This window comes from Grammomys surdaster, unplaced genomic scaffold, assembly GCF_004785775.1.
Source record: "Grammomys surdaster isolate TR1022 unplaced genomic scaffold, NIH_TR_1.0 144, whole genome shotgun sequence".
Taxonomy (NCBI): Eukaryota; Metazoa; Chordata; class Mammalia; order Rodentia; family Muridae; genus Grammomys; species Grammomys surdaster.
The window spans coordinates 1,023,086-1,095,174 of NW_021604602.1; positions in this window are offsets into that span (position 1 = coordinate 1,023,086).

Genomic DNA, 72,089 nt, shown 5'->3' on the forward strand with positions numbered 1-72,089 from the left:
ATGTAATATGTTCAAATACAGATATGCAACATACCTTACATGTGTACTATGCACTCAACCACATACAACATTCAGAAATACACATGCACATACAGCCCTCACATGTGCTATACACATGCACACAGAGACACATGCACACAGAGACACACCACACACAAAGGGACACATGTGATAGAGTTTAATGTTGTCTCCAATTGGAATGTAAGCTAGATGCTTGTGAAACAGCGTTAGCATGGGAGAAATGCCGAAATTTCCAAGTAACTGGTCTCAGGTTTGAAAGCCAAGGCTTCTTCCACTGGTGGCTTTCTGCTTTGCACAGGTAGCTTCACGTTGGCAATAAAGAAAGACAGGGAAACACTGGCTTGGAATCCCACCCTGCCCCTGCTAACTCTTCCCACTTCCTGCCTCCCCACACGGGCAATGTGGCACTCCCCCAAGCTCGGATCTGCTCCCCAGAGGCAAAGATCTTCCCTAGACTTGTGGAACTGAGTGTCAGGCTCCCAGCTGACTGTGTAAGTGTCCCTGCTGCTGCTGCTGTGTCTCTAGGCCTGTGTGCAAGTACTTGTCCCTCAGACAGCAGCTGAGCCAACATGACTCAAGCAAGACAGCTTCTGTTTGGACAGCATTTCCTCAGGCCCCGCAAGCCAGTATGTCTCTGAGATGCTTGGAGAGGTTGGGTTTTGGAAATATGATCTTTGTGGGATCCTGGAGAAACTGATCTGGTACAGTCTACATAAGAGAGGCCAGACAGCCTCTAGGCCCTCCACAGCCTCACTTTGTTCTGAGAACTTCATTTGAAGGGAATGACGTAACCCACATTTGAGACTGTCCGAGTTACCCTAAATTACACCTGTCTGGCCCTTTTCTGTCCAGGGATGCACACTTCCATTCAAAAGTGAGTGTGCTGGTCTGTGTCTTCACTTACTGGATGCTTTTCTTAGATTCTTATATACCAGACTAGATGTCCAAGTAAGAAATACGAAGTGAACTCTGATTTTTAAAACCACGATTTCGTAGAGAAAAGAGAAATAATAACCATGGTGATTACAGTTCATATTAGTCAGATTATAAGACAGGATTTCATTTGGCTCCCACTGAACTCCATGGAAGTGCTCTTGTGAAACAGCTATTTTACACATGAGGATGGATAACAATCCAGATGTGCGGGAGTCAACCCAACCTCGCTCTCTTTGTACTTCTTTCCTTTGTGGAAGGTATGGATGTGACTGGGTGCATGTGTGTGCATGTCTGTGCGTATGTGTGTGTATGCATGTCTGTGTATATGTGTGAGTGCATGTGTATGCATGTCTGTGTATATGTGTATGTATGTACATCTGTGTATGTATGTGTATGCATGTCTGCCTACATGTGTGAGTGCAAGTGTATGCATGTTTGTGTATATGTGTGGGTGTGTGTATGCATGTCTGTGTACATGTATGAGTGCATGTGTATGCATGTCTGTGTATATGTGTGAGAGCATGTGTATGCATGTCTATGTATATGTGTATGTATGTACATCTGTGTATGTGTGTATGCATGTCTGTGTACATGTGTGAGTGCATGTGTATGCATGTTTGTGTATATGTGTGGGTATGTGTATGCATGTCTGTGTATATGTGTATGTATGTACATCTGTGTATGTGTGTGTATGCATATCTGCCTACATGTGTGAGTGCATGTATATGCATGTTTGTGTATATGTGTGGGTGTGTGTATGCAAGTCTGTGTGTATGTGTCAGTGTATGCATGTTTATGTATATGTGTGGGTGTTTGTATGCATGTCTGTGTATATGTATGTACATCTGTGTATGTGTGTGTATGCATGTCTGTGTACATGTGTGAATGCATGTGTACGCATGTTTGTGTGTATGTGTGGGTGTGTGCATGCAAGTCTGTGTGTGTCGGTGTATGCATGTTTATGTCTATGTGTGCACATCTGTGTATATGCGTGTGTATGCATGTCTGTGTATATGTGTGGATGTATGTGGATGCATGTCTGTGTATATGTGTAGGTAAATGCGTACGTGTGAGCATGTGTGTGTACCTATGTGCTCAAGGAACGTAGAGGTCAGAGAATGACCTCAAGTGTCTTTCCTCCGGCATCTTCTGCCTTTTTCATTTGAGACAAGGTCTCTCTTTTGCCTAAAACTTTACTAAGCAGGCAAGGCTAGCTGGCCAGCAAGCGTCTAGGGATACAGCTGCTCTTGCCGTAGCTGAGACTGCAGAGTTTGATACCATGCCCAAGTTTTTAATGTAGGTTCTGGGGGCTTAGAGTCACTTGGAATTACAATTGTCTTGGGGTGACGATTGCCGTGATGAAATACCATGACCTAAAGCAACTCGGGAAGGAAAGGGTTTATTTCACTCCCAGTTCCAATAACAGTTCATCATCAAAAGCAGTGAGGGGCTCACACAGGCAGTGAAGGGATCCTAGCAGCCAGAGCATGGCAAACATGGCTCTGGCATGTCTTGCCCTTTCCCCGATTCCCTCTGCCTTGCCTAAAAGCATTCCGTTGTATTCCTCAAGCCAGCCACCAAGGTCTATTCCCTTATTTGGCCATTTCCCCCTCCTGAGACTGACTACCAAGGTCCAGCTGTCAACGTATTGAAGTCCAGCGATCAAAAGCCCTTTGACTCCCCTAGTTAACAGGCCGGATCAAAATGAAACACTTCATCCTACCACGGGTTTTCCCTTGTACATTTAGAAACTGCCATCTGACTATGGACCACTCCCGCCTTCCAGAGGCAGTCCTTTGTCCAGGACAATTAGCCCTGCTCTCTCTCTCTCTGCCTCCTCTCTCTTATTCCTCTCCCCTTCCCTCTCCTCCTCTTTCTCCTCTTCTTTGTCTCTTATCCTTGCCCATTGTCCCTCAGGGACAAACAAACCTCCTTTGTACTGACAACTTGGTCTTGAAGTGTCTTGAGCTGACTCTGAGGGTCCCTACAGAACTGTTGCAGAGACCACAGAGGGGTGCAGCACACTGCTCAATCATTTAATCTGCTTTCTTATAGAATTTGGGACTACCGGTCCAGGGATGGCCCCACCCACGATGGGCTGGGCACTCCCACATCGATCACTAATTAAGAAAATGTCTTACATGCTTGCCTGCAGCCTGATCTTATGGAGTCATCGTCAAAACTGACGGTCCCTCCCCTCAGGTGACTTTAGAGTGTGTCACGTTGACATAGAACTAGCCAGCACGTGGGGATACAAACTCAGGCCTTCAAGGTGCACACTTCACCGACTGAAGCATCTCCCGAGGCCTCTCTGCATTTACTGGGGAGGCGACTTGTCAAAACACATGTCAACACTACGCCGTATGAAGTAAAAAAATTGTGTGAATTCTAAGAGGATGGCTGGAGAGTCATGGAGACCCAGGAAGGAAAGGTGACTGTACGGTGAGAGGGAGGCGAAGGGACAAGAGGACAGAACAAGAAGGCAAGAGAGCAAGAGAGGGGAGGGGGCGAGTAGCCCCTTTTATAGTGAGTCAGGCACACCTGGCTGTTGCCAGGTAACTGTGGGCGGAGCCTAGACAAAATGCTAACAGTGACTCCTGAAGAATTTCCAACTAAGCTGGGAGGGAGATGAGCCTGGCCCTGTGTTCCCAGACCCAGGATCTCTTGGTTTTTGTGGCTGTATCAACAAATGGGGGGCCTGACCTGACCTCCAGGGCACACTGGGAAGCTGTGGAGGACCCTGAGATAGGATGTGCCCTTCAGAGCAAGGACAAGAGAGACCACTCACCATGTTGCAGGTGGAGATGTAGGATGTCCCTGGCAAGAGACCATAGGAACACAGGGTTTGGGAACACAGAAAATCCTCTCTGTGCTCTTTAAGAAACTGGGTCAGCTTCCTCTCTCTCTGGCGTTTTCTACCTGGAATGCATTTCACGCGCCACAGACAACCTTACTGCCCACAGGGGACCGAGAGGTCTAAGAATGCACCTTAAAGCTAATGACCAAAATTAGGCAACGTTTTAAGTCAGGGGGGATCAGGGGCTTGTTCCTTCAGTCCGTTCCCTGAGGAGCTGGAGTTCTGAGGCATGGAAACCAAGCCACGTCCACACAGATACCACAGGAACCCCTCCTCATGACAATCAACACGGCTCTGAGACACACTCTGCGACAGGAGGCAGCATTTAGAGGGACAGGAAAGAGTCCAGATTCAGTCCTGACTCGAAGCGACCTTGGGCACGTCCCTCCTGCTCACTGGCTCTTAGTCTGTCTTCATGGATCTGATGAAAATGTTAGTTCGTGTGTCACAACCAGGACTCTACAAGGTAATCAAGCTGGTGGGAGCTACCGTATGCCTGCCCCTCACAGCCGTGCAACACACCCAGCAACACACCTGGGAGAGCTTATACATCCACAGAGACACTGAGATGAAGTCTCTCCGTTTATGTTTCTGAACATCCTACTCCAGGTTCTCTGGGTTATTGGTTCCAGGACCCCGGCAGCTACTCACATCTTCAGATGTTAAATCCCTTGCACGGTGGTCCCATGTAACCTACACACATCCTCGCATGTCCTTCAGCCCAGCTCTGGATTACCCAGAGTACACAAGGTAGTGTAAATCCCAGGTGCCAGGCAGTATTTGGGAACGGTGACAAGAAAACCTTTGCACCTGGTCTATACAGATGCAGTACGTTTTCCAAATATTTTTAACTCAAAGATTCATGAGGTTGAATCTTTGAATGTTTAGCTACAGAGGGATGGCTGTATTTTATAGATGTGTATACTTTGGGTGTATTCTCTCTCTCTCTCTCTCTCTCTCTCTCTCTCTCTCTCTCTCTCTCTCTCCCTCTCCCTTTTCCTCTCCCTCTCCCTCCCTCCCACTTTCCCTCCCTCTCCCTCTCCCACCTCTGTATATAGAAAGATAGATAGAGTTGTGTGTGCATGCCTGCACGCATGTGTGTGTGTGTGCATGTGTGTGTGTATATGTGTATGTGTGTGTGTGTTTAAGTATGTGTGTATATGTATATGTGTGTGTGTATATGTGTTTGTATGTGTGTGTGTGCATGTGTGTATGTGCGCTCATGCTGAGAGAGAGGCAGAGAGGAGAGAAGAAATGATACGGGAGGAAGAGAGAGGAGAGAAGTTTATTTTAAGGGTCTGGCTGTCACAGTTGTGAGGGCCGACAAGTATGAAGCGTCTAAGATAAGCTGCCGACTGAACACTCCAACAGTTCAAGGTGCCTCGAGTTAGAACGTCAGTTCTGTGCCTCAGGCCCTTGGCTGCCTGGGAGTGACTGAGCCCTGTGGGGGAGGGTGGGCACCTCCATTTAGAGCCATGGACTGTGGCCTTTGCCAGCAAGCTGAAATCTTGCACTATTGTTTTTGAGCTGATCTCACACCAGATGTGTGTGCCCCTGGAAAAACCCTCTCGCTCCTGAGGCCCCTGCCTCTACTTCCCTGGAGCTGAGAGAGGAGGGGTTGTCAGCCATGCTTGGATGACATTGTGCAGGACACCGAACCTGGGGCTTCATGCATAGGCAAGTACTCCCCAGCCTGAGCTGCATCCCAGCTTGATCTCTGATTCCACACGTGACATTATGGCCTATGCAATACTTCAGCACAGCCTGTTACATATCTGTTACCCACTCAGGGTAGAGCTAGACCTGTACCAGGTCTGTCTCGGCTCCAAGCCTTGTGACTTCGTGCCTGGGCTTACTCAAGATTTCTCAGTTACCAGATGTTTGGGGTTCATTCACATCTCCCATTTTGCAAATAATTCTAAAGTTAACATCTGCCCTGGTGTGTCTTCTATTCATAGAACTGGATGCTGCGGGCTAAGTAATTCATTAAAAATAGATAGAACGCTGTATGAGATGCACCTGGAATAGCCAACGCCTACATCAGAGTGGACCAAGTAACGGAGACTTGGGGCTCTGCCAAACTGCCATCTAGAAATAACCACTCCATCCCTGATGACCTGGAAGGTCTCTGAAAGCTTTCTGTGTCAGGGGCATGTTACCTCTCATCACTAGCAATACCAGGGAAGCGGGAACGGTGCCCCCCACCCAATGTAGCATGTGATAGGAAGCTCTCCCTCCTCCTTGTGTTGTTCCCAGGTCATCCTTGAAAGGGGACAGCCCCCCCCCCCCCCCCCTGCACTGACTCTTAGAGCTGACAGTGTCCTTGCCTGTCAATTCGGACATCCAGGGTTTTCACCTCCATGACTAAAGAGAATTAAAGGAAGTAATACTAGCATACTAGTGGGCTGTTTGCAGGGTAAACATACTCGAAAACAACTCGATGCTCAGAGTCTTGCGTTTCTCTCCTGTCAATCAAAATCCATCCATCAGGCTTCCATTCCCACCCCTTCCTGAAGCCACTGTGATCATGAGCATCTGCCCCAGTCCATCAGCACTGCTGCCTCAGTCCGTTCTCTGTTCCTGAGAATGCTCCCCCTGCTCTGGTGACCAGGTGTACCATCTGGGGACACTGTTTTCCTGGCTGTCCCCCACAGCCCTTCCCATAGCTCCCTTTCCATGTCCTTCCCCAACACCCTGTTTATCCATTTAGTTTGCGGCTGCCTTATTCCACTGGCTGTGCTGCCTTCCCCTCCCTCCTTGACTCCACAGGGGCAGAGGACCACCTGTTTGCTGACAGCTAACTCCCCAGTGCCTCAATCCATAGACTCTGCCCTGCGGATGGTTTGATCGCTGTGACTAGTCACCATGTGGAGGCGGTGGTTGATTGCCCTGTGAGCGGCCCAGAGACGCCCACCCAGCAGCACCCAGAGTCTATATGGGACAGAGCTGTGATGTGTGGTGAGAACATGAACACAGAGACAGGATGGGGACTCTCACCTCAGGGCACTGCTTAGAAGCCTAAACTTCCCAAGTTGGAACCACCCAGGAGCCAAGAAATTCTCTCCGTCACCACTCCCCTTCCCCCACACACCTGGCTGCCACATCTGCTAGGTCACGAACAGAAACTTAGGCACAGGAAACAGAATAGTAAAGGAGCCCGTGTGACTCACCGAAATGGTTGCTCTGAGATCCATGTTGAAGGCAGGCTCATGCGTCCACGTCAGGCACGGTCCCTCCTGAGAGAAGTTGGCTTGGAGGACCTTGGGGTGGCAGGGTACTCACCTGGGTTAGCCTCTGCTCCCTGACTCTCTCCAGCCTCATCTCACTCCAAGAAGCCACCTCCAACCACTCCTCCTTCTCCTCTTCTTTCTCCTCCTCCTCTTCTTCCTCTTCCTCCTCTTCCTCTTCCTCCTCCTCCTCTTCCTCCTCCTGCTACACACACACACACACACACACACACACACACAGGCAGGCAGGGCCGGGCCCCCAGCTTGCAAAGGCGTTGTTCCAGCCTGGTTCCGAACACTTGGCATATCCCCTCACTTCTTCTCCTGCCTTGCCTCACCCTCGTGCAAACAGATCTTACCAAGGGATCTGGAATTCCGAGCTCCACCGGTATGGTATGTCTGTCATCGTGGGCTCCACGTCATGTTTGAATGTAGCTTTCGACATCATCTGTCACACCCATGGGGGCAGAACTGGACCTGTACCAGGTCCATCTTCCTTCTGAGTTCCAGCCTGGCTGTATGTATGCTGTGTGCTGGCACTTACTCAGGTATTCCTAGTTAGCAACTGTTCAGGGTTCTTTCGAGTTTACCACTTTGTGAGTGAGTCTAGGGTTAACATCTTCCTTGGTTGATTTTCTGCTAACAGAAGTGAGTGTAGATAGGGTAATTACATATATGGAGAGAGAGAGAGAGAGAGAGAGGCTTATTATTCAGCTTGCAGCATGAATGTGTCGTAACCTGGCAAGGGCCTTCCAGCCACCTCAGAACACAGCACAAGACTGCACTGCACTTTGGGAAATCTGACAAACAGGACAGCTGAGCTTTGCTCTCTTCTCTTAAAGCCGACCTGAGGGCCTCACCCTCATCATCACTCAATCCAAGTAACACACCAAATGGCTCCACCCCCAAAAGCTGTAAACCAAAGAGCTCTCTACCTGTCTCTACCGTGTGAACTTCGGAGGGACATATTCAAACCCTAGCATATGAGCTTTCCCAGGTTTTGAACCATGACTATCTTGAATTGTTTGTGGAGAACCTCCCACTTTTGGGGTGTCTGTATTCAGATCAGTGACACCCCACCCACTCTCTATTCTCTGTGACATCACGGGGAAACAGCCACCAGTACATTTCCCAGAATGCTCTTCCAACACTGGCCCTGTCTTATTCTGCAGATGAGGAAATCCCCTTTGAGACACGGAAGGGGAAAGAAGGGAAGCCCGTGTTATGGGCAGGGGCTTATGGGCAGGCAGGGGTGCTGAGTGCTGGGTACCCTTTGCTTCCCACCACCCACTGGAGTCTTCTTGCTGCTGCAAGGCTCCAGGCAGCCTTCGTCCCTGACAGTGCCTTCGCTACAACACCCGAACTTCCGTCCTCCATAGGATGGACATCATCTGCAAGAGACAGCCTCACTTTCTGGTTGCAGATGGCTCAGAGCTGTATCCCTCACTAGGCCTGTCCTTCAGGCAAGCAATGGCACCCTCCAAGGTCACCTTCTGTGCAGGGTAGTAGCAGGAAGCCGGTGACTGGTTGGTGCATGGATTGAAAAGCTCAAGTCTCTGACCATCCCAGCTCCAGAGATCTCCATAGGCCTGGCTGAGGCCTCCCAGCAGACGCACTGAAGGTGGCCTCTACCCTGCCTGGGGCTGTCTTTGTTACTTTTTAATTACTATCCAAAATGCCATGATTAAGTCAACTTAGATGAGAAAGGGCTTATTTGGCTTATGGTCCCAGAGGGGTAATGGACCAAGATGGCGGAGCAGGGATCTCAGATGGCAGGTGGCTGGAGAAGCAGCTGAGCATACACCTCTCAAACCACAAACAGGAAGTAGGGAGCCCACACAAACAGGAAGTAGGGAGCCCACACAAACAGGAAGTAGAGAGCCCACATAAACAGGAAGTAGGGAGCCTACACTGGGAAAAATGCATGAAACCTCAGCACGGCCCACCCCAAGTGAAATATATCCTCCAGCTAGCCACCCCTCCTGAATTTACCCAAACAGTGTCACTAAAGGAAGACCAAGCATTAAAATGCTCATTCAGGTGACCACACCTTCCTCCCTCCTTTCTGCACAGGTGTACCCTCCACACAGCATCTCCAGTAAGGCTTCCGGTTCCAGCTGTCCTTCCCCATGTGCTCCCATTGAACTCAAGCAAACACAAAATTTGGCTGTGCATGCCTGCACATCAATCACAGAAGCTTTGCAGGCTGAGTTTGTTGTGACAGAGTGTACTAATTATCTTATGGAAACAGACAGCCAGACTCGATGTGGAGCCGTATACATAAAATATGCTATGCTCTCCTCATGGTCGGGTGGAAAACACTGAAAGATGTTCTCTAACATCAGATAGAGATATGTCAATTCATGTTGTCTGTCCTGAACTAGCAGCACATGGTGTAACTGTTGCCATGGCTACTCGAGAGATGGACCACATCCTTGTGGAAATGGCAGGTCTAGGGCAGGGCTTGGAAACCTATTGGTGGTATCACTCCATGTGAGTGTACATGTGTGTGTTTGTGTGCGCCTGTGCATGTGCATATGTGTGTGTGTATGTGTGTATATGTGTGTGTGTATATGTGTGTGAGTGTGTGTATGTGTGTGAGTGTGTGTATATGTGTGTGTATTACGTATGTATATATGTATGTGTGTATATGTGTGTATTGTGAATGTGTGTATGGGTAAGTGTGTGTATGAGTGTGTATGTATGTGTGTGTGTGTGTGTGTAAATCAGAAGACAAATTCTGGTGACATTCATTAGGCATTATCCACTGCTTTTGTCTGTTTGTTGCTGAGGGTCTCTCATTGACCTAGAACTCATCTATTAGCTAGACTGGAGAGCCAGCAAGCTCCAGGGATCCTCCTGTCTCTGCCTCCCCCGAGCTGGCAATGCAGATGCACTCCACCAAGCCCAGAAACTTTTATTTGGGCTCTAGAGATCAAACCAGAAGATGGCATAAAGTATGGCCTCCTGAAACTGCACCATCCACATGGCCATGGCTACTCTCTGGCAAATATAAAGCAGACATCCGGGTGGCCAGGTCCCCCCCACACACCTGATATATCCTCTAACACTAGTATCCCCGAGATGTCCTGCAGGATTCGCCAGCATCCAGGAAGAACCTCTTTCATCCACATCAGAGCTGGCCATCGCCTATTCTCCTAGACTTCATTGCTGTAAACTGAGTCATTTCTCCTCAGGAACTCTGCAGACGATACACACAGCTTCATCTAGAAAGCCCTTGAAAAGTCCTGGTCTCCCTGGGTTAGACCCTAAGGACACGCTTGCAAACTCAACCGTGGTACTTTCAAAACCACCAGCTGAGAGGATTAGGCACACGGGGGTCCTGAGAACAGTGGGTGACATGATTGAAGACTGGACTTGGAGCAGGGGGCTTCAATGAATCCTGAAGACAGATAAGTCCAGAGGGGCTTCCAGGAGGAGGTGACAGCCCAAATTCAACACAAAGCAGGAAGTCCTGGGTTTCCTGAAGAGGAGGTTGGTTGTGTCTGGTGCTGCAAACAGCTCTCAGGAGAAGGAAGGCACACAGGCAGAGTCCCAGCAAGAGGAGGCACCCTGTGAACACTCTAAGGCAAGCACTGGTCTAGCCTTCACTAAGCAGACATCCATAGGCAGACGGAGCTATGACATCCTGGACCGTCATCTAGCCAAACACAGACCTCACTCAGAACTTAGAGGGAATCCAAACTCACAGCGAGATGAGAACAGGATCCACGTTCTGTCCTTCCTACCCGATGATCCGCAAAAAGTGAGAGTTGACACGGTGACCAATCAATCAAACAACTCCTTGGCTCGGTTCCATGCTTTAATTGTAAAAGCAAGGCTGGAGCCCAAACCACTGTATGCTGGAGCTGCCCAGTCAAACATCACTGAGTGCTAAGATGATGATGAAGATGGTGGTGGTGGTGGCATTAATTATGATGATGTCTGAATTTGTTTTAATTTTCTGGCACCACTGTCAGAGAGAGGGGTCCATAAGGAGGTGTCAAGGAGGAGCCAGATTGTGCTTAGACTCACGAGAGGCACTGGAGAGGAGCTAGGCATTAGAATCCCTGGGCTCAGTGACCTGAAAGTCAGGTTGAGAGTCTTCACAGAGCTCATGGTACAGTAGGTTCTGGAGACACAGACGCTGTGTGTGACTCAACCCACTCTGGCTCATAAGGCAGAAGCAGGTTGTGCTCAGTGAAGTTCAGGCCACCATCTCGTCTCCAGCATCATGACTCAGGGCTCCTGGGAAATCAAGGACTCAGCCTGCACCCTGCCTTCACTCACAGGCAGGGGCCCTGCGGGGAGGAGCTCACCGCCTGCCTGTGGTGGAGCAAACATCCCCACGGGTGCTACATCTCCACAGGACTGTCACTGTCAGGACCGACATCTGCCAGCTGAGAGAGCGCCTACCCCAGATAAAGCACTCTTGGGAAGCAGTGGGACGAATCTGTAGAGATGACAGTGTAGCTGCTGCTGTGGCCGGAGAGAGCTGGAAACAGGTAAGATCCCCCGACACACACACACACACACACACACACACACACACACACACACACACATCCAAGCCTCAAATCATAGCACCGAAGAGGACTTCCATCATGAGGCTGGGACCATCACAATAAAGGGAGCACTAAATACTCGGTAATTTAAAAAAAGGCTTTCAACCATAGTAGCTAATATAGAGAAACCCTGCTGCCCAGACAGATATGTCTAATAGGAAACATTCTGGGGCTTCGTCTGAGCCTTTCCTGTGACAAGAAATTCACCATTTCTTAAAATTTATTTAGTTTGGGTTTGCCCCGGAGTGGAATTCCATCTCCTTTCAGAGCAGGCCCTGTAGACAACACAAGTCTCTCTCCACACTGTCCTCAGACAAGGACACCCTCCTCCTCGCCCCTGCTCACACACTACCACCCCTCCCCAGCCAGCCCAGAGCTCTTCCAACCACAAAACTCAGCTTGTTCATCTGGGGAATTCAGCCACTTAGCAAGATCCATCTCTTAGGCACTATCGCCACCTGCTGGCTAAATGAAGTCTCGCCACGCTTGTCCAACCCAGGCCCACGGCATGCAACCAAGGAAAGCTCCCAATGTAGCCCAACACAACGTTGTCAGCGTCCTTTATGACCTGATGAGATATTTGTGGAGTGACTCGGGTACATTTCTAGCATGTGAACATTGTGGATGACAGTTGCCGTGTCACAGTGTCAAAAATCCAGACACTCGGGAAATGGGACATTCCAGCGTAAGCCACTTCTACTTCAAAGTGCGTGCCTCCTAAGGCCATTTGGTCATCAGTGCTGGCAGTTACCTGTGAAGGGAAGTGGTTAATTAGAATCCTGCTTTATCGGACAGAAATCACAAGAGTGCTCGAGAGTTACATGGAAACACAGAATGTCGCCAAAAGCAAGAGAGAATCAGCCGTAGACACACTGTAGCTTGGTCTTTGAAAGGGAGTTAAAGCCAAGGGGTCTTTGTGCTTCTGTAGAGTCCAGCTGTTGGGTGTGAGAGTTATGGGGATGCTCTAGTTAAACTCGAAATGCTGGGAAATATGGAGATGTCACATTGGAACATATGCGTAGACTCAACAAGAGGGAAGATCTGGCCCCTCCCTTCCTGACGGTTATACTGGACCAGGAAAAGCAGGCCAATGAGTGTGCAGAGGCTTGGGCTGGGCTCTCCGAGTGACGTGGGCAGGGGAGCAAACAGCAGCAACACCTCAACAGGAATAAGGGATCCCTTGTTCAGGAGTCAAATATGCATGGCCATGGTCTTGAGAACACAGACTCAGATAACTCAGATCCCATGGCGTGGTGTGGGGTTTTTATCATAAAGGAGCAAATGAAGTCATGAATCAAGTGTTTGGTAGACACACGGGTAGAGACATCAGGTAAGCAAAGGGGGAGCGAAGGCTGTTATAGTCTCAGCCACCACCCGTCACAGTCTGAGCCTGTGGATTGGTGAAGGCAAGTGGCTTGCTAAGAAGACGTTGTAAAGTTGTAAAATCTTCTCAGTTTGCTGGGTCAGACAAAGACAACGCAGCCTGGAGAATAAATGGCTTGCCCTGGGGGAAGGGGAATAGCCCGTGATAATTTGGCTTCTGGTCTGCAGAGGGTTAACTCTCCATAGCCATGAAAGTCATCATTTGGTTTTGTAAAGTCTCTAACACAGGCATGATCCCGCTTCACCCTCAGTGGGGACTACAGTCATGGAAGAATGTAGTAGGACTCAAGGAGGGCTGAGGTTGGCTCTTCAGCCAATCAGAGTTAAGGTCAAGGGTTTGGACCTTTCTGCCACCATATGACCCAGACGTTGGATATGACAGTTTGGGAGACCTTTCAATTTGAATATAAAATGTTCCCTGAGGGGATTTCTGTGAGCCTTCGTGGGCAGCAGAGAGACGAACCGTGGAAGATGGGGTGCAATTCAGTGCACTGTGACTCAGTAGCTGGTATCGGTTTAAACTTCGGGAGTCTGATGCCGTTTTATTTTGGGTGTATTTAAAGGTGACAGCTATGCTTTTGATGATTAACGAGATCCCGTGTGCATAAGAAAGCTCACCTAAATCTCTTTGAGGAAGAAAGTAATTCAGATGCAGATCAGATGTGTCTACATCAAAGCTCTGTAAAATACTCGTGACATTCCTTAAGAATGGGTTCTATAGGTAGATAGAAAAAACAAGCTAAGAAGAAGGGTCCGGAGGAGGGTCAGGTGCCAGAAAGTCTTGAGCCACACGGATTAAGCAAAGCACACCAAGGTAGAAAGCACATCTAGTCCAGCCTTCTGGGTGGGAAACCAGCAGTGCATTCTTTCCCTTGAAAGACTAACCCCCTGTGCTTATTTCTGGGCTCCCCTGGTGCGCGTCTGTGAGTACCAAGGTCTCCACACCCCTTAACAGCCTTGCATGGCTAAACACTGGAGCTCCAGCCAAGGTCACTCTGTGGAAGCCTTTAGGAGATGGAGCCTTGCTGAAGAAAAAGGAAGACTTGCCCCATCCCCTGCTCTATCTCCATCTCTCTGCTTCTTGTTCCTCCCCTGTGAGGTGAGGCGTCTCAGTTGCAGGCTGAGCCACCGGGGAGCTGCCTGATGCCACACCTTCCCCTCAAACCATGAGCCAAAATCAGCCCTTCCTCCGTTAAGCTGATTCTAGTCAGGTATTCGGTTTCAGTGACAAGAGAAGTAAATGATACCGGGGGTGACTTTCTGCAGCTAATGACAGCTCGCAGGGACAGACTCTGCTAAGAGCCATCAGCAGCCAGCACTCCTGGGATCCAGGGCAATGGGCACTTGTTCGTTTTCATGGGAATCTGATAGCACATTACGTCACCCAGCACACCAATGTCAGGCTGTCCTCATGCCATCCTACCCTTGAAAATACAACTGATGCTTTTAAATCTTCACCAGTTCCGTGGGTGGGAAACTGAAGATCATTTGAATTTGTGATGCCATCTTTTATTCAAGGGTTCATTTGCCCTGCCCCATATTTTGCAATATATCCACTCAAATTTCTTGCTCACTTTCCTAGTAACTTTTATATACACGTATGAAAATGTATATATGCTTAAACATATGCTAATAAAATATTTTAAAAGAATGAGTTCAAATAACAACCTGCTATGATTTGAATGTTTGGTGAGTCTCCCAAATATATACTGGAATTAAACTCCCTCTGTGAGCTACTCAAGAAGGAGGCACTGATCTGACTGTAGTGTTTAGACAAGGAGCTACTCCTGGGAAGACAGGAACAAACATATGCTCACCTCAGAGAACGAGAAACAATAACAGACCAAGGTGTACATATGCCACCAAAGTCCAACCTGGTGAACTGATGAATTTATTGGGGTTTTTACAGAAGCATGGACCATTGAAGTGATAGCATCACCAAGGCTCACCCCCAGTTGGCAAGAACTCATGAAAGCCGGAACCCAGGAGGACTCCACAGGCAGCCTGACAGGTCTGAGAATGTTCCCACACCCTCAGTCATCCTTACTGCAGAGGAAAGAAGAGTTATGCGCATCTGTTAAGTTTTAGGGACTTTTTGAGACTTTTGAGTTGTTTACTTCCAGAGTCTTAATGAGCTCCCTTTGAATTTTCTGGGTCTTCCCTATGATGGAATGCTTCCACTCAAAGAAAATTGCTATACAACAGCAGCATGGGGAGGGGGAGGGGTTCTGATTAGGGGAGGGTATCAGGACAGAGCCCGGTGATGAATAAGTGGTGATCTAAGAAGACAGAGAGACCATGGGAGACATCCAGACACAAGTGCACTCTTGGTCTCTTGTATGCGCTGCCCAGAGCCACCTCGGGACCCTGCCAGCAACAAAGAAGCTACCATTAACTGTGACTCTTTGACTCTGGCTCAGAACTGTAAGGCAGAAGAAATCTTTCTTATTTTTAGTGCACGCAGACTGTGGTGCTGTGTTATCAGCCATGGACTTTGAACAAATGCAGAAGCTATCTGAGCCGGTAACTTTCAGGTATATTATGATGAGCTGAAGGCTTGGCCTTCTCCCACACTTACAAACTTTTAAATGTGCCCTTAGTTTCCCATCTAAATTCACTCTTACCCTTCATTCTGACAAACTTCATTTCACCGGAAACCTTTTGCATATCCCGGCCTATGAACGAAGTCGCATCTCAGGATGGATGCTGGAGAACTTGTCATCACGTTATTAGTGTATGGGACTCTTCTTGATGGGGGCATATACGTCATATGTCAGTGTCGTGGAAGTGTTTGGAGGAGAGCTGTTGTTACCTATGGCAAGTCTGGAACCTTGAATGTCACCTCTCTGTATGTACAGCAAAGGGATAATCAAGACAAGAGCAACGAAGCTTCCGGTTCTTGCCTCTGTCTGGTTCCAACTTACAATGACTGTTTAGACATCCTCTGGCTGGGTGGCCTGTGTCCATCTTCCTCAGCACACTCAAGAGCCTTCACGTTCTTACTCAGCCTGTGATTCTGGACTCTTCTCCAACCCCATGCAAGCACCATGTCCTTATGAGGTACACAGGAGCCTGGAACAATCTAGATTATGACGCCTGCCTCCCCCACTGTGTCAGCTTATAGGAGTGTGTCTGTCCTGCCCTCCTCTATATGGTGAGCTATAGCTGAGACCCAAACCCCTTCCTTAATAGACTTCTCACTTGCTTCTCATAGCATATCCGGCACCAACTAGTCTTCCTGTAGTTCAGTGTGTGTGTGTGTGTGTGTGTGTGTAGAAGTGCATGAGTGGGTCAGAGGTCAATATTGGCCCTTCTTCACTCTATACCTGACTTTTTGAGACAGGGTCTATGGTGGCTTGAATATGCTTGGCCCAGGGAGTGGCACTATTAGAAGGTGTGGCCTTGTTGGAATGGGTGTGTCACTGTGGGTGTGGGCTTTAAGACCCTCATCCTAGCTACCTGGAAGTCAGTATTCTGCTAGCAGCCTTCAGATGAAGATGTAGAACTCTCAGCTTCTCCTGTATCATGCCTGCTTGGATGCTGCCATGCTCCTGCCTTGATGATAATGGACTGAACCTCTGAACCTGTAAGTCAGCCCCAATTAAATGTTGTCCTTATAAGACCTGGCTTGGTCATGGTGTCTGTTCATAGCAGTAAAACCCTGACTAAGACAGGCTCTCTCACTGGTTTTAATGTTCAGCCATTAGGATAGGTGGACCAGCCAGTGAGCATCAGGGGTCCTCCGATCTCCACCCACGCCTGACCCTCAAGGTTGGGGTTCCCAATACCTGCCACCGCATCCAGATTTTACGTGGTTACTGGGGATCTGAACCCAAGTCCTCATGTTCATGTGGCAAGGATTTTACCAACTGGGCTCTCTCTCTCACCGTCCACCAGGCCACAGGGAACGACCTGTCGTTCACATTAGGTGACATATCATAGATAGCATAAGAAAGTCTATGAGTGAGGGAGACACTTTGTAGTCTACAAAATGTCTTCACAATATAGGCTTCTGCCCACAAAGGGGCTGCCCAGCTTCTGAGGGAAACAGAGATAGATCCAAATACCTGAACTAAATGCCTAAGCAACCTAAATAAGAAACTGTAGATTTGGGTTTGGGGCCAGAAGTAAAAGGTGATCTACAACTTAGGGATAGAATGAACAATCATTTGGCTTTCTGTGTCTTAGAAGGCCTGCAATAACTAAACGCGCCACACAGGGGCAAGAAAGGCTCACTCTTACAAGGACTTAATATCCTGCATCTGGTGGAGACAAGGAAATAAGCACCCTCACATTTGTTAAGTGCCTACTGTGTGCTAAGAAATATATAGGGCAAGCATACAGTTTGTATGGTTTGAGGATGAAATAACCCAACACAGACACGCACACACACATGTCCACACACATACACACGCGTGTGCACACACACACAGATCTCACAGTCATGTGTTTGAACACTTGAGCCTCAGATGGTGGTGGTGCTTGGAGAAGTTACAGAAACTTTAGGAGATGGGACCTAGGTGGGGAAAGGTGTTACTGAGGGTAGAAAGGTGTCACTGCAGGTACAGAGGGTAGGCCTCATGAGCTGGAGTTTGGAGTGGCCCCAGCCTGCGTGCTCTGCTTCCTGGCTGCCAGTGCTAAGTGGCCAGCTACTCTCCGGCTGCTCCAGTCACAAGCTGCTCCTTCCACCAACTCTTCTCCATCACGCTGGGACTGTTTCCTCTCAGGCTGTGGACCAAAATAAATGCCCCTTCCTTAGGCTGTTTCTGTCAGATGTTCCATTGCAGAGATGAGACCGGTGAGTGACCGCTGGGGAGGGGTGGGGAGCAGGGGGAGAGCCTGTCAGGCCTCTGCTGCAGCTGATCCCAGAAGAGATTCTCATCTTCTCCTTGAATCCAGGCTCTGATGCTTCCAAGGTCAGGTCTCAGGCACAGACGACAGTGGAGCTGGGATTCATGAAAGATACCGAGGACATTTTGTATGCTCTTAATTTTTCTTGCATTCCTTGCTTTTCCCACTTTTGAAACGACACAAATGAACCACCCATAGTCACCCTGGGCCCTAATCTCCCTCTTATGCAAATGATCACCTCTGTTTGTTGTGTCCCTTAGCTGGCTTGCTCATGTGTTAGCATGCACTCCGTAATTTGAAGGCTGACTTCCCATTGGGTGATTGCATGACAGCTTGGCTCTCTCTATTGACTTAACACACACCGTTAAGTGACATATGACATTTGACACTGGCTGGAGGATAGGACGTGCTGAAAGAATTTATTCCTGTGTACAGGAATAGATGAAACAAAGGGGACCTTGGATTCACCTTGGAAACTAGATGAGGAGTTTGCTACTCTACATTCGTCATGATGAAGATTTAGATTTTTAATAGACTTCCAAGCCCCATTAGGAGGAAGATTTATTTTATTTTATTTTATTATTATTATTATTTTTTTGTTGTTGTTGTTTTTTCGAGACAGGGTTTCTCTGTGTAGCCCTGGCTATCCTGGAACTCACTCTGTAGACCAGGCTAGCCAGAAATCCGCCTGCCTCTGCCTCCCAAGTGCTGGGATTAAAGGTGTGCGCCACCACCACCCGCCTAAATCTCTCTTTTTTTTTTTTTTTTTTTGGATGAAGATTTTTGACAGAGCGTCACTTCTCCTTTTACAACAACAACAAAACTTTGTACGTGCTCTGAGTCCTTCGGAAAGAGCTCACGTCATGAACTGCCAACCCACCTAAAATGTAAGGAAAGTCAGACACCTCCGAGAAGTGAGCACGCAGCACCAGGCTCCAGTAAGACTCACTCAGCCACGATGTATAACAAACTACAAATGAGAATATCCAGAGGATAGAGCCACGGGGGTGTGAACCTGCTCAAACACTCTCCAGTGGGTGCCTTTGACAGGGAACAAGGAGAGAGGCATGACGACCACCAAGAGACCCCACCCAGATCCTTCCCTCTATCCAACTTGTAGAACACATGCCTGGAAACGCTAGATAAGGGATTTGCCATTCAGACACATGGAAAACCCAGGCTAGGTGAGGAAGGGCTCAAAGCAAAACAAAACACCCCTGTTGACACAGAAGGTGCAGAAGATCATTGCCCCTTAACCAGATAGACTTACAGCTACAGGTGGCAGTGTCACCGAGAATCGGCCATGTCTGAGAGCAGGGATATAGCTAGCCTCACATCAGCCCTGGCCACGGGGGAATGAATCCATAAGAACGGCCTGTGCCTCGCTCAGGTTGTGATTGCAAGCGCCCTCAGCTTGGCTTGATATTCCGCTATAGCTACTTTGAGGGTTTTGGAAAATGTTTAAGTGAGGAGCATTTTATTTCCACTTATGGTGTGAGAATCGAGTAGTGTGTCTTGACAACAGGAACAACCATGTTGTAGAAAGAGGACAGTAGGTCTAGAAAGAAGAGAAACAGAACGAGCAATTTAATGGAAAAATTATAGTCTTTTCCATAAACCAAATAACTGGATAGATAACACTAAACAAATAAACCAGCATTAAGCCACACATCACACGCTATGAAAATAACTCAGATAGAGCACAGGTTCGATATATTATACATTTACATAATATAAATAATAAATATAAATAATAAATAATATAAATAATAAATAATAAATTTATATTTACATAATATAAATAATAATAGATATAAGTATATGTGATAAATTTAAATTTCATGAATAAACTTATATTTTAATATAAGTATTAAGCTTTATGATATATTTATATAATATAAACCAAAAATTCATGGTAATGTCAGAAAACAGACAAGATGAACTTCTTATGAGTTTGTGTGTGTGCGTGCGTGTGTGTGTGTGCATGTGTGTATGAGTGTGTGTGTGTATGTATGTGTATGTGTGTATATGTATGTGTGTGTATGTGTGTGTGTGTATGAGTGTGTGTGTATATATGTGTATGTGTGTATGTGTGTATGTGTATGTTTGTGTATGTGTGTGTATGTGTGTGTGTATGTGTGTGTGTGCATGAGTACATGTGCAATTCTGTGCACATGCATGTGGAGCCCAGAGGACAACCTTGAGTGTCAGCTCTCATGCGGCAGGCACCGTCCATCTTTCTTAGTTGAGACATGGTCTCTCACTGGCTTTGAAACTCACCAACGAGGCCAGGCTGGCTGGTCAGAAATTCCAAGGATCCACTAATTCCCACCATGCCCAGAATTTTTATGTGGGTACTAGGGATTGAACTTGGGTCCTTATGCTTGCAAGACAAGAACTTTACCATCTCTCCAGTCTGGGTAAAGACTCCTTAGATACAGTACCAAGAAAAACAGCTCATGGGAGAAAATATAAATCAGACCTTATTGCAGTAGGAACACAGGCTCTTCTAAAGACTAGGGGAAGACTAGTGTATTTGTGTCTCAAATGTCAGATAAAGGACTACTTTACAACATACAAAGAACCTTTAAAAAAAACATGAATATAGACCAAAGACTTCAATCGATACTGGGTGAGTGAGGAGACATATATGTCAACTAGGCATTTCAAAAGGTAGTTGATGTCTTCCAGAATCAGGGAAAGGAAAATCTCAACAGAATTGAAATTAAATGGCATAGCTGTTGAGCAACTTTTCTTAAGAAGCAAGCCCAACAACAGGAAGTTCAAGTAAGGATAAAAAGCCATGTGGTTCTCTTGCTGCTGAGAATACAGAATATCAAAGTCACATTACAGTTTGGTATTAACCATGTGCTTTCCATATAACACAATGAAGATAATTCATCTCAACTGTCACCTTGAGAAGGTCTAGAATCACCTAAGCATGCCTGTAGGGAGTTACTTTGATTATGGAGAATCTCCCACTGTGGGTGGCACCATTCCCTAGGCTAGGGTCTGAAGGACGGCACAAAACAGAGCAGTGGAGCACCAGCATTCATCTCTCTGCTTCTTGATGTGGACGTAGTGTGACCAGCTCCCTCCAGCTCTTGCTGCTGCTACTGTGACCTTGAACTACGATTGAATATAATCCTTTTCTCCCTTTAAGTTGCATGTGTCGGAGACTTTGTCACAGCAACAGGGAAAGAACTAAGACAACAATCGTGCTCTATGATTTTAATCCAGTAGAATAAAACTATATTCACATGAAAGCTGTGCATAGGTGATAGCATCAGGACATACGGAGTGAAGTCCTGTTTGTAAGTAAGTTCCCTCTCCGTTTATAATAGACACACTGGAGACAAATAAATAAGCAAATAGAAAACGTGCCTAACTCGTGTATGTCCCAGGACGGCTGTGAACGGGACCATTTCATTGTGCCAAATCACAGCGTCAGAATGTTGGACCTTCCTCTTCGCACGGTGATTGTCATTGAGGAGGCCAAGCCTCTGGGGACCATCCAACCCGTCATACAAATGCAATGTACACAGAGATTCCTTCAGAGAAGACCACTACGTTAAAAGAGAAAGTACCCCACCAGCCTAAAAGGACCTGCTATCCAAACTATTTCCTCCAACCATGATGGGATAAAATTAAAAGTCAACAATAGAAAGACTTTTACGAGTACGTAGAAAGTAAATGATAATATTCCTAAATAATTTATGAATCAGTAAGAAATCACAAGAAAAGAGACCATGAAAACATAACAGTCGAATTCGTGAAGTATATGCAAAGCTACACGGAGTAGGAAATGGCATCTCGAGAGTTTATATTCAAAAAGAAGAGACAAGGGAGTCCTTGGCCCAGTGGGTAAAGAGCTTGCCAGGGAAGGAGGAGGACATGAGTTCAAATCTTCCACCAGAACCCACATTAAGCTGAGTGTGACCACCTCCTATCTCCTACAGTGAAATGGAAGATGGAGGCAGGGGTATCTCCAGAAGCTCACGGGCCAGCTAGCTTGGGCTCTAGTTTCATATCATTTCTGTGATAAAACTCCCTGGCAAAAAGAAATGTAGGCAGTAAAAGAACTTACTTCAGTTTATACTTCCAGGTTACAGCCCGCCCTTGTGGGAAAGGTAAGAACGGTAAACAGCTAGTCATATCACATCCACGGTCAAGAGCAGAGAGAACTGAAGAATGAGTGCTTATTTGTGTGACTATATAAGTGTGTGAGTGTGTATGTGAGTGTGTATGAGTGTGTGTGTGAGAGAGAGAGTTGTGAGAGTGTGTGAGAGTGAGTGTGTGAGTGTATGAGAGTGTGAGTGTGTGTGTGTGGGTGAGTGTGGAGAAAAAGTATGTGTGTGTTGTGTGTGAAGAGGAAATGTGTGTATGAGAAAGTTTGTGTGTGTGAGAAAGAATATGTATGTTTGTGAGATAGTCTGTGTAAGAGTGTGTGTGTGTGTGTGATAGAGTGGTGTGTGTAAGTATGTAAGACAGTGTATGTATGTGTGTGTGTGTGTAAGGAGGTGCATTGTGAGAAAGGGAGTGTGTGCATGTGGTTTGTGTGTATGTATACATGCACATGTGTGTCTAGAAATCAGAAAGGGCTGGAAGACACAGTCTCCTACAGTTATTCCTCTTATTCCTACAGAATAAATGTCATCTATTCTTGTTTGTTGGGTGTCACACAGTCTTTACTCTGGGGACGATTTACTACATCCACAGGGAATGAGGTGGAGAGAGCATACTCACTGTGGAGCACTCAGTGGCCAGGTGCTTTGGTCATGGACCACATGTTCTGGATGTTGAACAGATGGTGCCTCTGGTCATGCAGTCCAAGACTGATCCGTTTGGCTGTTCTGGAACCAGACAACAGCTGTAGCCTGATAACGCCCACATCTCTGTTCGAGCCAGGACTCCCTCTGAGCTCTAGAACTGCCCAAGTCTGGAATAGGCCACCTACACTTTAACTGCCACAGGCTCAACTATTAACAACAACAACAACCCCAATAACTTGTTTACCGGATATGTTCTCTGTCTCTTCTTAGGCAGGAATGCTACATGAATCATCTCATGTGGTGTGTGCATGCACATGCGTACATGCGTGCATGTGTGCGTGTGTGTGTGTGTGTTTTGAGGGTTGAACCCAGGCCTTAAGCATGCTAGCAAAGTACTCTACCACTGAGCTGCCTTCCTCGCCCCCTTTCACTTTACTTTGTGATCTTGCTAAGGTCCCTGGTCTGGCCTGGAATTTGAATCCTTCCTTAGTGCCCCAGGGAGCTGGGATTACAGATTCATACCACTGTGCTCAGCTGCCTCATGTAACGTTCGCGATCACCCTGAGGTACAGCATCTTCATGACTTGCTTTACGAATGAGAAAAGCTGGGCTTTGAACTCAGATCCTCATGCTTGTATGACAAGCACTTTACTAACCGAACTCTCCCTAGCTCTAAACAGCTTCTTGATGGAAGATAAAAATTAGCTCATCATAAATACAACTGACTAAACCCTGCAACTTGCAACTGAAGGCCTGGCTATGCAGTTGCTGGAGCTGAAGGGCGTGGTACATCCCTGCTCAGTCTTGCTGAACAGTTCTCAGCAGCCAACAGAGCCACAAACCAATTAATTTCTCAAACACCTCCTCTGTCACATCTGTTTTATCCACCAGGCTTCTATGAACAGATTGCAGCAAAGCTAAAAATAAAATGTCACAAAGGCTGGCTGGAAAGACATAGTTTTCATCTCATAGATGAGATACCAAAAGATCCCCCAAATCCCTGGGCTGCCAGAGAAGCCTGTCAGTTTCAGACAGTCTCTGAGACCTGGGGGTGTAGCTCAGAAGCAGAGAGCTTGCCTAGCAACATGAAGACCCACATTCCGTACACACCCAGGCCCATGGGAAAGAAGGGCCAGGTCAAATCTGCCTGGCCCCACACTCACTGCCAACGATGGCTAGAACTTGTTTGATAAACATCAATTCCAAAAAAAAAAAAACAAAAAACAAAAAAACAACCTCCCAAAACACAAAAGAACAAACAACAAACAAACAAACAAAACCACAAGATTTCCCCAGGCCAGAGAAAATACAGTTTAGATTTGTGATATCTAATGTCTTTGAAGTCCTAAGCAAACCAAAAAGATGATGGCTCGCTGATGGTCAATTTCATTGGATCTGGCATCAGCTAAGAGATGCCTGCCTATCTTGCTCTGTGATGGCATTTCCAAGAAGAATTAACTGAGGGAAGTCTCCCCAGTGTGAGCTTTGTCTACCCACAAGTGGCTCAGATACAGTGAATCCTGAGGAAAGAGCATTGGTGTTTGTCTGCTTGCCTCTGCTTCTTGCTGGTAAATGCATCTGTTGGAACAGTTGCTACCACTCCCACCCTTCACTGACGTCAAACTCCAGCTTCTTTGGCCTTCCAACATGGACTGAGGACCAGAAACTCTCCAAGGATCTTCAGAGGCCTTCAATACCGATTGAAATAGCTGGAGGGACTTCCAGCTTCACACACTGAGCAGACACAAGTTTCTCAGTCCCTCAAGAGCAGTGATTCGGCCCAACACCAAACTGTAAATGTACTTAAAATACAACAAGGTATTTCTTTTTTTCTTTTTTTTTTCTTTTGGCATCTCAGTTGTGTGTTCTAGAGTATAAATTTTGTAGAAGTAGACATCATGTCACAATGTCAAGAAGGTGGACACCTCTGGTAAGCTGTTTAGTGAATGTGCTTTTGTGATAGACACAGTCTATCGGTTTTGTTCTCTGCCTAATATGACAATATAGAAAACAATGTTAGCACCAATTCAGTAAACAAGGTTTCCAAAGCCAAAGCCAATCAGAATAAAACAGCAGTTATTAACTGAAGCATACAGCCCTCTGATGCCCGTGGGGAAGTCCAATCCCCAGTGTGTGAGGGTGTTTGGAAATGGGTCTTTCTAAGTAAGTATGTTTCAGGGAGATCACGGGGGCAGAGCTGAAAGTTGGGATTCACGTCTCCTCGTAAGAGAAGACACCAGAAAGTGGTCTGTCTCTGTCAGCCATGTGGGAACCCAGTGAGAAGGTGGCCAACTGTAACCCACAGACTGAGCCCACAGCTGATCTCAGCCATACCTGGATCTTGAATTATGAGAAATTTCTAGTGTTTAAGTTCTCCATTCTGAGATGTTTGGTTAGAGTAGAAACAGCAGCTTTGACATGCAGAAACCTGGGAGAAAGTTACGTAAACCTATTTATCAGGTCATCATTGATAATAAAATGGGCCCAGCCCACAGAACCCTCATGTGACCGACTGGCTGAAGGATGCACAGTAGCACTGTGAGACTCTGCTGTGGGAAGTGAATTCTCTGGCTCTGACAGCATGGAACATCAGAGAAACCGTCTAAGAGACATGCTGGGAAGCGAAACTCCAGTGGAGAGGCAGAGGGGAATAAACCTAAGCCAGTGAACCATCCCAAACCTCAGAGCAAGCAGAAGTAAAGGTGACACTGTATCCCAAAAGGGGATTCTGAGCTACTGTGCAAATTACTCCCAGGACCTGGAGAGATGGCTTGGGAGGGCTCTTGTGCATAGCCGTGTAGACTGGATTTGGGATCCCAGCACCCGCGTGTTGAGCCTAGAATCCCATGAATGTCTGTGACCCCAGCTCAGAAGGGAGTGGAGGCAGCAGGCTTCCAGTCTAGTGGAAAAAGCGTGAGCTCCAGGTTCAGGGAGAAACCCAGCCTCAGAGGAATAGGTGGGAAGAGAAGGGGGTGGACGCCTGATGCCCTCTTCTGCCTCTGCATGTACACACATACATGTACACCACACAGACACGTTCACACACACAACTAAGTAAACAAATGACTCCTTTAAAAAAATGAGGGACTGGGAGTGTAGATCCCAGTGGCACATCTCTTACTTAGCAGGAATGAGGCCCTAGATTCAATTCTAAGCATTGAAAGAAAATTAAAGATGTTATAGAACCACTGGTGAAGTTTGGATGATTCCTATAGAACACATGTCAGTATTATATTAGCGTGAAGTTGGCTAACTCCAACAATTATACTCTAAGGAGGATAGCCTTATTCTTAAAAAAATATATGGTAACTTCAGCCCAGCGATGAAGTGGTAAAGATTTCCAAAGTTTGGTACCTAACTGTTGTATATTTCTGTTGATGAATTACTCGAGGTATCTAGAGGAACAGAAGTTACAAAACAAAGTCACTTACTAGAGTGAGTTACAGGCTGTGGTCCAACTAATCCAACAATGGCTGTCCACCAATGGAAGGTCCAGAATCCAGTAGTTGCTCAGTCCACAACGTTCAGTGCGTCAGCTGGTCTTCAGTATACACCAGATTACTGAAGAAGTAGGCTCGAATACCGGTGAGGGAATGAACTAGCAAGATGCGGAGCAAGCAGGCAAAGAGATAGCAAACTTCCTTCTTCCATGTCCTTTGTATAGGCTGCCAGCAGATTAGAGGTAGATCGTCCCAGCTCAAAAGATTTAGATTAAAGATGTGTCTTCTCACTTCAAATTAAGAAAAAAGAAAAAAGCCCCCCATAGGTGTGTCTTTCCATTTGGGATTTTAATTATTTCCAGATGTAGTAAAGCTGTAACCAAGAACACCCATCACAGTTGGGTTTGCACGTCTCTGAGAGAGGCACTTGGTCACGGTGGTTTTCCAAACCATATTTCAATCATCTATAGAAGAAGAAATACAGACTGTAAACCCCAACAGATGTTTCCAGCATCCCTGACTTCCAGCTGCACTAGTCTTCAAGGTCAACTGGACTTTTTTCCATTTGTGTGTGTGTAGTACATATGTTTGTGTGCATGGAGTGCATATGTGTGTGTTTGTGTGTGTAGTTCATGTGTGTGTGTGTGCATGGAGTCCATATGTATATGTTTGTGTGTGTGTGTAGCACAGGTGTATGTGGAGTGCATATGTGTGTGTTTGTGTGTATAGTACATATGTGTATCTGTGCATGGAGTGCATATGTGTTTGTGGGTGTGGTACATGTTTGTGTGCATGGAGTGCATGTGTGTGTATGTTTGTATATGTGTGTAGTACATATGTGTATGCATGCAGTGCATATGTGTGTGTTTGTGTGCCTATTTTCTCATGTGTGTGTGTAGTACATATGTGTGCATGTAGTGCACATGTGTGTGTTTGTGTGTGTGTGTAAATAGTGTGTTTGTGTGTGTGTAGTACATATGTGTGTATGCATGGAGTGCATGTGTGTGTGTGTTTAGTACATGTGTGTGTAGTAAATATGTGTGTGTAGTGCTTATGTGTATGTTTGTGTGTGTGGAACATATGTGTATATAGTACATATGTGTATATGTAGTACATATGTGTGTGCAGTGCATATGTGTGTGTTTGTGTGCCTAGTTTGTCATGTGTGTGTAGTACATATGTGTGTGTTTGTGTGTGTGTGATACATATGTGTATATGCATGAAGAGCATGTGTGTGTGTAGTACATGTGTGTGTAGTGTAGTACGTGTGTGTGTGTGGTACATATGGGTATGTGCATGTGTGTGTGTGTGTGTGTGCCTATTTTCTCGTGTGTGTGGGCAGTTGTGGGAGAGGGAATGGAGAGGCCCACATTGATGTCCAGATTCATCATTGATTTCTTCTTCATGTTGTTCAGTGTGGCAGGACCTCTCAGTCAAACACTGGCTCACAAAGGGTCTCACGTCTCTACCGTCTGAGGAAGGAGTTATAGGCAGTCAGCCCCTTGTCCACTCAGCACTTACATGGTGTCTCAGTCAGGGTTTCTATTGCTGTGGTGAAGTGCCATGACCAAAGCAAGATCCAGAGGAAAGGGTTTATTCAGCTTACACTTCCATATCTCATTTCATCACCAAAGGAAGTCACGACAGGAACTCAAGGCAGGAACCTGGAGCAGGAGCAGAGGCCACAGAAAGATGCTGCTTACTGGCTTGCTCTCCATAGCTTGCCTAGCCTGTATACTTATAGAACCCAGGACCACCACCCACAAGGGGCTGGGCCCTCTCCCATCAATAACTAATTAAGAAAATACCCTACAAGTCTGCCTGCAGCCTGATCTTATGAAGGCATTTTTTTTTTTTTTTTGGTTTTTTTAGAGACAGGGTTTCTCTGTGTAGCCCTGGCTGTCCTGGAACTCACTCTGTAGACCACGCTAGCCTCAAACTCTCGAACTCAGAAATCCGCCTGCCCCTGCCTCCCAAGTGCTGGGATTAAAGGTGTGTGTCACCACTGCCCGGCTCATGAAGGCATTTTCTTAATTGGGATCCCTCCTCTCAGACTTTCTTTAGTTTGTATTGAATTGACATAAAACTATCCAATACTCACAGGCTCTGAGAATATAAATTCCAGTCTTCACATTTGAATGATTGATGCTTTAAGTGCTAAGTCCCCTCTCTAGCCCCTCAACTTGACTTTTTAAGATTCACTTTTGTTTTATGTGCATTGGTATTTTGCCTGCCTGTATGACTGTGAAGATGCCAGATCCCCTGGAACTGGGGTTGCAGGTAGTTGTGAATTGCCACGTGGGTGCTGGGAATTTAACCCTAGTCACTGGAATAGCAGCCAGTGCTCTTAACTGCTGAGCCATCTCTCCAGCCTCATCAACTTGACTTTCTAGAAGCTAACACTCTTGTAGCTACAAATGGTGAATAAATGTGGTATACTGGCTGACTCCAGGGCTGGAAGCTCCAGGGCTCCAGAATCCTTAGGAGCTCAGGCTGTTGTCTCAAACTACCTCATTGTCCTTGATCTGAATTCTTCCTGCTTTTAGGCCCTTTCCTCCCATAGGAGCTAGACAAGCCCAATCATCCCAAACTTTATCCCTATCAGTTCTGTGGTCTCAGGAGAAAGAGAGCCCCTCATTTTCCCTGGCTTTGCAAAGACATTATCAGCTGACTCTCCTGGAAACAGTATGTATACCTTGGGAAATCATAATATATAATCACTAGCAGCCAAGTTTGGGGTGATTACAGTAACCCCTCAGCTGAGAAGTCGGGAGGTAGAGGGGTCTGTCTCTGGGGAAAACAGTTCTTAGAACAGAAAAGGTCAAGAAGGTGGTGGATCACATGCCAACCATACTGACCCTCTGATATTCCAACTTCCACATACCATGGTCTTCCCAGGTCCTCAAAAGTGTCTCTAGTCAACACAATGTACCTGCGTCACACAGCCAGTGTCACCATCCTCTCGGCCACAAAACAGAGTCCACCGGAAGTCAGACTTAAATCCAGATCCTATGCCAAGACAGATGGGTGGGTTTCACTCATCTCTGTTGAACCTGGAAGTTCTCTCCAGAGGACTAGTAACATAGGACCAAATGTATATCAACAGAGAGAGGCAGGGGGTGGGGGGGGGGAAGAGGAGCACTCCCCCATGGGAAGAGGCAAACAGCAGGGCCTGTCTATTCACAGCATTTAGTCTAGCTGTACACAGCAGCCGGGACCCCTGTGGAGCGAGTGAATGGTCTGGTCAGCACAGATGGTGGTTCCTCACTCTGCTCTCTGCAAGCTCTCTCTGCCTCTATCTGTTGACTTCACTCCCAGGTCATAAAGCACCAGCCTTGTGTTCATTAGCTTCCAGTCACTTTCACAAATACCCAAAGGGGCCTAATTGACAAAGGGATATCTCCCAGGGCTCATCATGTTGGAGTTTTTGGTTCAAGTCCAAGAGGCCTTGTTGCTTAGTGGTCTGTGGCAACACAATAAAACAACAGGAGGGGTAGGAAAGAGGGAGAGGAAAAGGGAGAAATAGAAGAAATGAGGGGGAAATCCTAGAATCCCCTTTAAGGGCATATCTCCAAAGACCTAAACTTCCCAGTGCTGTGGTGCCAAGCTGGGGACCCAACCTTCAGTATGTCAGCCCTGAGAACATTCCAGAACGCACTATAACCATTCTTCAAAAGCATGTGTCCTAAGCAATCTGACGCCATGACTGTCTTTGGCTCTGAGCTACTCAGCTATCAGTTTCTGGCTTTTCTCTAGCGATTAATACCTCAGGCTAGGGAGACACCTTAGAAGGTAAAAGGCCTGCCAGCCACTATGAGTTTGAGTGACCAGCCCAAGTAAAAGCTAGGTGTGTAGATCTGTCTGAGGCGGGAGGGAGCCAAAGGGAGACAGGCAGCTCCTCAGAGTTTGCTGGGCAGCCAGCCTAGCCAACCAGTGAGCTCTAGGTTCAGTCAGAGACCCTGCCTCCAAAGAAAAGGCAGAAAGTAATAGTGGAAGACACTTCCATGTGCATGCACACACGTGTGTAAGCAGAATGCAGAATCTGGTCCCAGCTACCACCTAGGAGGCCCAGGGACCTTACTCTGAGGAGTCACAACATGTGACATGGTGGCCTGGAATTGCCAGACCAGGTGTTGGGTTCAAATGCTGAGTTGACACTCAGTAGCCACTCTAGGGAGATGTTTGTTCCTCTCTGAATGGTAACCGCCCTGCAGGGCTATTCTGGGGACTGAATAGGAGCCAATGAGGAGACCTGGGCCATGACACACTGGAAAACATCTTGGTCACTGTCACCACCATCATCATTTTTCCTGTGAGATAACAGGTCAGGGCCGACCTGGGCTGGAGGAGTAGCATCACCCTGAGTCACCGTCGGTACCACCCCAGCAGAACTCCGAGCTCCCCAGCATTTCCTCTGGGTGTAATCAGCACTTTAATTAAAATGACTTCATCAGACTGTTCAGAGGAGCAGCCAGCAGAGAAAGAAGAGGCTCAGCCTGGAGATTCGGGCATCTCCTGTGAAGATGTGCAGGTGTGGGTGGCATGGCCAATCTAGCTGGGGAGCTAGGGGAGGGGGGGAACACTTTCTGTGGGTGGAGAGCAAACATTTCTCAGGATAACTGAGGATAAGGACCTTTGCCACCCCAGCAGCCGAGGTTCCCAGTCGGCTTTATTCCCCAGAGAGTGAGAACTGAGTGTGGCTGGGTTGGAATAGTTGAATTTCTCAAAGGGGTTCCCTTGCCCAGACCCCTCCAGCCTTCCTGTATCCGAACCTGCATCTGGACTGTTTGCTTTGAGCTACTTGAGCCAAGCATCTTCGTTAGAAATGGAATTCTGAGGGGTTGGGGAGACAGCTTTGTGGGCAAATTTCGCCAGTACAAAGAGGTGAGTCTGATCTCCAGAACCCCGGAGAGCTACACACAGTGGCACAAATTGTGATCCCAGTCCCGGGGAGTGGGGACAGATGGATCCCTGGGGTTTGTGGGCTGGACAGTGTAGTATTCTTGGCAAGTTCCAGTCCAATGAGACACCTTCTCTCTTGCGAGCAGATCTGAGTTCAAGGACAGCCTGGTCTACAGAGTTCTAGAACGTCCAAGGCTACATAGAGAAACCCTATCTTAGGGAAAAACAGACACTTCTCTCCAAAAGAAGGTTGGTAGCCCCTAAGGAATTGTGCCTGAGGTTGTCCTCTGACCTCCACATGAACCCTTCCCCACCACAAAGAAGTGACTTACAAAAACACATAGATGATTTAGAATACTCTAGGGGTGACATTTAAAAAGTCAAAAGAAGCAGGCGAAATGTTAATTGTGGAGAGCCGCATAGTGCTGCGCCCTTAAGATGGCGCCGGTCGCGGTCTCCGCCTTCTGCCACCTGTTGGCGAGTGCTCTTAAGAGTAAACAAGTCCTTATTTGGCTGTGGCTGGTGATCTGGCTTGTCTCTGTGTGTGTGTGTGTGTGTGTGTGTACCTATCTGCTGTTGCCCCGTGGCAGACGGGGGTAGGCTAGTCCTAGAGTACTTAAGCCTGGGAGACGCTTTCCCCGGGGCCAGAAGATTGTTCAAGGTTCCTAAATAAACTGCTTGGAGAAGAGCTCGTGTGCATGTCATCCTTGCTGGACAAGCGTGGGCGCGACAGTTAATTGATTGGTTTAACTTAGCAAACCTAAAGAATTATCACCTCTATGTGTGGTGATTAAAAACATTAAATCTTTGGACCTCATCTTCATATTCCTGCCTGCATTGCCCACTTCCCATTTTGACTCAGGGCCATGGACAGCTGCCGTTGGTCAGCACAGGTCTGAGCTGTGAGCTCATGCTGGGCGGTGACATGCTTCCATGCATCACAGCACAGTCAGACTGTGGTCCTGCAGAGCGTCCTCCCTGACCAGGAGGACAGTGCCTGGTACTTGCTAGGAGGTTCGTACTTATGTAGGGGTGAGTGAATGAATGAATGAATGAATGACGTACGTGAGGGTCCCTCTGCTCCATACTTACACAGGGGTGAATGAATGAACGACGGGCGTGAGTGAGAGTCCCTTCATTCCATACTGAGGAGAGCTGCGTAGCGTTTCTAATTCTTCAGGACCAGCGACGCCCAGGACCCCTGCTCCTCACTCACTCTGCTCTCCGATAGAAGTTTTTTTTCGTTACTGTGATAAATCGCTCTGATTTAAAGCATCTCAGGGAAGAAATGGTTTCTTCTTCCTTACAGTTCAGAGAAACAGAGTCTGTTGTGGTGAGAAAGACATGGTGAGGGCAGCCTGGTGCTCAGGAAGCAGAGGGAGGAGCAGGAAGTGTGGCTCAGCTATAAAACCTCAAAGCCCACCCCTAATGACACACTTCCCTCAGCAAGGCTCCGCCTCCTAAAGCTCCCATAACCTCCCCAAACAGTGCCACCGACAGAGACCAAGTGTTCAAACACACAGACCTTCGGGGGACATTTTACATCCAAGCCGTTGGATTCCCTGTGCTGTGGGACCCTCTGCCCACAGGGGATAAAATAACCCACAGGTGAGCCTCACCTGACCATTCAGTCACCATTTGTAAAATCTGTCCTGTCGTGTGTGCAGGAGCAAAGGACATAGGTAAGGTCATCCAGAGGGTTAGAGGGCGAGATTTCACTTCCTTAAACCTCCTAATTCTTGCATCCACTCATTTATTCACTCACGAAACAACCCAGAATCCTCCGTTTAAGCCAACTACCGGCCAGGTGCTGGTGTGTTCTGTGGACTCAAGGTCTCAGACGGAGAAAAGCCATCCCTGTGTTGACAGATCTGCAGCAGCAATGGACTGAGGAGAACTTTGTGACTGTGGAGGGCTTGGAATGTGGGTCAGGGGCCATATTACCTTGGGTTACTTTCAGTCCCCGTAATAGACAGTCATAGCCTACCTCTGTGTGTGACCTAACAAACTGTGACTATTAGGTACATCTTTTTTGGAATGTGGAAACAGACCTCTTGCTTTAGGTTGGGGAGAAGGAAGAAAGAAAATGTAACTATGTTGTCGGATAGCATCTGAAGCCATAATGTAAGCTTCCCACTCTTGCTATGGTCCACCTACCCTATACCCAATGATATATTCAGATGTATTGATTCATTGCTTGCTTGGGTTCTGTGACTATAAATCCATTATTATACGGCTGCTTCCATGTGGGAATATGTCATTTAGGACGGCATGACCGTGTGTGCTCAGGGACACAGTCCCTCATTTGACCCAGCATAAAGGGCCCCTTACTCTCTTTGAGGGGAGAGCTGTGTCTTGTGTCTTCAGTTTTGTGGTTGGATTGAAATACCTTGCCCTTGGCCTACAGCCTCTGCTGCCTTCCATCCAGCAGAGCACTGGTGAAAACCAGAAGAAACACGGGTGAGTGACAGGTTCCCGTGTGACACACTCACTCTCCTCCAGTGAACCAGAACAGCACAGGGTCAGCTAGCCCAGCCCTTCCACACTCAAGTATAAAGTGCCATGGCCTGGAAAAGTTAAGTTGCTTCATGGTGCTCTCACTGGCAGGTGACAGAGCTCAGACACAATCCAGGTCGGTCCTCACCCTCCCTGGGATGTTTGAATGAGAATGGCGCCCATAGACTTACATATTGGAGTGCTTGGTCCCCAGTTGGTGGGACCATTTGGGAAGGATTAGGTCCGGTGGCCTTATTGGAGGAGGTGTGTCACTGTGGGATAGGTTTTAAGGTTTCAAAAGCCCAACCTATTCCTAGTTAGTGCTCCTCTCTGTCTGTCTGTCTGTCTGTCTGTCTGTCTGTTTCTCTCTCTCTCTCTCTCTCTTCCTCCCTCCTTCCCTCCCTCCTTCTCTCCTCCCCCTCTCCCTCTCTGTCTCCTACTCCTTCCTTCTTTCTCTCCCTTTCCCCCCACCCCCGTCATGTATCTGTGGATCAGATGTAAGCTCTCAGCTACTGCTCCAGTCTGCCACGTTTCCCGCCGTGATGGTCATGGACTCACTCTCTGGAACTGTAAGCCCCAATAAACTCTTTCTTCCATGCATTGCCTTGGCCATGGTTCCTCTTCGCAGCCATAGAAATTCTCTAAGACACAGTCCCCAAAGCTGGAAGCTTTAAGCACATCTGAGACACTGTGAAGCTCGGGCCCCTCTTGCTCCTTTTAATCTGAACTGAGTGGATCTTGTATTTTGCTTTCTTCTCATCCCTCTCCTTCTCCTCTTCACCCCATGTGCACACTCATGTGTGTGTGCACGTGTGTATGTGCACATGTGTGTGTGTGTGTACATATGCCATGGCATGCATGTAGAGATCAGAGGGCAACTTTCACCAATCAGCTCTGTCCACCCACCACGTGGATCCCAGGGATCAGACTCAAGTCCTCAGCCTTGGCTTCAAGCATACTTACCTGCTGAGCCGTCTCACTGCCCTGGTTCTTGTTGAACTAAGGAAACAGTGGAAGAGTGGGTCCCTTCCTCCACACTTGAGCATCATTCCAGTTTCCCCATTGTTTTGAATGAGATATACTGTTCTTTACAGGCAGGAGCCATTGAGGGAAGTCATCTGCTGTGGGTTCCAGTCCCAGCATTGCCCATGTGTGCTGAGACCTCAGCAAGGCTGACTGCTCAGTCTATTTCCCGTGGTTTCTATGCGCTGATGTATAATCCATACTTGGTGGTTACTGTCGAAGGGACCCAGACTGGGCTGCAGTTTTCTCCTGGGTGAAGTAGCCTTAAGAATCACCTGAGCAGGGCACTAGGCATTTTAACAAGGTCCCCTGCTGGCCCCATACTGGAAACCTAGGCCTTTTTTAAAAAAGCACTGACAGTGTTTTAAACAAAGGTGTCTATCTGAGGGAGGGAGGAGTGCTGGCACTGGGCCTCCAAGCCAGCAAGGTTTCCTTCTTTTTGCCTTCAAAATTACATGCTTTATTCTTGTCTGTTCCAAGGATAGGTCCTGGGCCATGACTCCCACTTCACCCTGTGTGCTTCTTGAATAATTTATCAAGTCACTTAGTGAGGCAATCATGAATTCTTAAAGCCTTTCAGTAGCGGGAGGGCTTCAAAAGGACCAAGCAGCCACCTGCCTCCGTCATCTGGATCCCACATGAGTGCCAGTGGTCAGGTCAGGCCCCTACTTCTGCCTGGAGCTTTTTAAGGGACACACTGTTCCTTTCGCTGTATCCAAGTTCCTGGCACACATGAATTATGCATGCAGGGCTTGGCTTGGCACGAGCACACAATCTGAGTGTCTCAGGAACTAGAGGCATATCTCTTGCTCCACCCCTGGCCAAGTGGCCAGAACCTGGAGCTTGTGGTGGCCTTTGGCCTCTTGCCCTTCTCAGCTCTGAGTGGAAAGGTGGAACACTGAACCATTGCTGGCCTCAGGCAGGAGGGGCCAGTCCTCATCTGACCCTCAGGATCAAGCCAGAGGAAAAGCCACCACCAGGCTATCAGTAATGCCTTACACCATTCAAGGGTTCCCAAGACACAAGCTAGTGCTGTCTTCTCTGAGTTCCTCATCACCCCCATTTCTGCAAGTCTCAGAGGCAGGAGTGATACCAGACCCATGACACAGGGTGGTAGACACAGTGGGCTGTGTTACAGCAGGGCAATGCCAAGCCCTGTGGACTCACTCACCCTTCAGAAGCAAAACAGGCCATCTCGTGTCCAGAAAGAAAGATGGCCTCACTCTGCGTAGACTCTACACTGAATCCCAACTCTGGGAAACAACCCAGCAAGGAGCCTACCTGGGCCTTGTGTTATTGCCAGCTCAAGGGAGCACTCGGGAGCACGTAAGGCGAGTGGCGTGCCATCTCTTCCAGCAGGTAAGCCTGTCTCAAAGTCAGAAATGCTATGGGACAAATAAAAGGTAATAAAAATGTAATGCTACTGTGACAGACACAAGCCAGCATGGTCCTGAGGGGCCTCCAATTAGAGATGATTTTTAAGATTTTACTTTCAAGGTTTTAATTATGTCTCTCTGTGTGTGTCAGTGTGTGTGTGTGGGGGGGGGGTACGGGGCTTGCGCATAATCACAGGTGCCTACAGAGGCTAAAAGAGGGCATTAAATTCCCTGGAGCTGGGGTCTCAAATTGTTGTGAGCCACCCACATGTAGGTATTGGGAATGGATCCTGGGTTCTCTGTGAGAACAATATGCACTCTTAACTGGGCCATCTTTCCTGCCTTGGAGAGGTGGCTTTTGAAAGGAAAGCTGAGTTACTCAGAGAAAGGTTCACAGCAGAAGAAACTGCAAAAAAAATTGTCCCTGGTATTCTCCTGAGAGAGAAAGAAGGTCCCTGGGTGGCCCTCATCAAGATGTGGGCTGAGAATCTGGGTGAGGGAGAGAGGATCTGGAGGCCGGTGTCTGGTTCCCAGACTAAATCTCCCCAAAATTATTTCTAGAGACTCAGCAAAGACACTGCAGGAAATACAAAGGTCTCTGTGCTCACAGATAAATACTCGGGACTGCTAAACACACAGGGTTGTCCCTTCCCAGAAGGCTGGGAGCAGACGTGATTAATACACAGTCTAGTGACCTTGACGTTATCTGTGTGGCTGAGATCACACAGGATCGTCCCCCAGACCCTTACTGTGAGCTTGTCAATATGCAGAGCCCATCTTTATGGAAGATGTCACCTTGAAGTTTCGATGTAGTCACGTCTTAAGCTTTGTGGTGTCTATAAGACTGAGTTGCCAGGCAGTGGTGGCACACGCCTTTAATCCCAGCATTTGGGAGGCAGAGGCAGGCGGATTTCTGAGTTCGAGTCCAGCCTGGTCTACAGAGTGAGTTCCCGGACAGCCAGGGCTACACAGAGAAACCCTGTCTCAAAAAAAAAAAAAAAAAATTAAAAAAAAAAAAAAGACTGAGTTAATTCTCACCAAAGAAGTTTACATTAAATTGTGTGCTACTTAAATATGTCTAAACTAAATTACTTGGGGTGAAACTCCCAAAGTTTGAACCAACACCAGCTATTTAGTCATGGAGGACTGAACTATTTTCTTATCTCCCACAGATTGTTGCTCTGCTGGCTGTGGTGGTCACAGAGACCCCCCTTTTCCTCTAGGCAGACACAACCCCTTACCCAGCCACAGAAGGGAAGGGTGGCTGGACCCTAAGTCCCTCTACCCTTGTGCAGTCTACATACACAGAGGACCTGGGTAGCGCCCTCTTCTGATTTGGACAGACCCAGGTAGAAGGGAGAAGTCAGAGCCCAGTGCTGGCCCGATCTGTGACTCAGGAGACACAACTAAGTGAACAGACAACAGAACTCAAGGTGACCTCCAAGGTTCATTTGACACACCTGGCAAGCATCCCTTGCCGATCTGGTTAGAGAGGGGAGTGAGCCTATAATTCGCTGTCAGGAGATGGTTAAGGTGGAATCCAGAAGAGAAAGTTGAAGGAGAAATATTGGTGGAGCTCCGGAGTGGGTGCTACCTTAAAGACTCCTTAGCCCAGCCTCCTGCTCTGGGTAATTTAATGGCAGCAGAACGGTCTTTATAAGAAACGGCTCTGGGACAGCTGGATGTGGTTTCAGAAAAGGAAAACCCCAGCGTTTATTTCATATATCCTATAAAAATAAAGACAGGTGAAAGTTGGAAGCATAAAGAAGAGGAAAGGTGAAGTGTGCTTTTAGATGGGACTTTTAAAATTCATTAGATTTTATTAAAGCTGAAAAGGCCTCAGGCTGAGAAAACATTTGCATGTGTCTGATATAAAACGTGTTTCCAGAATATATAAAGAACGCTAGCAACTCAATATCAATATCTCAAGTGATCCAAGCTTTCGAAAAAGGAGTCAACGATTTGCACAGACCACCTGCAAAGGGAAAGAGAACACTGAATGGCCCCTGAACCCATGAACTCACTCACAGCGTCATCTGTAGTCACAGAAATACATATCTGAGACCTAAGGAAATGCTACTTCACACCCACGAGGATGGCCCTAAGGAAATGCTCCTTCACACCCACGAGGATGGCTAAATGAAGAGCAATGAGGGTATTTAGTGTTGGCAAGAAAGTAAGTCAACTGAGACTCTCGTGTTCTGCTGCAGATGTGGAATGCACAGGACAAACAGAGTGTCTCCAAAGAGATTTCCACACCAGAGTACATGAGAAACATATTCACAACAGCCAAGGGCTTGGCCTAACCCCAGTGCCCATCGGCAGGACAGAAGCTGGATAGGCTTCCATTACCTGTTCAACAGAAGGCCATTCTGCAGTAAAATTCTATTGTTGATACACATGGCACGAAAAACAGAAAAAATTACATCGGTGTGTCAAGACTTCCCAACTTGAATGTGTGAAAAAGAAGTCCATCTGAGTGACTAGAAATAAACCAATGATTCACTTTCTGGGGACAAGCATGGAGTTCTCAGGCATCATGGAAAATCACCTTTGCCTTCTTTACTGTGTGATGAACCAGCGTTTACCACTGAGAGGTGACGAAGCACAGGAAGTGAACTCCATGCTGACTGGCTACCCTCATCTTCTTTCAAAGGTGAAAGGTCTACAGCCCAGAGACAAGGAAGACAGATGAGCTTTGTCCAAGGACACAGGGCTATTGTCAGGTACAGACCACAGGGTGCTCAGGGGGATTGCATCCAGCCAGTCCCTCTCTTCCTTCAGAGCACAGTTGGGAGAAGTCTGGGTTTCTAGTGAGCAAGGCCAGGTCTATAGGGCGAGGAGTCATACAAGGCCCTAATCTACCGGTCATATTGTACAAATAACATTGCTCCAGGACCACAGCCATGGGAGTGGGTGACAGACATGATCATGTAAAACCTCAGACATGAATGTGTATAGCAGGTGTTTTCATAAACACCAAGGAACTGAAACATCACAGACATCCTTTGACAGATATGTAGTTAAACTAACTGTGGTATATCAATAAAATAAAATACTACTCAGCAGTAAAAAGAAACAAACTGTAGTGTCCATAACAACCTGGGTGAACTTCCAGGTAGCTGGGTGGATTGACACTCACTCCAGAGGGTTATTAGTCGTGATTCCATTTATAGAACTTTCTTGAAATGACGAAAGTGCAGAGATGGAGGGCAGACCAGTGGGGAACAGAGAACACTTAGGTTACAGGCGGCTGGGCCAGTGGGGCAGGCAGTAAAGAGCTTTGAAGAGATGACCCTCAGGGTTTAAAGACCATTGCTTACTCTCGTAATTGTGAGCCTGAGCCTTTCATGGCCAGGCTATTTCTCCAGCTCCATTTATCCTTTTTGTTAGACTGCAGGGGGGAGGTATTATTGTTTAAGCTGTATATCACACATGCGAGTACGTGCTTACACACACGTGTGTACATGCACACATGCACACACATGCATGTGCGCGCATACATATGCACATACACTCGTGCTCACGCGCATACAAACACACGCACGTGCACAGGCACGCACACATACACACTCGCGAGGATAACACATACATATGTGCGTGCATGGGTGCACACACACGCCTACACACCTCTGTAGGTATGACATCACGGTGAAAGTGCAGAGAAGCAGGGCATTCTGGGTAGGCTGAGGAACTGCCAGGCCAGAGAGCAGTTGTTCTCAACCTCGGGGTCACGATCCCTTTGGGAGTCAAATGACCCTTTCACAAGAATCGCATATCAGATATCTTGTATATCAGATGTTTACATTACGAAGCATAACAGTAGCAAAATTACAGTCGTGAAGTAGCAATGAGAGTAATTTTATGGTCAGGGGTCGCCACAGCGTGAGGAACTGTATTGAAGGGTTGCAGCACTGGGAAGGTTGAGACCCGCTGCCGTCGAGGGGTGGGAACCTGTGGGGTTCTGGGCTCTGAGACTGGAGGCCACTGCTTGGCCTGGAAGGGTGCAGAAGCGATGGATGCCAGACGTGGGGGAGTGAGGAAGAGCTGAGCCTGGAAGAGTTAGAGACCCATGAGGCAAGGGAGGACACAAACCGGAAGTGGAGGGCGGGAGGTGGGAAGGAGAAAAGGAAAGGGGGAGGGGAGAAAGAGGATGGAGTGATGGACACCCCTCCCCCCAGAGAGCAGCAGGCCCCTCTGGTACCTCTGTGCCTCCATTCATTGCAGTGATGACTATGGTTTGGGCTACTTTTCTGGTAAGAGAACCATAAGCACTGCCTGCAGGTTATGTATGCAATCCTGGAAGGCTATTCACTCCACGGTCTCTACTAAGGGACACTGGCCATGCTACAGATCACCCTGTGGTGACACATGCCACGTCTTACTTAATTCCTAAGTTCTGTTACTCCCGTTCTACAAACGAGGATACTCAGGTTCAAACAAGCACTGAGTTACCCAAACCACACAATACAAAAAATGCTAGACTTTCTGCTTTGCTCTGCTCAGTTCAAGAGCCAAGCACTCAGAATCCTAGGAGCAGGGTTGCCACCGAAAGCCAGGCATATCTACTCAACTAACTCCAGAAATCACTGTTGGAGGATCCAGTAGGGCTGGCGTCAAGTGCCCGGGGAAGGGAACCCATCTCCCTGGATTTGGGTTGGAGGCTGGCTCACCAACCCAGCTGGCCAGCCTTAGACCTCAGTTTCCCCATTTGGCCAGAGCAGAGAGAGGACTGCTAGAAATCAAGGGTCTGGCTTGGCCCGCCCTCGGGGGTGTGGCTGGGAGTGGTCACGTGGAGGGGCGCAGCGCCCGGGGTCTCCCGCCCACTTGGAGGCGTCTGGAGCTGGAGCCTGGAGCCAGCCAGGGCGCTGTGAGGGCTTGGACAAGCGCCACCACGCCGGGGCTGCTGAGGTCACGGTCGGCGGGGCCCGAGGGCACCTGCTCGCGGTTCCGCCGGCTCTCTGATAACTGTGCGGGAGGCTGGACCCGCAGCGGCGACGGCGACGACAGCAGCAACAGCAGCGAGGACTGGAGCGCGGGCAGCAGCAGCAGCAGCAGCCACACCAGCCGCGACACCATGGATCTGTCTTTTATGGCCGCGCAGGTAACGTAGAATCTTCCCCCACGATCCCTAGGAGCGCCAAGTTTGCAGGACCCCAGCCTCGCTGTCCTCCCGGATGTAGCGCTAGCATCCGTGGCCAGGTCCTTTGTCCCGAGCCGGGGAGCCCCACCTTGTGCGCGTACTCCGGAGCTTGACTGTCCGGGGTGGAGTGGCCCATGCTGCTTGCACTCGGAAGGATTTGCAGTAGGGCTGTCTCCATTGAGCACCCCCACTTTCGAGCAAGACAGTTCGGAGGAGCCTGGGCAGCTGGAGTCGCCCCTCCCAGCCCAACCCCCACCCGCTGTTTGCTCTGGAGCCCCTGGGCTGGCTGAAGAGAAGCTGCTCACCCCATTCTGGTTTTGCTTGGCGCTGGTACTCTGTCACTTGTTGGTGTCCTCGGGGCACCCCACCCCCCTTTCTCTCAACTGTGGGTGGGACTTAAGCCCCTAACGCTCAGGAAGGCAGGGTGACAAGGCTTTGTGATAGAGATGGATGGCTAATAGCATTTTTGCTTTGTGCTGGGTTTGAGCAGGGAACCACCATCCGTCCCTCCACACAAAACAGGTTCCTCGTGGCGGGCGGACAAATGACCTCTTGGCGCTCTGCCTGGTCTCCGCTACAGGAGACTCCCCTGGAGTTGTGATCTTCGGTGTTCCCTTGAGCCAGAACAAAGACACACACCCTTTTCTGGGATTGTGTGTGGCCCCTGGGAAGACCCAGAGCTGACCACAGTGTAGCCACAGGGAAAAGGTACATTTGGCTGGACTACAAGTTCCAAACCACAACATTTCACCTTCTGCGGTTGTGTTGGGAGCAGAGTGACAGGGACGACACACTTTTGTTCCTGGGTGCTTACCAAGGGCCCTAAACACTGCTGCTTGGTTTTGGGAGTGATGTTCGAAGGGACACTTTTCCTTTCTCCAAACTTTACCCGTGTGGTGGAAGTCTGTTTAAAATGTAACTTCAAAAGCCAGACTGGATCTAGAGGGTTGTTCCCGAGTGGAAGTATCAAAAGAGCCAAAGTCCCCAGGTTGGCTCTGGGGAATCAGGACCCAGCTTTAGGCTAGCTCTGAAGCAAGCTAGCTGTGAGCTCTACCAGCTCCTGTAACATGCTGTTCATTGCCCATGGCCTCGCTCATCATATTCTGCCCATGTGTAAATACCACCATGTGGAAAACAGTCACTACCACTCTAGATGGAGGTGGGGTTAGCTGAGCTCTAACTGAAGAGAAAAGCTCACGGGCTGTCTGTGGCTGCCATCCTCTCTGCATCCCACAGAAGCTGGCGTTCCCATGGTTACAGGATAAATTGATCATTACTAACTAACCTTGGGGCGGGCTGGCTAGATCATCCGCAGTTGCTATGGTGACTTGACAAAATAAACAGGGCTTTTTCAGCACCTGTGGGCGGAGCCTGCTGGAGTCTGGATTTTGTGGTGGTGGCTGCGTTTGTTTTTGTTTGGTTTTGGTTTTGTTGTTTTTATTCACGTTTCCGTTGGTCGGTTCGTTCCTGCCGACAGATAGCATTGATGACATGATCAACACCGTGCTAGCTGAAAAGAAGAAAAACGTGAATGGGCACACCAGCGGAAGACACGCTAAGATTTGTTGAGGACCTACTGTGTGTGAACTCTTGCAAGTTCTGTTAGCCTGGAGTTGTACAGATCAGGGTGCCCGATGTCAGGGAGAGTGAGGAGTTTACCCCAGGACAGCGGTTGGCTGTGAACCTAGACCCTAGGATCTGCACGGATTAGCTATTTTCCCCTTCTGGCGTCACTCTAGGGACACATTCCAAGATGGCTCATGTCTTCCCTTCTCCTGGAGGTGCTGGCGACAATGGTGCCTCGTGCACCACGCTGGTGTGGTTGTGCTTCCTGCTGTAGACCTGTCTCACTGTTCCCATCAGAGGAGTCACTGTTTTGTAATCTGTAGGACATAGCGGTGTGTGAGAGTGAGCACTCAGCCTGTGTATGCCTGGTGTGTGTGTGTGTGTGTATGTGAGGGGGGGCGAGAAGGATGGGGACCTTGTTTCCTCTCCCCAGTCTTGTCTGATGTTGAGTACCTGCAGAGGAATATTGTCACCCAGTTTACTTCTTTAGCACCTGGTGTCACATACCCTGCCAAGCACTAGGATACAGGTGCTGAGGAATAGAGTTGGGATGCGACCTAGGTCCACTTTCTGGGTGGTTATAAGGCTTTGGTTAGACCAGTATTCACCAAGAGAAACAGATCAAGTGCTGGGCTCAGCTCTGAGCTGGCACATAGTAGGTCTTCAAAAAAGTTGCTCTTAGGTGCTTGGATGAGGGCGAGATGAGATGCGTGCTCACGAGAAGACACTCATGTGGACAGAGAGTCAGTGCAAGACGTCAGATGTGAATACCATCAGTGGGACTCTGAGAAGATGGCAGTGAATACAGTAGGATGACAGGCAGACAGTCCCAAATAAGCTTGAGAGAGAGCCTCCTTGAGAAAGCAACATAGAGGTAGAGGTGCTTAGGACAATTCAGAGCCCCTCGGGGAGCTAGAGGACAGGACACACAGTGGGTCTGGCAGCGGATGGGGTGGGGGTGTGGTCAGGATCACTTAAGGAAGGTGCTGACTGACAGATGAGGAGCTTGGGAAGAATCAGAGAGTCCTGGGAGCCTTTGTGAGCTCTTCAGCACAGAAGTGGCCTTTAGGTAAAGCAGTGTCTGGGGAAACCCTCTGTGGGCCCTCCCCCACCCCGCCTGCCTGTGGAGAATGGATGTCAGCTGTAGGAATGGGCAGAGCCAGGAGTACGTTCACTGATAGGGAGTGAAACCGGACCCACCTGACTCCAGCCCTGAGCTTCCCGCCTTCAAGTACAGCTAATGCTAAATAGGATTCCTGTCTGCAGTGTAACACGATTAAGAGCATGTCAGCCTTTGGAAGGAGCTAGAGTTGCAAAAATAAACGTAGAGATGACACCCCGTCAGCTGTGGGCCATGGATATGTTACCCTGACACAGAGATATGTCTGTCATGCGCTGTAGGGGCCTGAGAGAGGCCATAGGAGAGGCTAGGCCTCAAAGGTTTAAGACAGCTCCTGGACAGCAGCCTGGCACTTGGACACCTTTCCCGCCACAGTCCCCCACAGTCCCTGGATCCTGTAGTTTTAGAGATTGTTGCTATGGAGAGCATTCATTTTTCTGCAGCCAGAGGTGACCATATGAGCAGGGCCACCAAGACTCCAGAGCTGGGGGGAGAGAGGGTCACAGATCTCTAGGATCGAGCCCAAATTCTTACACTCAAAGATGGCCAGCATCCATTTCTCCCCTCAGGAGCTGGGGTCTGCTTTCCCGTTCCTTCAAACCTGGGCTGTCCATAGTGACTTCTAGACCCTGAGTATGTTGTATTGATCACACTTGGGAATCTCTGAGACTGGGTCGTGAGAAGTCACCTGGGACTGGTGAACATCTATTCTAGGGAAACCCATTCCATGCAGGAAATGTGATATTACTGGGACCCCACACTCATTCTCTTAGGATTTGTGACAGAGGCCTCACCTTCCCGTGCCGTTTGGATCAAGCATGTAAGAGATCTCAGTCCTGCTTCTTTCTTGGATTGTGTCTAAGGTGACCAATGCTTGACCAATAACAATCGGTGTTCCTGGCTTTAGAATCCCCTGTGGCTGTTAGAAGCCAGCCCTTGCCTCCAGCCCCACCCAGGGATCCACACCACAGCAGTAACTTCCAGTGACAATGACACACTAAGCCAACACGGTCCCCTACTTGCCCTTGGTTGAAGCAGGCCCCTGGTTCTCTGGCCAGTCTTAGGTCCTAAAAAGACATGTGGCCCTGGAAAGTCCCAAATATAAAACCCTGATGTCACAACTTAAAATATTTAAAGCAAGAACTTGCTCCAAACGTGAGCGTCTCCCTCCTGTAGATTGTACCTGTCACCTGCAGTCCAGCAGGTGACTCTGATCTTCCCATTGTTCAGACTATGAGGAAATAGGGGAGCCCAGAAGCACAACCAGCTCCTCTATGAGAAGGAGAGTGGAGCCCCCTCTGCTGGTCCAAGGCTATCTCCTAGACTCACTCCTCCTCCAGAGCGCACCAAGAAGTGGGGGTGCAGTGGACCCTTGTAGAATTAGCCTCAGGGAATCCCCCATTTTCTCGGATACACAAAACATTGTGCTTCTGCCCACGTTTAAGCCAGTTCTTAAAGGTACAAATGAGCGAGAAAGCCAGCTAAAACACTGGAGTCTCCTTCGGCTCTGAGGCCAGAGGGCCACACCCGGGTGTCCACCTGTCCTGGGCACTGAAGGCCTGGGAAGAGCTCTGCTCCCTGTCCATTGAGCATCAGGGTGTCCCCTGCCATCGCTGGTGTCCCTTGTTCTTTACAGACCTCACTCTCACGTCTGCTTCTGTGGTTACATGACATCTTCCCTGCCCTGTTCCCATGGTCCCCATGTATGTGTGGGCTGAGGGTCACCCTAGAACCGTGTCATGATCCCAGCTGCACATACACAGATTCTAACAGTAAAGGTGCTGGGTTAGGACTTAAGTACACTTCTTGAGGGGGACACAGTTCATCTGACATAGGATCTGAAGACCACACTCGCCCACCTCAGAGATCCAGTGGGCAGATTCTCCTCCAAGTCTCAGGTTTTTCACCTTTGACATGGGGACAAAACACTCTTCATTTCATTCATTGGGTTGGGATTTACTGCGTGCCAAGTCCACAGGGAGTTGTGAGACAAGACAGGGCGTGGCCTAGGACCCCTGGGAGCCCACCAGGGCCACCTTTGATAGAGCTTAGCTTGAAGGCTATGTAGTTGTCATGCACACAGGAGAGAGGACAGTGGGTGGAGGAGCCAGCATGTGCTGGTCAGCATCGCCTTGACACAGTGTGCCCTTACCAGTAGGGATTACTGTGTTGGGTTAGAGCGGAGGGTCAGGTGATGAAGGATTAGAGGTTAGGCCAGGGAGCCTGGGCCCAGCTGGGTGACTTCATGGAGAGGAGCAGGGTGGTGAGGGGTGCCCTGAAGAGTAGGGCCTGATCTGGAGGTGTGGCAGATGCTAGCCCCCATGTTACAGTTCTCATTTGTGCCAGGCACGCCCATGGGCTGGGGCAGTGGTTCTTCTGCATTCTAGAGAAAGTAGAAATGGTGATGTTTGTGTGCTGTGTGTGTGTGTGCACACACATGTGCGTGTGTGTACATGTTTGTGTGTGTGTGTGTGCATGAATGTATGTGTGTGCACATGTGTGTATATATGAATGTGTGCATGTTTCTGTGTGTTTGTGTGTATGTGTATATGTGTTTGTGTGTGTACACGTGTGTACACATGTGTGTTTGTGTGTGCATATGTATGTGTGTGTGCATGAATGCATTTATGTATGCTTGTGCATGTTTGTGTGTATGTGAGTGTATGTGTTTGTATGGGTACATGTGTGTATGTGTGTGTGTTAGTGTGTTATGTGTTTGTGTGTGCATGTGTTTGCACATGTGTGTTTGCGTGTGTGGATTATAAATGTGGAGGGCAAGGGGCATTGGTAGATGTCCCCCCCTCCCCACTGATTTCTTCCTTAGCTATTAGTACAAGGCCTTTCCCTGACCCCAGGGCTCGAAGTTCACTAGGAAGACTGTGCGGCTAGTGAGCTTCCAGATGCTTCTGCCGCTGCCTCCTCAGCATTGAGGTTGCTAGCAGGTGTCACTGTGCCCAGCTCTTTATGTGAGTTCTGGGTCTGCAACTCAGGTCGTCAAGCTTGATGTGCAAGCTCCTTACCTACTGAGCCAACCCTCCAGCTTCCAGATTGGATTTTTAAATGCTAACAATGAATTAGAAATCGGTAGCAACCTGACCAGCCTCAGCATGGGCTGCTGGTTCCTGCTGATTATTGTGGTTGCTAAGAGATCTAAAGGAGACGTCTAAAGTGGTCACAGTTTTGTGGGACAAGATCCGAGAAGGACTCCTCTAGGATCCTGCTGCAGTCGCCTCGGTGGCCTGACATCTAGACATCCATGGCTTCTTCACAGTTATTTCTGTCACACCACTATCACCGCCACCACCGCCACCACCGCCACCACCACCACATGGCCACTCCCTCTACATGGTGTTCCACTCTGCAGAATTTGTTTTTAGCGTTTGGACCTCCTCCAGCATAGAGTTCTCAGAGTCTGCCTACTCCCTGTGTGTTACTGGCTCCCCTAAAGTGAGAAGAATCCAAGGGTCCCAGGTAGAGGCTCCAGGCTGCATCCTCCTGATCGGGAAACCCTGTGGCAATGTAGATGTGGGGGGAGAGGACCAGCCCCAGTGTTCCATGTGGGTCTGCCTGTGTGTCTAGGAAGATGGGAAGGTATGGACCATGGCATTCTTGGAGATTGGGGACTACATTGAACTATATAGAACAGGAATGTAAGCTGGCTTTATCCTGGAGCTCCAGCAGATTTTCACCACCCCGCACAGAGCCTGGCAACGCCTTCTATCTCACCAAGCCTAGGACGGAAAATAACTACTCTGAAGTAGGTAGTGATTATGTTAGGTGTGTGCACCTGCAAATATTTCAGACCTGACAATTCATATTGCTGAATATCACGGCAGAGGAATCTGAGAAAGCTTTTTGTTTCTGGGGAGCTGAGACACTACCCCCTCACCTTCCCTCAGCCCACCCCTCAGAATCATGGCTTTGGCAGATGGATAGGCACACAGGATGCCAACTCTGAGCCTGTCTAGGATCTAATCACTACTGGGATATTTCCTGTCTGTCTCCTTCGCCTTGTCTCACCTCTGGGACCTTAGGGACTCCAGGTAAATTTGCTTTTTATTTTTCACAGAGGGAGAAGGACAAGAGTCATATTGAACACGTGACTCTGTTATTTCTGGACTGGGTCTCCTTTGTACTGTACAAAGAGACTATGAGGTCATTCCAACAGACCTGTGAGAAATTAGTAGACATTTCCTGTCCATAAAATCACCATTCCCCAGAAAAATAGAATCCTGAGGAGCCAGGCGATTTGCTAGTTAGCCTATTGGGGGAGGGGAGTCCTGGCAGGCATCAGACAGGGAAACTGACTCAAAGAGGTGAGAATGAAAACTCAGTTCAGATTGACTTCATCAACTCGGATTGAACCTCGGGGAGTCCGATCAAACCTCAGGGAGTCCGATGCCAGGCGACTTTCAGCATTTTTAAAACAGCTCCATCTGGGGAAGTTTCTAGGCAACAGCCATTCCCACTTCAGGTGCACAATAAAGCTTAAGGTGTGACCACAGAAACTCCTTGACAATGCACATGTGACCCTGAGGTGGGTTCTATAGCCAAAAAGCCTAGAATCTAGTGTGATCTCTGACCAAGATAGTATAGAGGCCAGCAGGCCATAACATGCATGCAACAGCTCCCCTAAAGATGGCTTCTGTTAACTGGGAGCTAAAGATGAAGGTCTAGGCTGGGACAGTCTGGAATAAGCATCCTGGGAGATTTGGGTGAGGTCTGCCTTGATAGCAAAAGGTTACCAGGATGTTAACAAAATCCACTCCCAGCCTTCTGGGCAGAAAATAGGTCATTCCTTTTTTGAGGAGAGGCCCCTGAGTGTTTAACATCCCTGGTTCCCTAGTACTCTGTGGGTACAAGAAACCTTGTGTCCCCCCCCCAAAGCCCATGTTTTCTTAAAACAAGAATTATCATTAAAGTATAAATTGCTTATTATCTCAGATGCTTCTAACCAGAGAGCCATCTCCTTCAAATCTCACTGAAAAGACCTAGTAAGTATTGGGTGTTCTCATTGCTTCAGAGGGAGCTATGACGCCATTTCTTGAGTTGTATAATAAACAGTTAGCAAAGGCATCTAAATCCCAGACACTTTCCTGGGTCAAATTCCTAAGTAGTATTTGAAAACCTAGGACTTCGTGGGCCCTATGGTACAGGTATGGGGGTGTGCATCTCCAAGCAAGTACTGCTTATGTCTCAATTCCTGTGTGTTCTGCCTTGCTGTTGAGCCAGGCCCTACCTTCTTCTCCCCTGAGAGTTGGAGACTCATAATTGCACCTTCTCTGCCCATTCTGTCTCCCTGAGATGTCCTGTCCTTTCCCATCATGGCCAATGTTTATCTCACACTTACATGGTACAAGGCTCAGTACCCAGCCATACAGGGAATCCCACCAGATCTTTACAATGGTTCTATGGAGAGGTATTGTAAAATCAGGAAACAGAGGTAAGGCCAAAGCTAGGATGCAAGTATGGGTATCTGTACTTCTGTTACCTATTTTTAAAAAGTTTTGGTAGTGGTGGTTGTGGTTGGTGGTGGTGGTTGGTGGTGGTCATGGTTGTTGGTTTGTTGTTGTTTTTGGTGATGGTAGTAATCATGATTGGTGGTTGTGGTTGTTGGTGGTGGTTGGTGGAGGTCATGGTTTGGTTTGTTGTTGTTTTTGGTGATGGTGGTAATCATGGTTGGTGGTGGTGGTTGGTGGTGGTCATGGTTGCTGGCTTGTTGTTGTTTTTGGTGATGGTAGTAATCATGATTGGTGGTTGTGGTTGGTGGTGGTGGTGGTTGGTGGTTGGTTCTGAGAAGTTAAAGGTTCACAGAGAAGTTGAGATGGGGATGTAATGATTTCTGATAAGTCTTCTTTCTGGCATTTAAAGTCTCTCCCATCATCAGCATCTGTCATTACAAGGGCTAAGGGACACAGTGGAGAATTTGTGCTGACATCTCATCTTGAGACAAAGTATATAGTTCACAATACTCTTGGTTTTGGACATTCCATGTGTTTGGACACATGTATGATGCTGTGCGTCCTTCATGATAGCATCATGCAGAATATTTGTACTGCCCTAAAATATCCTTAGTGTTCTCTCTTCTCTCCCACTCTCAACTCCTAGCAAAGGATCCCATTCATCTGTTTGCTTAAATCTGTGTGTCACCACACCAAACCTGTCCTGTCTTTCATGGCTTTGTAGCTCATTCTTTTTTAGCACTGACTAACAGTCATCTTGGATGAACCATTTGCTTATCTGTCTTGGTTGACAGCAGGTTATATTGTTGATAAATGAAGCTGCTATAAGCAAATGTTTGTGGGGGGGAGGCTGGTGGCTAAGTTCTCTGCCCCTTAATTGAAGTATTTAAACCATTTACATTTAATGTATTTGTTGATATGGTGAGGCTTAACGTGTACTATCTATTACACTGTTTTCTATTTTTTCCAACTGTTCTTTGTTCCTTCTTTCTGCCTTCTTTCAAGATGAGAAATTCTTATTTTCCTATGTCATCTCCTTAGACACAAATCTTTGGTTTTTATATTTTAATAGTTACATTGGTTTTTCATTAAACATCTTTGTCTGTGTAATAAATGTCTACAGTAGCATGCTCCTATTTCTTCTCTTCCAGTTTTCACACTGTGGAGGTTACTAGACTATGTTATAAACCATAACTATCATATTACATTAATACTGTAATTATTATATAATATTATAGACCAACATTATTACTATCTTTGTTAAAAGTCGGTTTCTTCAATTTATTTAAATAATAAGGGGAAATCTTATATATTTTTCCCATGTGGTAATTACTACCGATGTTTTTTCTTTCTTTTGTGTAGAGCCTCATTTCTTTGAGACATCATTTTCTTTCTGCCTGGAAGGGCTTTGCATGTTCAGTGCTACTGAATTGCTGGATTAATTCTTTCAGCTTTTGTATGTCCAGGCATTCTAAGTTGGTGGTTTAGTTAAAAATATGGCTTCACCTTCTAGCTTCTGTTTTTTTCCAAGAAAATCTTCTGATGTCTATGTTCTGTTTCTCTAAGTATAGCGTGTCTTTCCCCCTCTGGCTGCTTTTAAGATTTTTGTCCTTTTCTCTGGGTTTGAGTGATTTGGTGAAGATGTACTTCTGTGCAGCTCTCCCCATGTTTCTGGTTCTTGGAAGTTCGAAATGTGTGTGCGGGTTGCTTGGAGAGGTGGCTCAGCAGTCAGAAGTGCGTGTTCCTTCAGAGGATTTCAGCTTAGTTCCCAGCACACACAACTAGCCACTCCTAACTCCAGGTCAGATGCTCCCTTCTGGCCTCTGTGGGTACTACAATCATGTACACATACCAGCCCCACATAAATGTACACGTCATCAAAAATAAAATAAATCTAAAAAAATGCATGTGTGGATTATAGTTTCATCACATTTGGAAACTTTTCTGACATCAATTTTTTGTGTAATTTTTTCTGCTCCCTCCTCTGGCCTTCCTGCTTTAGAAACTCTTTACGCCTATATTAGGCTGCCTCAAATGTCCCCAAATTCCACCAGTGCTGTTCTTTTTCTCTTGTTTCCTTTGAGTAGCTGTTATTGATACCTCTTCAGGGCCGCCACCATTTTATTCACCAATCTCTAAACTAATGGCAAGCCCATCCAGAGTACTGCTGTCTCAGAGACTGTGGGTATTGTCCCTAGATACATAATTTGTGTCCTTTAAGAAATATCTTGCTTTTTCCTAACACGTTTGGTGCTTACTTGAGCGTCTTAAAACAGGTGAGACACGGATGTGACACCTGTTTAAATGTCCTCTCACGTTAATTCTTGGGTTTTGTTAGGCCGAGTTGTGTTTGTGTGACCGACCCCTCATCTCCTAGTTTGGGTTGCATCTCCTTGTTAGTCTAGTCATTCTTTGTTAAACGCCAAGCAGTATGTGTTATTATTATTCCTCCTCCTCCTCTTCTTCCTCTTCCTCCTCCTCTTCTTCCTCCTCCTCTTCCTCTTCATCTTCCTCCTCCTCCTCCTTTTCCTCCTCCTTCTCCCCTCCTCTCTCTCTAAGACTGTGTGTGTGTGTGTGTGTGTGTGTGTGTGTTCCTGGATGTCCCGGAACTCCCTCAACAGACCAGGCTGGCCTTGATCTCTGAGATTTACCTGCCTTTGCCTCCTCTGGTGCTGAGGTTAAAGGTGTGCACCACCACACCTGGCTGAGCATTGTGAATTTCATTTCAGCCACGTGGTAAGAATCACAACATTCTCAAAATATTCTTTATCTTTATTGTGGATAAAGACCATTCATTTAGGAACAGCTTGGACTCTCCGGGGATCGCTTTAAGGTTTGCTGGGCATTACCAGAGCCATGTTTAGTCTGATGGTAACTTTTGCAGCTACCTGTGAGTTATGAGATACACCATGGGGCTGATGGGAGGAAGCAGGTGTGGTGGTTTCGTGTGACCACTAGGTCCATTTGGCTGCCTCTCTCTCAGCAATGTGTGCACACACATGACTCACCAGCCACAGTCTGTGGGGACCATGAACGCCTTCTGTGGGCCTCCCGAGCCGCTGTCTCTCTGTACTCAAACCTTATTCCAAGTCCTCAAAACTGTTTTCATAATACTGACCTTGCTTTTTTCCAGTTGAGTAAATGAATTTAGTCCCAGTGATTCTGTCTGGGCTGGAAGCAGGATTTCTTAACTCTGTGGCTTTTCAGCATCTATGTTTCCACCCCTGTTTTCTCACTGTGGTAAAGAAATGTACACTGGAGCCACCCTGGAACCCTGGACATGTGCTGCTCTTTCTGGAGGCCATACAGTTCAAAAAGCTGAGATCCTTACATTGGACGCAAGGGTCTGACACCCGAGCTGGAGAAGTAAAGCCACGTGCACACTGCCTACCTTGGCCATGTGGGTTCTTCTGCATGTATGTCCTGTGACAAGACATTCCAGAAAAGGCTGTCTGTTCTAGATGTTAAGGCTATACCGGGAAGCCAGCCTGGATACATCTCAGTGATGGGGCTGGAGCTGGTTTTGGAGAGGTGTTTTAAGGGGGACCAGTCTGTCCTACAACTTGAAATCCTCCTGCCTCTACCTTCCAGATGCTGAGAATATAAGTAACCACCACTCCACCCCATCTGGCTAAACCTGGGTTTATTTAGGCTTCTGTCCCGACATCAGGATCGTGGGAAGCCCCTTGGAAAGAAGCCAAGAGAAGGGAATAGATACTGCAGACTGAGCCTAGCTCAGCATGGCTGCCTACCCCTCAGCCAGCCCCTGCAAGTCCCACGAGGAGCCCCCATCTGTAACCTCAACATGCAGCTCTGGAAGCCCATTAGAAATGCATTAAGACTGGGCTTCTGTGCCAAGTGAGGCCTGAGGGGTGACTAATGGGCTCTACCGTCCCCCACTCCCTTCTGTTGGCCCTGCCACAGACACAGCCTTAGTTACTGCTGCCTCCTTCTCTGACTTCCTGCCCTTCCTTCTCCCTGCTGCGAAGTTCATCTGGCCCTGCTGTGTCAGTCAGTCAGTCAGCCTGGAGAGCCCTGGGCCATGCAGATGGGCAGTCGTTGAGTGTTGCAGAGGCTGAAGCGGCATCTCCAGGAATTATTCCCTTTGCTGTTTGTTGCTCGCTCCCGTCTTGGAGCACAAGAGACATGAAGAACATTATCGGGGAGGCAGGAACCAGGCCCTCAGACGGAAGAAGCAGGAACAGACAGACACACAGATGGCTCGGGGTCAGGCCCAAAGTCACGCAGGCAGGTGGGAAAAGAGCTAAGCTATTGGCAAAGACAGGTGTAACTGCCCGTTCTGCTACTTTGTAACCGCCTGTTCTGCTACTTTGTAACAGCCCGTTCTGCTACTTTGTAACTGCCCGTTCTGCTGCTTGGGTCCCGCAGGTCAGGGTCTACAGAGAGAGAGAGAGAGAGAGAGAGAGAGAGAGAGAGAGAGAGAGAGGATGGAGGGACAAGAGACGCAATAGATGTATACAAGACAGAGTCTGGTCAAGTCTCTTCAAGTCTCTCTTATTGAAAGGAAATTCTAGGTATTTATACCCTTTACCACGTGCCTTGCCCTCGTGGACAAGCTCAACTGAAGACACTACGTCAGGTGCCTTGTAACCATGGATACACGTGCACCTTGCAGCTGGGGGCATTAAACAGTGTAACAAGATGTTTATCAGAGTGTGCTCAACTGTTACGGGCTGTTGAAAACAAGTCTCTTGTCAGGGTATATGGCTCGAGATGGCTGTAAAGATGATAGCCGCTTTCGACTAAGAGTCGGCTCCCAACAGAGAGGGACCAGGAGTTCAGCTAGTCGATGGCAGAGTGCTGGATGAGGATCCGAGGTTCAAATACACGTGTCACATGTATTTGTCAAATACATTTTTGTCACAGTCGTCTTCAGCTCTGCGTGGGTGGGCTGAAAGGATCGTGGTTGAGGGCATTCTCGAGGCTCAGATGGACCGGTGTCAACGCAGGAAAGGAGGGAGGCCATGTCCTTCTACACAGCTTTCCTCTCTCCCCCATAGCCCTCAGTTCAGCCTTCAGTCTTGAAGCTCCCTTTGATGCTCCCTGACAGCAAAGACCTTCATTTCACATTCCAAACTCGCTGTGCCCCAGCCCAGGGGCAGACCCGATAAATATTTAATGAATGAAACAGCATCAGTCACAGAGGTTAATGAACGCAGAGTGCTCAGAAGCAGACCATGTCCTGGTGGGCCTGGAAGGCCAGTACTTCCTGCTGGCACAAAATGTCCCCTGTATCCCTCAAACCCCACCCTCTTCCTGCCCTTCACCTCTGACGTGTTCGTGGTGTGTGCCTTGGGTGCATCTTAGTTTCCTGGGGAGGCATGAGGCAGAAGGATGGAGACACCTGCCCTGGTGTCATACGGCACACAGGCTCTGGGGTGTATGCAAAGAAAGAGCTGACCCTGGGAAAGAACCTCCACCCTTCTGTCAGGACGGTCACTCAAGGGCACCGTGGCCAACTGGCACAACTCACTCAGGACTGGGGGCTTGGAGTTCTGAAACCAGGATGGTACCAGGAAAAGGAGAATGTTCTGCCACCTGCAGAGACCACCCGGGGTTTGGGAGGCCTCTGGGAAGACAGCTCTGCTGCCCCAGAGTTCCGTGCCCCTGAGTGAATTCCCATGTGTGTTCACTCTTCACTGGAGAGAGAGAAAGACGGAAACTGAGTTGGTACGTGCCCACCTACCTCGTTAATTCTGCAAATGTCTGGCATTTGTCCAGTATGGGCTCCGAAGTCTTCTGGGCACTTGGACAAACGCTCTGAAGGACGCTCTGGTGGTTTCATGTCCTGAGACGTGGTTACCGTCTGTGGGATGTGGCCAAGGATGAGCGCTATCCACTCAGCCCTGTAGTCCCGTGGGAAAGCAGGAGGGGTAGCAGGATACAGGCTTGTCACTGGTCCAGGAAGCTGATGCCTCAGGGCTGTCTGCACAGCGTGATGCCTGCTCCTCTTCCCCTGCAGCCCTCCATGTCACCTCCCCTCAGAGCCCTAGGTCACCCCAATCTCAGACAAGCCCCAACAGCCATAGGAGGCTTCACAGGGAAAGCAGAATGTAGCTGACTCTCACAGGCCACTTGTCACCCAACGTTAGGGCACACAGCTGTGTGAGCACCCCACCCAGACCACACAGCTCACCCACTGGTCCCCAGTAATCATGATGGGGAAGTGTGAGGAAATAGTGTGTCTGATGAGACCCAGAGAGAGCCTGCCAGGCGACCTGAGCCACACCCCCACAGAACAAAGACCTCTCTCTATGAGACCCTCAGGTCAGTGAGCAAACACCAGGCCTGGGTGGAGGTACGGCGAACACAGAGTTAGAAATTTGGGTGTGAATTCTGTTTTTATCTTTTTTAAGATTTATTTATTTTTATTGATATGAGTACACTGTAGCTGTCTTCAGACACATACCAGAAGAGTGCATCAGATCCCGTTACAGATGGTCGTTAGCCACCATGTGGTTGCTGGGAATTGAACTCAGGACCTCCGGAAGAGCAGTCAATGCTCTTAACCACTGAGGCATCTTTCCAGCCCTCTGGGTGTGAATTCTAACAAGTCATTTCATCATCAGAGAGTGCTGGCCAAATCTCCCAAGCACAATCAGGTTTTGTTATTAAGGGCGAGTAGCCCACCATGTCTGCGTATCCAGTCACAGAGGCTCACTACCTTGCAAAGCTGTGACTTCAGATATAGGCAGGTAGCCATGCTCTTCCTTCTGCTATGCCAACAGGAAGCCACCAAGTCACTCCAAGCCCTGGTGTGCTGGGCCTCACAGTGTGAGGATGGGATCTGTGGTCGGTTACCAGAAGCCTCGGGATTCTCCAGCCTAAACATAGCAGTATGACACCTGTAAGTGTCGGGAATCTTGGCTGATTCACTGTGACCTTCTTGTCTTCGGCTAGCGATCCTCTTCCCGTTCCCGCTGTCTGTCACACAAAGCAGAAAATCTTATCATCTCACTCATTCTGGTCTGTCTCCCAGAGCCTGGAAGAGTGCCTGAGATAGGAAACAGGTTCGAGTCTCAGGCCTGCCTCTACCTAGGTCACTCCTCAGTTTCCCTGTTCGGAAGGGACATTAACAACCAACATACGACTGGACAAGAGAAACAAGTGACAGGTGGTGTGTAAAAGCACACAGCATTGCCCAGCATGCTCCGGGGTTCCGTCTCCAGCTCTAGCCCAGCATCCTCAGGGCTCTGTTCTCTGGCCCTAACCCAGCATCCTCAGGGCTCCCATCTCCCCTGTAGTCCAGCATGTTGGGGGCTCTGCTCTCCAGCTCTGTCTGTCTGTCTGTCTGTCTGTCTGTCTCTCTCTCTCTCTCTCTCACACACACACACACACACGCACACGCACACGCACACGCACATGCACACGCACACGCACACGCGATGAAAAATAACCAGCTACACAGGGCTATATGATGCTTGAGTAGTCATCTTGTATCCTTTCTCTGTGTCACCTCCTTTTATGGCTCTATGGATTAACATAAGGATTGACCCCAGCTCCCCCCACGCCTGTGGGACCTGTATTCCATCACTGAGCTGATTCCCTGGTGTCTGTATAAAGCCGTTGTCTTAGAGCATGACTGTCTCAGAAAACCCATCACCTCTTTGGATCTTGCCCTGATACCCCCCCCTTAATGTGGGCTGTGGAGTTAAATTTGGCCTCACGGAGTGCCTAGCCTCTGGCTCACCCTGCGACGCTGTTGTTCCTTCCTGTGTGCGTCTGTTCAGGCAGGTCTTCCCTGCAGCGTTTGTGCAGGAGATATTTTTGAACCTTAGCACAAATATGTCAAGAACTGAGATGAGCCTGAGACTTCACCCTGCCTGTGTAACTTCACAGATGCTGAGGAGAGATGCCAGACCTCTGGCTTGGAGTCAAAGCCCTGTCTTAGCCACGGGAGCCTATAGCTGGGCCTCATGTTAACATCCATAAGACCCCTGGGGATATGCAGAGTGGTCCAAGGAGTCTGCATAGCAACTCAAGCTTAAGGACTCGGCTCATGGCTGCAAATGTACCCTTGACTGCTCTTCTGTCATATTCACTGAGGAAGGGCTCTCAATCAAACCCAGACAGAGCTCACCAATATGGCTAGTCTCGCTTGCTAGGTTGGCCTGAGGATCCCCTGTCTCCACCTTCTGAGGTGGTATGACAAGTGTTCTGTCATTCCCACTTAGCATTTATGAGGGTTCAGGGGATTTGGACTCAATGCTCACATGTGCACGGCAAGTGGTTTAACCACTGGGGAATGGCTGAAGCGCTCGCCCAACCCGAGTGAACATTAGAGAAGTTATCTAGATCAGAGAGTAGGTCTGTGTGGGGTTATCTTGCTCATTGATGTAAGAAGACCCAGCCCATTGTGGGCAGGTCCGTTACCTAGGCAACAGTAAAAGAACACTAGCCGAGAGCAGGCAAGAATCCCTGCCTGTTCTCTCTCTGCTCCCCAGTGTGGAGATGAAGCTTTAAGTCTTGACTTTCCCACAGTCACTCACCATAACCTGGAATTGTGAGCCAAATAACTCTACTCCCCAAGTTGCTTCAAGCCAAGCTACTTTATCACATTGATAGAAATGAAGGAGATGTGTGAGAGAGAGATTTCGCACTAGCCTGTTACTAAGTGGGCCAGCCTGGCTGGCCTGAGATTCCCAGGCACCAGCCTGTCTCAGCCTCTTCAGTGCTGGGATTCTGGGCATTCGAGTTCACACACAACGCTTTACACACAGCTTCTGGAACTGAACTCCGTTTTTCACAGTTGCGAGGCAGGCACATTGGCGCCTGTACCTTCTCACCTGTGTGTTCTTTTGTCAATAGATCTGTCTGTCTGTCTGTCTGGAAAATCCTGCTAAGCTTTGCAAAAAGACAGAAGTTGCAAGGTTACTCCAGTTCCCTCTGACACTGATGTGACCACACACACACACAGAAAGACACACACACACGCACGCACGCACGCACGCACGCGCTACGTGCTGATGACATTGTGTGTTTTATGGTGTTTGTCTTTTAAAAAATGCTTTATCCCCTGAGTTTCAGCACCAAGAAACAAAGTTTAGGAAGTGTTAACCTCCCCTTGGTCTGGCAATTTTTAAAAAGACTCCTGCATCCTTAATTGGCTTAACGAGTGTTTTTGCTGTGTCTCGTGGGTCATTTCACAAAGGCTCAGACATCACAGTCACCCACGGGTGTCTCCACCCAAACACCCTCACCAGCTTTCCAAGCTGAAGGCAAGCATGTTCCATGTGAGCCGGGGAAAACAGCCTGGATCCCTGAAGGCTGTTCCTATTGTGCACAAACCCACCATTCCAGGGCAGTGGCCACAGCAGGCCCTCTGGGCCGAGGCAGCTGGAACCAGACCTCAGCTTTTCACCTGAGGGTCAGTGTGTGTCTTCACCCCTGAACTACCAAGACCATCATTTCTTGGCATGCTCTGTGCCCCAATAACCCTTGATGTTCTAAATACAGTCTGGAATAATGCAGTTTGGCTTTTAAGATGTTTTTGTCTCCAGCATGAAGAAGATTCAGTGTCACAGGATGATACAGGCTTGGTGTTGCCTAAGCAATACAGTGAACTTATATTGAGTACCTGAGGTCTGTCAGAACAGTCACGGTCAAAGATAGCAATCTCTCCTATCCGGATTGCCCTAGGAGTTCCTGTCAGTGAACAAAAGCAGGACTTCTAGCACAAGAGAGACAAATTATTTAACCTGAGGCTTGCCAAACATCTGGGAGCTGGGAAAGACGAGACCAGCCCATCTATTTGACCAGAGAACAGAAATCCTAACACAACATCAGTGTGAAACTGTGGGACAAAGTCCCAGCTCCCTTGTCCCGTCTGTGTGTTCTTTCCCAGGCAAGCTCACTGCCTAGACTTCCCCTGCAGCAGACAGCATGGGCTAGGGAAGTTATTTCCTACAAAGTCCTCTCTGCTAGGGGACAGGTTGGTGGCGTTGTGTGGAGCAGCCACTGGCCAACAGGGATTTGACCCTTACACACATACCCACATACCCTCATTTTCAGGACACCACGACTGGTTCCCTGTGCTCAGTCAGATGGCGCTTCCCGAATACCACCAGAGACGGGCGACTCTCTGGCTTCTGACCCAGTTGGACATATAAAAATAACCACAAGTGAGCCAAGTGGGGGATCAGCGAGGCATGGCTGCCTCTGTGTGTCTCCTGCTTATCCAGGTGTTCCTGTGACAGTGGTCACCCAGAAGCCACGACGCTGCATGGGGGAGACTGGAATTTTGGAGATGTTTTCCTTTGACTCACCAGACCCCAAAGCGTAGAATCTGAAGTGTGTTAGTGATTCAAGACGAATAGAGCTTTCCCATCAAGAGCAAGAATGAAAATCCCGAAGGACCGGATAAGCGAGGCGACCTCAGGTTACATCATCATCCCTGCCCATTACCACCACACTCCAAGACGTACCCACTCTCTGCTGTAGGCTGTCAGTTGGTATCAGGCTCCGAACCCAGTGACATCACATCTAGGCGACGCCCACATCGTTGCCAAGACAACCCCCACACATTCCCAGAATCTGCCTGGCTACCTCACCTTTACCTGGGACAGGCTACGTCACTGCCCATATAAAACAAGCAGAACCCCCTGACCTCGCTCTCTTCTTCCTCTCTCTTCTTCCTCTCTTCTTCCATCTTTCTTCCTCTATTTCTCCTTCCCCCAATCTTTGCAATAAACCCCACTTGGAACCGTTTGGTCTGGTGTGGTTTGTTCTAAGCCGTGCGTGGACGTCTATCACTGTCTCTGTCTTGTTTCATGTCTTCCTACACTGCCCCCTCCTGCTCTTCGTCAAGACAGAGGACTGTGTTTCTCTCTTTATACATCTGTCTTCTGACCTGTTCTTGTCATATAATAGATGCTCAACAAAATGTCTGTTTAGCTTATGAATGAATGAACAGTTGGTCAGTTTTCCCACCCTTTGCCTTGTGGCCCTGAGACCCTGTTCTGTTCAGGGGAAGGGATACATATTTGGTTCAATCGGTGCTACTGAGGCAATCCAGAGGCGCTCTGGAGCCTCTGAGGTAGAAGAGGTTCTGTTTACAGCAGCCTGTAGTACTAGCTGTTCCCCCGAAGAGAAAGCCTTAAAAACCCTCATTGTCTTACTTTTGCTTTGAGAGACTGTCCAGAAACTCGCTCACTTTCCAAAGAACCAACTGTAGCTACTCATGGGAGGCCAGGAGTGGCCAGGAGGTGGAGCCATCCCAGCCAGACTTGGCCCTTTGTCCTTGATGTTCTCAACCAGTTTCTTCTAAGACAAGCTGCCGCTCAAGCTCCTCCATGGCACCCTGAGTTCTCACTGTGGCCATGGGCTACACCACAGAGGATGGATCCCAGGTGGTGGCCAGCTACATCCAACTTATCTGTTCCCAGGGCTAGTGTTTCTTTCACTATTAGTAACCAAAGATGACGGCTCGGTGGAGACAGTGGGTTTTTTTCTGCTGTGTGCAGGGTTACTATGGCAACAGCCTTGGAAAGAGTCTATTTGCTTTTTACTCTTAATTCTGCAATGTTCTCAGGTTTTCCAAAAATACTCTTCTTTTCCCGGGCCCCTGGGTGGGGCTGGGTGGTAGAGCAGTCTGTCTGCTCTGCTGGAGTGTTGCTCACGGCTGTCGGTTGGACATCGTTTTTTATTGTGGTATGCTCTTAGCGTCTACTTCATGTGAGCAACTGCGCCTCACATGCACTGGGTTTCAAGGAGAAACCTAACTCCAGGCTTTTTGTCTTTAAAGAGCTCCCAGTGCAGGGAAGGATAGACACGCCTCTAATGTAAGTACGTGGCTAATTATGGTAGCAGGAGGTTAATATAATAAGAATGGACATGTGTAATGTCATTAGTACTTTGTCCACTGTGGGGGTTCATTTGCGTCAGTCTCTGGCAGAGAGAGATGTGAACTCAGGGTGGATGGTGAAGGTTAGAAATGGGCAGATTGGCAGTTCCACTTCTGATCAACTACTCATAAGCTGTACGTTCTCGGGAAAGTGATCGTGCCTCTCTGAGTCCCAGAATGGCAGCTTCGCTGGGCTTTTGTGAAACAATACAGGGCCCAGGTGCAGGGTAGCTCTTCTCAGGAGACCCTGCTCACTCTGTCTGAGCACCTGACACAGTCAGGGGAGGCTCTGGAGGGTTGTGAGTATGGAGAGAGTCACGGGCAGGGGTAGGGCGGATGAGTGAGCACCAAGTACCTGGAGAGCCCTGGCATAGCGGGTTCGGGGGAGGCAAGACAGCAGAGTCTGTCTAGGACCCAGGCCCATGATCTTCAAGCTCTGATGAGACCCCATGAGAGTCACTAAGAGCTCGAGGGTCAGGAGCTACTCAGAGAGTGAAGAGAGCAGACACAGATACCACTGAGTATGCTCGGCACAGCAGCAACTCAGGTCTCCATGCTGCCACGCCTGGCCACACTGGGTACTGCAGCCTCACTTCAAAATTCCTCACCAACCGAGATCTCCTTTGAGAGAGGAAGCATCTCCTTCACTGTGATGGTAGGACACAGAGGTGACTGTGGCCGCCCAGGTGACTGACGCTTGCAGTGGCCCCGGGGAAGATGGTGCTGTTTGTGTGCTGAAACACCTAGAGTTTAGTTTAGTTTGCATACTTATGAGTTATGCAAGCTTGGGGAAGTCACTGTACCTCCCTCATCTTCCTCTCAGTAAAGTTCCATGCATGCCTCAGTTTCCCCACCTGGAAAACAAAGATGTCACCCCTATCTCGAGGGTGGTCAGTAACCAAACACCCTCAAGTTATAAAGGCCCCCGTCAACGCCTGATCTGGAGCAAACTCTGTTTTTATTGAACTGCTTTGTTTGACACGCAATCTGCAGCGTGGGTGCCAGGCAACAAGAAAGGCAGCTTTTGCTGGTGCTGGTAGGCGGCCGAATGTTTCCACAGCCTCTGTGGAAGAACAACGGGAGGGGCCAGCCGCCATCTCTGGGGGAGTCTCCAGATCTGCAACCATTAGCATGTCTCCAGGACCTTCCAGAGTTCTGTGGGGAGGTAGTTAACAGAGCGGAACACCACCCTACCCTACTGCCAGGATAGACCTACTGCTCCAGGGACGGGGGCTGTCCTTGGTGCTGAGCTAGGTGGCTTCCCACTCTCATTCCCCACCCCCATGGCTCCAGCTACCGCTTGAAACGCCACCCTGCTGCAACAGCAGCCAGGAGCCTGCAGGTTTGTTTTCCACCTCACTTGCTTTCTGTTGCCTTTTTTGGGGGTGGGGAGAGACCCTGTTCCTTCACCATCAACCCTGGATGGATTGTATCTACAGACTGTACTCAGTTATTTACGTTGTACACAGGAATTGCCCGCCCACCTGGGCACTGACTAAGTCTAGCCTGGTCTTAGACTCTGTTCTTGTCACTGCCCAACTCTCCTTCTGAGCCACTGGACACCTGGAAGCCTGCAGCCCACAGGCCCCAGACCACACTTAATAGAATGCAAGACCTCGGAGGACAGAGGATGTAGACCCCACGTGAACTGTGTGTGCATTTTTGCAAAGCTTTCTTCTCGAGCTCACATTTCAAACATATGAATCAGTTCTGACCATATTACTCCATGCGGGATGTGTATGCATGCATCTGTATGCATGTGTGTGTGTGTGTGTGCGTATGTGTGCGTGCGTGCGTGTGTGTGTATGTGTCTATGTGCATGTATGCCTGTGTGAGTATGTGCACACATTGTATTGGGTATTAGAAAGAGGGCTAAAGTTAATGCTCTGTCGACTGTCCCCGTGTCCACTCCATGACCGTTTTTATCCAATGGTGTCGAGCTAGAGACCAAGCCTGTAACAGACAGGCCTTTGAGGGATTCTCGGGATACAGCCCACAGCAGCATCACTGGCACCTTCTCAGCCCTCCTAGTACAGATTTGGTCCTCAGTGTTTGCTGACCGATAAGTGTGGATGAGGTCACCAAATCACGCAACCCTCTGGGTTTAGACCATGGAGACTGAGAACTCAGCGATGAGAGAAATTATCTGTATAATATTTACTCTGCCTGGATGCTTGTCTGGAATTCTCTGGTGAACTAGGTCACCCAAGAGGCTGGGCCACAGATGATGTACTCTGAAGAGACACAGCGGAGGGTGTGGTCCTTGGCACTGTTTCTCAGTGAGTGTAAGCTTAAGCCTGTCAGCGGGAGCAGAGAGAAACGTGGGGCTGACTCTATGAATGTTAAATAGACAATAGTTTTTAAGTGTGTCCAGTGTGCCTGAGTTACAAGATGGAGTTATTCTTTAAATTTTTAGTATTGAGTTTTTTGGGGAGAGCACATGTATGCATGCCATGGTGTACCTGTGGAGGCCGGAGGACAACGTGTACAAGTTGGTTCTCTCCATCCACCATGTTCTCTGGGGATTCAGTTAAAGCTGTCAGGTTTGAGCCACAGTTTCATCTCACTGGCCCTAATTACCAGTGAGGTTTTCCTCTGAGGTGTATATCGTTGCTCTGACTCTCAGGATTAGCTGGGTACTACGTGTCTCGTCTGAGGGTATTGGCAGAGCCTACCTTGCAGTCTTGCCACACAGCTCCCACAGCCCAGTGAAAGCTCACCCTGGTCTACATATCTGCCTGACACTTCTTAGACATCACCTGTGCAAGCTGTCGTAGGACTCCTGGCCCAGAGCTTCTTGGAAGCATCAGAGCCTACCATAGACACAGGGAAGTCAGAATATTTCTATCTCTGTGTGGATTTAAAGTCCACACCCCAAGAATGTTACATTCTATTTGTAGCTGGGCCCCAAGGCTGTGGGAAGGTGGGAAGAGACAAGACACGCTGGACTCTGGGAATGACCACCTGCCAGAGCCCAACAGACAGACAGGTTCTTTCTGAGTGCCTGCCCTACAGTGTCTGCTGTTGTCACCTCAAAGTCCATGGCTTTCTTTCTGGAAGTATTTCTGTTCCTTTCCCCAGAGAGGCCCCAGAGGGGTTTGTGTAACCTCCACCTTGTGGAAGGCACCCTGCTCCTTAGGGAAGCTCCCACCAGAGGATGGAGGTAAGGAATACAGAAGGCTCTGAGGCTCCTGTGGACATTGCCCAGAGTTCACAACCCCCTGCATGCCAACTCAGCCACCCTGAGCCTCACACTGAGTGACTTGGTCCAGAAAGCAGTCAGGATTGTGACCATGACAGCATGGCACATACTTCCATTCAGACTGTTATCTCTCATCTTATGGTGTTCACCAAGAGCAAAAAGTAGCAGACACCCACTGACCAGAATCGGCCACTTGGGGGCAGGGGGTGGGCTCAATTAGCATACTTCTATGTTGTAAACAGAGATTTGCATATAGTGTCCTGCTGGCCCCGCCCTCGTTACTGCTGTCAGTGTCCCTTACCACACCCCTACCTTACTCAGAGGCAGCCAGGGCATGTGGCTGGCCATGTGGTAACAAGCCATATTGAAACATTGATTTACATGTGTGTGGATCTGTGCACTGCACATGGCATTGTGATACATGTGTGACCTTCCATGTAGCACACGTGTGCAGCCTTCCCTGTAGAAGGGCATCTGAGTTTTCTATGCAGGTCTTACCTCTCACCACACAGCAGAGTGCAGGGTATAACTCGGACTGGGATATAGTTGTCAGTAAAGGGCTTGCTATGGATGCATGGAGACCTGAGTTTGACACCCAGGACCCACATCAAACCTCTGGGCACAGTTGTCTGCACTTGTAATCACTGTCCTTGGGGGAGCAGAGACAAAGAGATCTCAGGGCTCGCTGGCTAACCCAGCCTACTGGCTCCAGGCCAGTGAAAGACCTGTGTCAACAAACAAGATGCAAGATGCCTGTGCAGCGATACTCAAGGTGAGCTCTGGCCTCCCCATGGAGACGCTCACACACTCACAAGTCCCTGTAATAACAGAGAGAGTCCTTCAAGTGATGGCGCTGGATCGCGAGGTAGGTCAATTCCCAGCTTCCTGAGGAACGTCCAGCATTGACTTCCTCAGTGGCTGCCAAGTGTCCCCACCAGCAACGAATCGGTGTCCCCTTTCTCACATCCTCGATGACCTGTGCCTCTGTTTTATTGCTCTAGTAGACTCTGAGTGGGATAACGTGACGTCTCAAAGTAGTTTTAATTTTAATTTCCCTCATAGGTAAGGATGTTGAACATTTCATTAAGTGTCTCTCAGTTGTTTGAGTTTTATCTTTTGAGAAGTTTCTGCTTAGTTCTGTATCTCACTTCTAACTGGATTGTTTGTTTTTTTGATGTCCAGTTTATTTATGTATATATATATATGTATATATATACATATATATATTAATATATATCTCACAGTGTATGTATATGCAATATACATATGCAATACATACACATACATATATACACATATATTATGTGTATTCTATATATATTGCATATATATACACACTAGGTGCCACCCCTCTCTCTGATGTGTAATGGGTCAAACCCTGCAGCTTTTATTGCTGCTATCTTATAGAAGATCCACAGTACATAATGGTTCATCTTAAGAATTCTTTCTTAACATTGCTGTCGTGTGAAAGTGATGCACACTGGCTGAGACCGCTCCTCTGAATGCTACACTTGTCTCTCCCTAAAAGGCATAGGCTGCTCAGGAGGCTGGGCTGCCACAGCAGGCTGCACCCAGCTGCTGTGTCCTGGAGGAGACAACCCCGGTGTCACCTGTGCTGACGAGCTCTGATACTTGGTAGGACAGACATAGCAAGACATTTGACTTACAGCAGGTCTGTCGGGTAACTCTAGGTCCTAAGTGATTCCCTCTGGGGGTGGAAGGACCCTTTCACAGGGGTCACCTAAGACCGTCATTGGAAAACACAGATATTGACATTATGATTCGTGACAGTAGCAAAATTACAGCTATGAAGCAGCAGTGAATATTTTCTGACTGGGGGGTCACCTCAACATGAGGAGCTGTATTAAAGAGTCACAGCGTTACAAGGTTGAGCTGTTCTAGGCGATGTTGAGGAATTCCTGCCTATAAGCTGCTGTTCTCTCCTTGTGTCGATATGCTAACGGTGTTAATTTTATTAAGTACACCGATGTGGAGAGATCAGAAGCACAAGGGGTAAAACGGATTGCTGAGGAATTTCATAAAGTCAACTCTCCTTGTAACCGGCAACCTCCGAGATCAGGAAATGCAGCCTGCACTGTGCTCCCCCTAGTGTTCTCTTTCCATTATTACACCCCACGGTTGTTGGCTGTGTTACACAGGATGATGGCCCAGCTCTGGTATCCCAGTTGGTAGAGGCAGGACCATGAATTCAGAACCTAATTGGAGTAACATAGTAGAATCATAAAAAATAGAATAAATAAAAAAATCCTCCCAGTCACAAGGGTGCTTCTTAGTACATGCTCATCTCCAATACAACAAAAGATTAAAAACACACAGGATAGACACCCCCTGAGGGCTCTCTATGGTCTTTATGATGACTGCTCTTTACAAAGTAGCCCTGAGATCCAGTGACGTCACAGCATGAAACAACCAAGTTCCTTTTATGTATTAAGGTCAGGCTGCCCCCACCCTGTGTCAGGGAGTAATCCTGCCATAGCCTCTGGTCATGGCAGGGCTGCGTGCTGAATATCTTAGCCAGACGTGAAGGAGAGTTTTCTTCCTAGTTTCTCATTTAGGTTCCACTCACAAGAACCGAGGAATATGGCCCATCCAGGCAGCAGAGTCATCCCTGAGGATTAATGTTGTTCCTTCTGCCTCTGGGGAGGATCCTTCCAGGCCTGGGGCTGTATAGATCAAGGAGAGGTCTTTGTTCTTATGTGCCCAGGCTTATCCTTTTCTGTGTGAATAACCTGCCTACGCCACCCAGAAGCCGGAGGCTGATCGAGGAACAAGGAGCCTTTAAATCAAGATAGGGAGTGCTGGTCTCCAGGAGAAAGCGTGCCAGCATTCTTATTGGCTGTGCTGGCAATGCAAGCTTTAGGAATTCACATCGGTCTTCTGAAGGGGAGGCAAGGGCGGTTTGTCTCTAAGCACCAGAAACTGGTGCTTCAGAGTTGTTAAAGTGAAAAATTGTGCCGGTGGAGCTGGAGAGGTAGCGCAGGAGTTAAGACCACTGGCCGCTCTTGCAGAGACCCAGGTTTGATTCCCAGAACTCACCAGGCGGCTCACAGTACTACTGTCTCTGGTTCCAGGGGACCCAGGGATCTCTTTTACCCTGTTGCACAAACATACCTCCAGGCAAAACACACACACAACATAAAATGAGGGAAAAAGACATTGTGCACGCAGCAAAACCATCTTCACAAGTAAAAAAGGTGTGTGCAAGAGCAGAGTCCCACAGAAATGTGTGCACAACTATGTTTAGCATCACAAAAGAGAGAAAGAAAGAAAGAAAGAAAGAAAGAAAGAAAGAAAGAAAGAAAGAAAGGAAGAAAGGAAGAAAGAAAGAAAGAAGGAAGATGGATTGGGGCTGGAAGATGGCTCAGTGGTTAGAAGCACTCATTCTCCCAGAGGACCTGGGTTCAGTTCCCAGCACCCACATGGTGGCTCACAACCATCTGAAAATCAATGTCCAAGGAATTCAACTTCCTCCTCTGACTTCTGCGGGCACATGCACATTGTCCACACATACATGTGAGCGAAGTACTCGGGCACATAAGATTTAAATCAAAGCAAGAAAATTGTACAGTACAGGAGGATTCCAGCCACGCCTCCATGTTTTCTTTTCACGATAAGAAAACCAACCTTCAAGGCAGTGGACATGCATTTTAAAGTAGGATCAAACTGAAGTCATGCAGGTATAAACAGGTCGGCTTTCCTGTTCGGCCTGATTTCAACTGAATCTCAGCTAGCTTCAAAGCCATCTTTCTGTGAAGGGTGCCACTCATGTTTGGGCTCATGTCTGACACTTCCTTCCCTTAGAATCACTCTGCTGTGTAGAAGGACCTTGGTTTTGTTTTTTGTTTTTCTCCTCTCTGGAAAGGCAGGTGCATTGCTATTTTTTTTTCCTGGCTAGCTTCACACCTTTGTCTTACTCTGTCCCCGCTTCTAACCTTATCTGAGGCAGACACAGAGAGACATCTGAGGATCATTATCTAAGCTGCATCTCAATGCTGTGACAAAACACTATGACCAATGCAACTTATAAAAGAAAGCATTTCACTTGGGGCTTACCATCTCAGAGGGTTAGAGTCCATGACCGTAATAGAAGGGGCATGGGGTCAGGCAGAGAGGCATGGTTCTGGAGCAGAGGCTCAGAGCGTAATCCTTATCTGCAAGAGACAGAAAGAGTTCATTAGGAATGGCATGAGTCTTTTGAAACCTCCAAGTCTGCCCCTAGTGGCACACCTCTTCCAATAAAGCCACAGACAGCACACGCATCCTTGGATCCAGAGATCACAATGGAAACCATGCTCCCTGCCCCTGAATCCAGAACTAACAGTGTGAGGTCTTTAAATGGAAGCTGCGTCTCTTGCAGGAGCCCCTTTGGGCAGTGAAATAAACTGTTTCTTCAGAGCCTGGGCCAGCATGGATATGCTTAGCTGGTTGGTAGTCGTCTCTGCGGCAAGAACTTGCATGCAAGTCACCACACTGTTTGCTAATGTATCTGTCGCTCCTTTGCTGGGGAACCTGCTCCAACCTCTCGAGGAATGGTACTAGGCAGGACACAGCTTCTGACTAAGGCTAAAGATTGATGATAATTAACCTTATAATCTTATTGTTTGTCCTTTAACAAGGGCTGGTTTCCTGCTCTGCATCTCTCTTTTATTATTCGTGCTTTAATAAGCACTGGTTCCTTTCTCCCTGGCTCAAAGACCTCTCACTGGCCAGGCCAGATGCTTGGAACTCATTAACTCTTCATGAACCAGAGAGAAAAGAAAGGAAAAGAATTAAAATCTTTTACATGCAATATGCACACACCACACACACACACTGCTCAGGCCTGACCACCTGTCTCAACACCACAAGAGTCCATACATACTTACATACATACACACATACCTACACGTGTATGTATAGACAGACAGACATTTTCATATATACATTTGGTGGATCTGGCAGAGCCCCCCAAGCCACACACACACACATTTGGTGGGCGGATGGGGCAGAGCCCCAGATACCACACTTTAATCCATTTCTCTGGCCTTCTTATACCTTCTTAGAAAAAAGTTCTTAAAAAATTACTGCCATAAAATGTTGCACAAAAGGGGAATTACAGAAGGATGTTGATAGTAAGTTCAAAGCAGTAGTTCATTCTATAAGCTCATTATAAGTTCACAGCAACAGTTTCACATGGCCTTGCTTTGTCATAGTGCACACCTGTGGCTTCATCCTTGAACCTGACTTAGAATGAATGCTTTTCCTTGATCACTAATTTGTCCCAAGCCTATTTCTCTTTTTAGTGTAATTGTGCAAGCTCACTGTACTCCTTACTATGCAGCCTTTATTTATCATTCTGTGAGGAGGAGGCACAGTCTATTTTTGATTCTAACTTTATCTTTCTGGCAAAGCAACTAACGTCATCTCTTAAAACTTTCTTCCTAAAATTATTTGAATCAAATCAGAAATTCTATAAAATCTTTAATTCATCTAAACAGTATTAATTCATGAAAATTCATCTTCATATTGATCTGCAGGAAGTCTGTTCAATAGGTTGGCTAATGCCCAGGAATCATCAAGCTATGTAAGAGTGACAGGAAAGGCGTATCTGCTGCAAGAAGCAAACCTGGGATGAAGTCTCTTGGGACCTTGACTCTCAGAGCTCACCTGTCATAAACCATGCAAAGATGGTGAGCCACCTCCAGGAGGGTCATCTGCTAACTTTTGCCTTCCCTAGATGGCTCCTGACACTCCTTGTGATTTTTGAGAGAATATAAACAAAATCTGGTATTCCAAATCACATAATATGACTCTGAAAGCTTTGAGGTACAGCCTTACTTGGGTGAATCATCTTCCATCAGAACCCCCCAAACAAAACCACACTGAGGGTATCAGCCCCTCCAGCCCACCCAGTGGAGGGGAGTGACAGGCTGGTGATGATGCCAGTTTGCGAGGAGATACAGATAGTCATGCCGCCATCAGAGCAAGGGGTCGCCATCCCGCAGCTCATGAAGCTCAAAGCCTTTTTGAAGGCGTTGGATCTGTGAGGTGACCACAGGTCTGTCTGAACACATAGTCATTCTTCTGTCCCGTGTACGGAGATGCACAGGAGGTTAATTCTGGTTCTGAAGCCTGGTCCATAGGACACAACACATGGATATTAAGCCACAGCTTTCTTTGTCTGTGCTGAAGAAGAGAAAGACTTGGAAGGGAAAGCCAGCAAACTCCAGTGTCTTCACACGCAGCTCAGATCTTGAATCCAAATCTTCCTCCTCACATACCGGAACACGGGTGGGGGTCTCTCTGTTTTAACTCAAGAGCTTCCCCATGTCTGTCCTGAGACAAACTGTAGGTTGGGCCTATTTTTTGAATCAACAGGTTCTTCTGGTGTCTTACTGGTCTGCTTACCAACCTCCTTCATGCATCCACCAGAACATTCTGGAAGCTCCTGGGGTACATGTTACACATTGGGTAACCCCATCCCGGAAGGGGTGAGGTACGCAGTGGGGAGATCTAAAATGGGAGTTGGGAGGACTTTTTCATTCATGACTAGAAACTCTCATGTTTAAACCTCTCTCCTAGCTGATTCTCCCTCTTCTGTCTCACAGACATAAAAAAAGAAAAATAAAAGTTAACAAAATGTTAACTGGCTGAATAGGCAGTGGGTCGCAGCTTCCCGTGGCACATGCTATTAGTACTGGTTGTTTGTTTTGTATTTTGAGAGATCCATGCTGCTCATGGTTCTTTTCCTTTGGCCACGGAAGGGCTGGCATCGTAGGCGTGAGTCACTACTAGCTTAACACGTATTCCCTTTTATAATTAAAATAACAGCGGGGAAGTGGTGGCACATGCCTTTAATCCCGACACTTGGGAAGCAGAAACAGGCATTTCTCTGTGAGTTTGAGGCCAACCTGTTTTATAAAGCAAATTCCAGGACATCCAGGGATACAGAGAAACCCCACCTCGAAGTAAAAACAAACAAGCAAACAAATTAGTACAGGAGTAAAGGTGTCTTGCAGCCCACGTGGGTGTGGAAGAGTCTGGCACGGGTTTGGGGGTGTGGGAGCCTGTGGCATGAGATCCGTCAAGCCCTGTGTGTGAAGTGGTCTCACCAAGCATCTGCCGTAAAGCCTGATGTATGTGTTCAGGGATTACTGTTCATTTGGCTTGATTTGGGTTGGTTCGGGGCTAGCTGACTTACCATTCACCAAGTAGCCCAAGCCGGCCTTAAACTTGTAATTTGTCTGTTTCTCGGCTTCCCGAGTATCAGGATTATAGGCATGTACCAAAGCCAGCTTGAAACACTCATTTCTATGATTTAAAATGTGCGTTAGTGTCCTGTGAGTTTCACTTCCTTGCAGGCCTATTGGGCTGGTCCCCTCTGGGAGGGCATCTTCTCCTCCGCTGGGCAGTCCTGGTTCATTCTCTCTTCTTCTTTCAGCTGCCCATGATGGGAGGAGCATTCATGGACTCACCCAACGAGGACTTCAGTACCGAGTACTCCCTGTTTAACTCCCCTGCCAATGTCCACTCGACGTCCAATGGCCACAGCCAGCTGGAGGAGTCGCCTCGCTCCTCGAACGATGCTGTTCTGCTATGGATAGCCATCATAGCAACGCTGGGGAACATAGTGGTGGTGGGGGTGGTGTATGCCTTCACCTTCTGAGGCACAGGGATGCTGAAGTTGTGGGGAAGCCCCTCCCACTCTGGACTCACCTAGTAAGGGTTTTCGTGTGTCTCCATCTTTCTACCAGCCGCTGGAGACACGTGTGTTCTTGAACGGTCCCTGGAGGGGCAAGCACCATACGTCTGTCATTTCCTCCAGGCATCTCGGGTTTAGAATATTCCATGTTGTGGTTGAACTAATTCAGGACGCCTTGAAGT